Source organism: Rhinolophus ferrumequinum, chromosome 24, assembly GCF_004115265.2.
Source record: "Rhinolophus ferrumequinum isolate MPI-CBG mRhiFer1 chromosome 24, mRhiFer1_v1.p, whole genome shotgun sequence".
NCBI lineage: Eukaryota > Metazoa > Chordata > Mammalia > Chiroptera > Rhinolophidae > Rhinolophus > Rhinolophus ferrumequinum.
Genome location: NC_046307.1, coordinates 23,093,041 through 23,153,988, shown reverse-complemented (window position 1 = coordinate 23,153,988; position 60,948 = coordinate 23,093,041). Strand labels below are relative to the sequence as shown.

Below are 60,948 nucleotides of genomic sequence, written 5' to 3'. Positions count from 1 at the left end.
ATAAAGTCGAAAGGTCTTGGCCGGCTCTGCAAGACCTCTCCCTCTCTATGTGTTTCTTCCTCATTCCCTCCGTTTTCCCAGCACTCCAGCCACACTGAGCCACTGAGCCCACAGCACTGGGCATGAGTATTCTTCCCCCGCTTTTTAAAAAAATTTTATACATGTATATATTGCAAAATGGTCACCACAATCAGGTTCATTAACACATCCATCACCTCCCATAGTTACACTTCCCCACTTTCTTGATGAGAAGAACCCCTACTTAATCTACACAACCCAGCTCAAACATCACCTCCTCAGGGAAGCCTGCTCTTCCCTTTCTTTTCCCAGATAGAATTGGGTACTCCTGTTGCTTTTATGGTAGTTTTCCATACCACTTGTTACATTATTTGGCTACCTGGACCAGAGGCAATATCACCTCCAGCAAATATTAAATATTTGGTTTAGCTTGCATGATCTGTGTGTGTGTGTGTGTGTGAGAGAGAGAGAGAGAGAGAGAGAGAGAGAGAAACAGAGAGAGAGAGAGAGAGGGAGAGGGAGGGAGGGGAAAAATATTTATTTTACATTAAAAAAATAAACAGATTTCTAGTTTCTTTTGAAAAACTGAAAGGTTCTGCCAGCCTGGGCCTTTATTTCCTTCTAACGTCCGCCCACCTGTGCTCCTTTCGGTGGGTATGTGGTTTCCAGTTTGTACCCCACCCCATCTCCTGCTGGCCCTCCCCTCATTTATGTACCCGCACAGCCCTGTAAGCCTTAGACCTCGGTCGTACCTCTCATATATTCTGGGCCACTCCCATCGACAAATATTCTACCTCCGTGTCCCCGTAAACTATTTAGATGCCCCAGAATTCCAATATGTTGGCAAAGAGTAAATGAATGAATAAAGTCAAGTCAGTAAAGAAAATATAAATGTCACAAGTTTCTCTGCCAAAGTATTTTTTCCAATTTTTGTCTTGGAAAAACCAGTCCCCGTCCTCACCTTCTTCTGACTCTCATTTCAGTTTCCTGTGGGTAAGATGCTCCTATGGGGTGGAGCGAAGAAGGCGACCTCAGGGCTGGGAAACAGTTAGTTTTTCAGCAGGGAGGGGTGAGGGCAGCTGTCTGGTGCAAAAGGGTTGCTTGCAGTGTGATTCAATAGCAGGGGACACAGATGGAAAAATATTCATTTCTCAAATCAAAGAATGAGGTGAGCTGCTGGAAACTGGGATTCCCACTGAGCAAGGATATACAGTACCATGTTTGGAACTGAATGGAATTGAGAACGTGATGTCAGGTGGGAACATGTAGACGGCGCAAACATGGTTCTCTGATAAGGGACAGGAGGGGGCAGCCTGTCGGAGGGGACAAGTAGATGACTGACTTAGGTACAGCCAGGCAAGTGAATATCCATCTCCGATCTGAGCCTGGGAAGCCCTCAGCGGCTGTTGGAGTCCTGCTTATTTGATTACATTTAAATCAACACGCTGCTCCTCAGAGGACTGTATCCAGAAAGTCACCCTTAGTCCTTAGATGTGAGATGGCTCCGGGCCTGGCTCGGAGCCTGGGGAACGGTCCCCTGTGTTTCACATGGAGGACGCAGGTAGGGGTGGCCGAGACACCGGGCACCCAGCCCAGCTGAGGACATGTCAAACAGGGCTCTCCTGTAGATTCACTGAGCCCTTAGTCCCCCCTCTATCCTTCATCTCTGTGCCCACTACAAAAACGGCTGTCAGACATGAGGAGGAGAGAAAGGTTGAAGCAGCTCAAATAAGCGCACATCAGACTTACCTGGAGGACTTGTAAAACACTGATTCCTGAGCCCCACAGCCAGCAGTATCTGATGCAGCTGGTGTGGGGTGGGACCCAAGAATTTGCATTTGTAATAATTTCCCAAGAAACACTGGTGCTGCTGACCCCTGGACCATGTTCTAAGAACCACTACTATAAAGAAACATCCACTCTCGCTCATTTTTAGTAGCCCCCAGGCCCTAGAGCCCACCTAAAAAGGTGATGTGTAATTTTCCCTAGAGAAAACCCCTCGGTGAGATTCTGTGACCCTCCTACTCTGCCTTATCATATAAGCTCCTGGAGGACCTCAGCTGAACGTCACTGATCAGAGACAGCACCAACCGATGATTATTCACACGAATCAACACTTGTTGGTAAAGAAAGTTCCAAGGACCTCCCAATTAATTCAGTTCAACACAATTCAGTACAATTAATGTAGCAATTCGATTCCCTGGTGAGATGACCCACCACAACCACTAGAGCAATAAGGCTCAAATTTTAGTGTGAAAATTCCTGACTCAGTCCTCCAGGTCCTGATTCAATACATTGCAAAGGAGAGAGGACTCCAGGAAAACCTGCACTTTAACCAACAATACCCAGATGATTCTGAAGTAAATGAGTCTGCCCACTCCTTGAGCAATACTCCAATGAACATATAAGGACTCAATAATTTTGGGTTCGCTCTCATTTCCTTTTCTTGTTTATGTTCTAAGAGGAAGCTGTCAAAGCAACATTTCCATCAAGAGTCTTGCAAATCCAAGGTATCTTTCTCAGCAGAACCTCATTTCTCACCTCCAGAACTGATACTGGGGTACACACAGTATCTCTGAGAGACAAACTATTCTAATTAAATTTAATATAACAACCTTAACTAGTGACCAAGTATTGGTTAGAAATTGCATTCTGCTATTAGTGACAGAATCCCAATGGCAATCGCTGAAACAAATTTGTTGTTTATTCTATCACATGAAAAAGTTAGGAAGTAGCTGATCAAGGCTGGGGGGTTGCACTCCATACATTCATCAGAGATGAGACAACGCCCGTCTCTTTGCTCAGGGTAACAAAATGGCTGCTGGAATTCAGCCATCATGTCTGTATTCCAGGCAGGAAAAGGAGGGGGAGGGGACAAGGAAAGGGGAGTCCCTGCTCCCAGCTGAGTCATTCCCGTATAGTTTTCCTGGAAGCTCCAACCAGTAGATCGATCGCTGGCCACCCCTAGATGCAAGGAAAGCTGAGATAAGTTGCCTGTTAGCTCAGCACATTGCTGTCCCAGAAAATATCAGGATTCTGTAACTAAGGAGAAGGGAAGAATGAAAGTTGAGTAAGGTGACTGAAGTCTCTGCCGCAATCTCCTAAGTCCTGGGTGGGGCGAGGAGGGAGGAGACAGAACCGTGTAACCTTTAGCCCGTGAGGGAGGACCCACAGAGCACACAAACAAGTGTAACGCAGAAGAAAACTGCCAACTATGCTAAGAGAACTGTAGACCAGATGCTGCCAAGCTTTTGGAAGGAGGGCATCTGAGCTGCTGCTTGATGTACATGTAGAATTAGCACCCTCTGGAATGGATGGTGAAGAAAGTCACTCTGGGCAGGCAACATACATTTGGGGAACAATTGGGCTCAATCAGAAGAATCTAAACAGAAAAAGCCTTTGGGGCTAGAAAGGTGTTTAGCAGCCACTGAGCTGCAAGGTTCCTAACCTGGGATCCACGCACAGCCCCATTGCCTGGGCTGCAAGGGGGCCCGGGGCTGCCTGAAATTCTATGCAAAAGTTTTAAGATATGGGTATATTGTACTTTTCTAATGAAAGAGGCTCGGGATAATGCCCGTATTGTTCTTTCCAATCTTTCCCCAGAGAGCCCCCCCCCCCCACCCTCAACTTTTATCCCTTTATCCACAATCTAGATACCAACACTAATTCCTCATTCCCCGTCTCCCCAACCTCCACACTCAACCCTGGCTTGACTCTTGCTGTTCCTCCAACTCTTAATTACTCCTCCCTGCTTCTCCTCTTCCCCCTAGATATAGCAAGATAGGTAGTGATTTCACCATCCCTGGAAGTATTGAAACATAGGCTGCACAGACACCTAGAAGGAAAATTATAAAAGAGACATGAGTTGCAAGCAACAGAAGTAAAACATCAGATCCCATCCCAACCCGAGTTTCTAGGATTCCCTTTGGCATGAACGTCCTTTGGCTTTAATATTCCTGCAGGAAGTCCTCCTTCCCCATCCTCATCCACCATAGTCTCTGATCTCCTTATAATGCTAATAATTTCCACATGAGGTATACAATTTGACATTAGCTATAGAATCTGTTTTGCATTGTTTCCCATCTTTTCCTAGGCATCGGTCTAATGTAAAAAACCACACACACAAAAAAAAACAGATTGTAACTAATTCAAGGACAAGAACTTAGTCTTCTTCTCTTGTAGCTCAGTATATCTTGTCCAAAGAGTGACCAAACATCCCTGTGTGCCTAGGACTTAAGAATTTCCTGAGACATAGGCTATTTGGTGCTAAAAGTGGGGAAATCCTGAGTAAACTAGGATGAGTTAGTCACCCAACTTGCCCAAGAAATGGGCACATGACAGTACCTGCTTCTGATATCTAACTATGGGTAGACTTTACTGCTGTTCAATAGTATTTCAGGTTCTCCTCTCCTTCTGGAAACACATTACTCTTCCCCAACACCTTGAAGTTGGGCATGACCATGTGACTTACTTTGGCCAATGAAATGCGTGGGTGGACTTAATGGGTGTCACTTCTGAGTGGAAGCATTTAAGAGTCCATGCACCATTCTTGGTGCACTCTCCTCTCTTGCCCTGGCAAACCCTGGAGCCATGGCGTTGAGATGGCTGCATCATAGAATGGTATAGAATGTCCCCGTGAAGCAGAGCCTGCTGCCCTCACCCCACCCCACCCCATGCTGGACATGTAGTGTGAGCAAAACCTAGCTTCGTTTGTGTTAAGTCACTGAGATTTGTATGCTTTTTCATTGCTGCAGCAAAACCTAACCTAGCCTGACTGGTACATGAACCACCAAAAATCTCATTAGCAATGTATTCAAGTTACTAAAGCAAAAAACAAAACAAAAACTCTTCAGAGTTTTTTCTCCGGCAGGAAATTCAAAGCACATAATGAAAAAGCCAAGTTGCGTGAAAGTGGGAAATCTGAGCCTGGCCTCCCATAAAGCTCAAAGAAGCTGGAGGCAAGACCTCTTAAAAACACAGGCTCCAGGAACAAGCCTTCCTAATTCCCACCCACCAGCCCAGGTTACTGATTTCAACCGTTGACATTACACATTGAGATCAGTTTTAGAAAGTTCAGCTCTTCAATGTTCAGATGTGAAAGTCTCGAAACAGGGAAACAATTGGTGGAGGATCATACAGGGCCTTCCTGGTTATGGTTTCCCTGCACATTTTGGCCATTTTTGTGGATTTTCTACTTAGTTAATTCATAGTCATTATTTCTTTGGGACTTCACATACTTGCCCATGACTTGATGGTACAAAAACTAGTCTTAGTCTCAAATAAGGGTTTAAAAACATTAAATTTTTTTTTCTTATTACAATAGTATATTTCTTATCATGATAGTAATAAGTATATACTCGTTTTTAATATAAGACAATGAAGAATAATTTTTAAAAATCCAAAATCTCACCCATCTGGAGATAATCACTCTTAATATATTTTTCATAAGAACAACTTTGTTACGTTTTATAACATTTAAAACATTCATCCTCTTTTGCTGGTTACATGACATTCTATTTTTATGGATAGCTCATAATTTATTTAATCAAGCTTCTTTTCTTGGATGCTTAGATTTATTTTTTTTTTTGCTTGTTTCAGTTTTTATTAAATCACAAACACTCTTTCAATAAACATTGTGAATTTAAGCAGACACTTTTTCCTCATCGTCTGTTTAGCCCAGCCTACAGCAGTGGTTCTCAAACTTTAGCAATGGGTCAGATTGTGACGCTATCAATTCCTGAGCCCCATTCCCACAATGTAGGATCCGTAGGCCTGGGTGGGGTCTGAGAATTGAATTTGTATTTCTTTCTTCTTTTTTTTAACTTTTGTTTATCTTAAGTGTGTTTTTCCAGGACCCATCAGCTCCAAGTCAAGTAGTTGTTTCAATCTAGTTGTGGAGGGTGCAGCTCACAGTGGCCCCTGTGGGGATCGAACCGGCAACGTCGTTGTTAAGAACAAGGTGCTCTAAGAAACTGAGCTAACCGGCCGCCCTGAGAATTTGTATTTCTAACAGAGTTCTCTGGTGTTGCTGTCGCTGCTGGTTTGGGACCGTACTTTGTGAACCACCATCCTACATTATTCTTCCTTCCAAGATCCTAATATCATCTGTGTCCTCAGTTTCCTGTTTTAGAACTTGTTCAATTGGTCTTACATTCTGTGGAAGTTCTTTTGTGGTCTCATATTCTTTCCCCATTCATGACTGGAAGTCCTTTCTATCAACACACCTTTCCAAGTGTCTTTGGGCCTTGTATAAGTCATTTCCTAATATACTCACAGGCACGCACGCACACTGATTATCAAAGTTAGATGTCTTTTTCCTGCATTGCCACTGCTAGAAACTTCCCCTAGTAGCAAAGTGAGGGTAGATAAAAGTTCTTTTTCCCAGGCACTGACATTTTTTATGTCCCTTATTCCCACTGCATCTGCCACATTAGGTTGTGATGGATAACACCTCTCCAAGATGGATAGAGTGGAATAGCACAGATACTTGTGAGTGGGAAAGAGCTATTGACCCAGAAGTAAGGATGCATTGTAGTTAAACTGAGTGTTGTTATGTATTTGTAAAGAAGTGCTTTAAAGCTTAGATTCTGGAGGTAAAACTGGATTTTATCTGGACTCTGGTACCTTCTAGCTATGTGAGCTTAGGCAAATCACGTCACATCTCTGAGCCTCATTTTCCTCACCTGTAAAACAGAGGCAATAACACCTCTGTAGCAAGGAGATGGAAAGAAACAGAAGTAATATATGTAAAGTAGCTGGGACAGAAGCAGCCCTCAATAAATGGCAGCTGTTGTGTTTAATTTAAAAAAAAAAAAACTTTTAATTTCTTTTTCCTGGCTTTCACTCTGCTGAGGACCCGGAAAAGCATCCATTGCTCATAGGGAACTTTTCCGCCCTAGCCAGAGGTTCCTATCACTTACAAAGATTCTGGTCACCTGCCTGGAGCGGCGGCACCGCGAACCCCACGGGCTTCGCTGAGGCCCTGCTCTTAGGGTGTTTACGGCGCGCGGACGCCGGGCTCCAGCTCAAGGCTGCGCTTTCAGGTTCAGTTTCAGGGTCTCGCCGGCAGCCCTGGCAGGCGGGCGCGGAGAGGGCAGCGGGGCCCCGACGGCAGGGTCCTCTGGGGGCCCCGGAGTTGGGAGGAGAAGTCCGGGAGCCCCCGGAGGAGGATGGGCTGCGGACACAGCACACTGAGCTGCTGCAAACCCCCCAAAAAGGTAAAGGGCGCTGGCGGAGAAGTTTGCCTAGGGAGGGGAGGGAAGTGTGGAATCGCTCCGTCGCAGGGCACCCTCGGCGCCGCGGGCTCCCGCCGGTCGGCCGGGGCATGCCAGGAGGAGAAGGGCGAGAGGCCGGCACCGAGGGAGGTGGGGAAGGCTCGGCCGGGCGGCGCGCTTTCCCCGGCCCCGGGCTGAGCCGCGCGGGGCAGCGGAGTTTACAAACACAGCCCCTGGGCCCAGGAAGGGCAGCTAATTCCGGCTGCCAGAGTGGGGAAAGCTCTACTGCCAGTGGCAGGTGCCCTTTTCCTTCAGTCTGGGGCTGCTCGCTGTGTGGCCATGGACAAGTGACTTGACCTCTCTGGCCCTTCGGCTTTCCCACCATTCAAAGGACCATCATCTCGAGGGCCCGCTACTCGCAGAGTGGTCCAAGGAGTCGCAGCATCTGCGTCACGTGGGACCTGTTAGAAATACAGAATCTCAGGTTTTGCCCCAGACCTGCTAAAACAGAACCTGTCTTTTAATACTAAGATGCTCATGTGATTACAATAAGCTTTAAAGTTTGAGAAGCGCTGCCTCCAGAGTAGGTGCATGTGGGCTGTTCTGGGGGGAGCTGGGAGGGGCTAAAGAGGGAGGAGAGCTACAGCCTGCTGCCCTTCCTCCTTTCCTGTCCCTCCCGCAAGGGGCCTCCGAGCTGGGTTAGGGCCCAGGAGACACTACTCGGGTTTCTTGCAGTGGGACCAGCTGCCCCTTGGGGTCTGACAAGCCAAGAAGGACAACCTCCTGAGGCACAGAGCCGCGAAAGGGAGGACCCTCAAAGCCCGGCCCTTTTTCCTGCTATTGCCTGCCCTCCAGCCAGGTGGGAATAGGTGCTGCAATAAACTTGATAATCTGTTCCCTGGATCGAACTGTGAGAATAGTTTCGTTGAACTGGAGTCTCTCTCTGCCCTTGCTTTGCTCGTGCCCAAGCCCAAGCTTTTCTGCCTATTGGGTATTCAGTCCTGTCCCCAACCTGGATGATCCTGTTCCCTGTCCTGTACTTCACCCAGGAAGATGAGTTTTGGTCCCAAGTACAATGCGTCTCCTGCGCTTTCCTTGCTCCTATCTTACGCCCAGTTAAGAAAACCTCACCAACCTCTAACCCAAAAACCCTCATGTCTTCCCTGGCTCCAAAAGGGAAACTGAGGCTTGCCTCCATCAGCGGAAGCAGAGGACTGGCAGACGGGATGATGGGCAGACAAACATAAACCTGAGCCTGGCTTGAGACTTGTTACAAAGCTGGTGATAGGTGGACATCAATCCTGGGCTTAGATCCTGGCTCTGCCACAAACATGCTGTGTGATCCCAAACAAGCCCTTAACCACTCTCTGGGCCTCAGTTTCTCCCTAGATCTAGAGAGGGAGTGGGGTGAGCAGGACGATTTCTAACAGTCTGGGAGTCTGTGTTCTCTGCACCTGGGTCAACCTTGCAGCCTGCAAAGTGGGCCAACGGTGAAGTCCATTACCGAAGTCCATCACGCAGTGGTGGGAGGAGCCTGGAGGAGGCGGGGCCCTGTGCTAGGCCTGACATTGCACAGGTGTAGAGGAAACCATGGTGAGCATGGATTCCGGTGCCTGCTGGCCCTTCTAAGAGCCTTACCAGCTGTCCCTCTCTGTTCCTGGCACAGCCTGAACTGGACCTCCACCCCAAACTGAAGGGCAAGTAAAGTCGGCACAGACTATCAGAGTGAGCAAGGGCCTTGGGTACCACCTGCGATGAAGCACCCAGAGTACTGATGGAGGGTAAGGCCTGGCGTAGTAAAGGGTCTTGAGTGATATCACAGAGCAACTTAGAGCAGAACCCCAGTATGCAGTCAGTCCCCTGGTCCAGTGTTCTTTGTCTCCACCTCTACCCTGTACTTCTGGTGGCCTTTTCGTGAATCCAAAGCCCTTTGGCATAAAAGCCTTCACCCTGTTGCTTCAGAGCAGGCTGGCATGTCTTCCCTGCCCCAGCAATGCCAGAGCCCTGCCCCTCAGTGGCAGGACTTGTAATTCGGTTTTGTTTAAAGTTCATGCCTGTTTCATGTGTATACCCAATTTTTCATACAGGTGCCAACCCCGGGCTCCTAAACCCATGCCCATCAGGCCACCAGCCCCCTGGGGGAGAAGTGTCTCTAAGGATGGGACGTACAAAAATGAGTTCAGACTATAGGGGGTGGGGCCACAACAACAATGACTCGACCTGAGTGGCAGTTGACAGAGTACTTTCACATCCTGCTGAGCTCACAAAAGCCCTGGGTTCCAGGCTGAGCTGCAGCATCTTCCCCACTTGACAGATAAGAAGATAGAGGTTTAGGGAGGAGTTTAGAGTCAGTTGGTGGCAAAGCTGTGCATCTGAGCCTGGTTTTTGGAACGTCCCACCTGGCGCTCACTGCCTGGTGTAGAGCACAGAGCAGGTGCTATGTAAACATTTGAGTGAGTGAATGAGAACCCAGTAGGAGCCAGGCTAAGGCTTAGCCCCTGTGCAACAGGAGGAGCTCATCCAGCCTTGGAAGACACAGGAAGGCGTTTTGGGTTGGGTGGGGGCATGCCTTGACTGAAGATTTGGTAGGAGTTACCCAGTCAAGATTGAGAGAACAGCCTGAGCAGAGGCTGAGCCAGTGAAAGTTCAGTACAATGGGGCTCGTTGTGGAGAGTGGAGGTGGCAGGCAGCAAGGAATGAGGCCAGAGCTTTCCGTGGGATCCACCCTAGCTAGGGACAGGGGTTTGACCACTAGGACTTCTCAAGCTCCCTCCAGGTTCAAGGGTCAGAGGGTTTGCTGAGTTCCATGGTCGACAGTGTCTGGTGGCCTTGGCTGACCAGCTAGTCTCCACTGAGAGGCTAAGTCACTGCTTCATTGGGACAAGTTGAAACCCTAGTGAATGAACAAGTGGGGATTCCTAGCAGACTGGGGGTGGGTACTGAGGAACCATCTGCATTGTGGGGTCCTAGACTTGTCTTGGCAGAAGCCATTGCTGATGGGGCCATGTTCCCTGGGAGGACTTGGGAGGAGGCTGGCAGAACAGAATAGCGGTCAAGGAAACAGGCTTCCCATGGACTCGCCTGGAGGAGTGACATGGAAACATGTGGGGCTTTCATCCCCTACAGGTTACCAGCCCCTCTGGGCAGTGGTGGGAGTTGCAGCTCGGGCCTGCTGGTCAACCCCGTGTGTGTGCCTGGTGTAATGTCTGCACTCCCCAGTTCCCCAGGCTTCAGCTCTGGCCACAGCTCCACAGCCCTGAGCAGGGGGTCAGAGAACCTGGCTCAGCTCTGCTCCCAAAGCTGGGCCTCAGGCAACAGGTTCTCAGTGGGTCAGTCCTTTACGATCACTTCCAGGTGGTAGGCCAGGTGAGAGAGAGGGAGAGATGCAGAAGTGAGTGGCATGAAGAGCCTGCATGGGTGTAAAGAATTCTGAAACACAACCAGAGACACTAAGGGCGTGGGTTTGAGAAATGGATTCGCAGATTCATCTAGTAACTTGGCACGTGAGGCTCTGGGCTGGGTGCTGCTTCAGTCCCGACTCCATCACAGATCTAGTAAGTGAACGTGGAAGGGACTTGGCTTCTCCATGCCTCCGTTTCCTCATCGGTAAGATAGGTGTGATGCTAGCTCCTGGGTCATAGGGTTATTCTAAAGATTAGATGAAAGAATGAGTATAATAGAGTCCCTGATACACTGACTATCAGGTGGTTTGCTCTTGATAACAAGGACTGTGAGTAACATCATAAGGGAGACATAGTTATCCTTTAAGGATGTCACTGCCTGGATTGTACCCAAGGAAATCTAATAGGAATGTGGGAACCAGGGGGACATTAACATCCTTGGAAGGCTGTTGGGGTTGAAGGATGGAGCCTGGAGCCTGGCCACCGTCTTTGAACCTCTGAAGTATTGTCAAGGGGCATGAGGAGCAGCCTTGTTCTCTGTTGTTCCAGAGGCAGAATTGTGGCCAGTGAGGGGACGCTAACAGTCACCACATTCTACTTCTCATGAGGAAGAAGGGAAGTGAGTTCCCCATCTGTGGAGGAGTTCAAGCAGAAATCGGATGACATTTTGGCAAGAATAAAAGAGGGGATGCAAGTCTAAGGCTAGCAAATATATATATTTTTTAAACTTTTATTTATCTTAAGTGTGTTTTTTCAGGACCTGTCAGCTCCAAGTCAAGTAGTTGTTTGAATCTGGTTGTGGAGGGCGCAGCTCACAGTGGCCCATGTGGGGACTGAACCGGCAACCCTGGTGTTACTAGCATCGCGCTCTAACAAACTGAGCTAACTGGCCACCCCAAGACTAGCAAATATTTAGGATTCCACTTAAGAAATCTAATTATTCTGATTATTATAATATTTGAGACAAAATTTCAAAATATGGAGAAGTATGAAGAAACCTAAAAATTGCTTTTAATCCCACCATTATGGGATCACCTCCGTGTACGTTTCAATGTCATTCTTTCTACTCTTTGTCCTACTGTATAATATACATGAGGGTGACTATTGTTTATAAAATTGGGAATGTATTTTAAATGGTTATAGTCTAGTTACTTAATATTTTACTGGGGGCATTCTCTCATGTTAAGTAGTCCATGGAAACATGATTTTTAATGGCCACCTAGTGTGCTGTCAATGTCCCGTGGCTTATTTAACCAGTTCGGACACTTGAGTGTTTACATTTCCTACCCTCATGATTCATGAGCTTCCTTGTCCTTGTGTTTCATCCTAACCCGGAAAAGTGTGGCTTTTCGTTCAGAGGGGAGCGGAGACGATGATGCAGGGCATCCTGAGGGAGACGGCATCTTGGCTGGGTTTTGCGGTGGGTGTGGCTACACCATATGCTAGAGTGAGTGGGGTGTATGCGAGGCAGGGCCCCGGCACCTGCTCAGTAGGAGCAGGGCAAATCTGACTTTTTAACTCAGTTTGCTGAGTGTGCAAGGAAGCTGCCTTTCCCGGGCACTGAGCCCTCTGCACCAAGCATTGTGGGAACACTGGATGCATGTGACCTCTGAGCTAGTGGTTTTCGCCCAACCCAGAAAACAGTACCCACCGTCACCCCAAAATCATCCCAGCTAAAGCCAACACAGGCTTCCATATACATGCATGCTGAAATCTTGTGAGGTTGAACCAGATTTCTGCATTATAAAGGAACGTATGTATACTGTGACCTAAAACCCATTAGAAAGATTTCCTCATTACCCTTGCCTTGGAGACACAACCTTTGGTGACCCCTTTTCTGCACACGTACATATTTTTAATTCTGTTCTTTCCCTTTGTAGGTGAATTCCCAGGCAGCTAGTGTAGGCCCCCTGAGCACCCGATATGCCCCTAGCCACCTAAGGATTCATCTTTGCCTCCGTTGGATGTTGAGTTTGGGGTCCATGCTTCGTGTCAGCCCTGGTGTCTTTTGTCGTAAAAAAAAAAAAAAAAAATCATAAAAGGTAAAACTTCAGGTTAGTTACTGGTAAGCAGGCAAGTCAAGGTGGTAACACCCCTGGTAGGAGAGCTGCCACCTGACGTCTCAGTGTTCCCAGGTCAGTTAGTAAACAAAAGTCTGAAATCTGCCTGGAAAAGGCAGTCTCAAGGGTGTCAGTATAACATTCATGAATGGTCATGTTCAAAAAACCAACTTGGAAGATGTAGGGGATGCCCCCAATAAAAGGAAGTGCCTGACAGATGGCCCGAGTCCTGGCGCTGACACCTTGGGCTGCACTTGGGTTTCCACCCCAGGACCTGCACTTTGTCCTCTCTGTGTCCTCTCCCTTCAGAGCATTGGGAGCCTTCCCAGATAACCTGCGGGGGAAGGGCCAGGCAGGGAGCCGGACTGGCAGGTGAGGACAGGGGGAGCTCTTATGACCCCACCATGGGCGGAGAGAAGAAAAGGAGTGGGAGAAAATCCATCCATCTTTCGCATAAATTGATCTAAATCTGTCCATTACCTGAAGACGAGCCATTCTACTTCTCTCGCCAGGTGAAGTTTAATCCTTAAAAATCATTCATCTTGTCTCACTTTATAGTCTAACCTGAATCTTTCAAAACATCTAGGCCAAACGCTTTACAGTACATAAAACATCCATCCCGTCCGTGCTTCCCCCCAGGTAAATGATGGACAACCTGACCTACTTCCAGTATTCCTTCCCGCCAGCAGCGGAATTCTTTTTCACCGAGTGTCTATGGACCTTACAGACCTCTCACCATTTCTCCCCTGCCCATGCAGCCCGGCCCCCTCGTTGAGGGAATAGCCCTGACATCAGAAAAGTTATCTATGCTGAGCTAAATAGGGTCCCTCGAAATTCATGAACATCCAGAACCAATCCATGTGACACTTGAAAGAAGGTTTTCACAGGTATAATCTAGTTAAGATGAGGTCACTCTGGATTACAGTGACCCCTAATCCAATGACTGGCGTCCTTATGAGACGAGAGAAATTTGGACATGGATACCCAGGGAGAAAGCCATGTGGTGACAGAAGCAGAGAGTGGAGTGGTGCATCTACAAGCCAGGGAACACCAAGGACAGCAGGGTACCACCAGAAGCTAGGAGAGAGGCCTGGACCAGATTCTCCCACAGAACCTTCAGAAGGAACCAACCCAGCAGATACCTTGATTTTGGACTTCTAGCTTCGAGAACTGTGAGAGAATACATTTCTGTTGTTTTAAGTCACCAACTTTGTGGTAATTTGTTACAGCGGCCCTAGGACACTCATGGATCTTAAGGTTCATTGATCCCCACCCTCTCACACTCCACCCCCGCCTGGCCACCAGTCAAAATAGGCACAAGAACCCAATAGCTCCCCTTTGGAGCTGTGGTTTGCAGAAGAGTAGGGAGCATGGCAAACAAGGAGGTACTCGGACAAGGCTCAGCTGCTTTTGGACACCAGCTGTAGCATCTGCAGCGGAAAGAGCACTGGACTGGGTGTCAGGGGTAGGTCCCATGTCTGCCTCTCTCTCTAACTCGCTGTGTGATCTCAAGTAGGTGTGCTCTCCCTGGGCCTTGATTTCCCATCTGTCAAATCACTGCCTTGGCTGCTTTGTGGTTCCAAGGGAGTTATACATTTTTTTTCTTGTTGTTCATTTCTTTGTATGCAAGTAAAACTTGAATACACTATTGTTTTAAAATTTTTACAAATTCGAGTAAAACTAAAGCTTCCCCTCCTTGACCACAACAATTTTAGTCCTTTCTCTAGAGATGACGATTGCCATCTGTTTGTGTTTTTTCAGGTACGTTTTCCTGTGCCAATAGAAATAGTTTATTTTGCATATTGGTATTCCACCAAGTCCCTTTCCATCTTTGTATGTAAAGATCTACTTCATATTTTTTAAAGCATATGAGTGACATTGCAGAGTATCATACAGCTCAGTGTATCGAGCCAGTGTGCCCCCATTATGGACGTGAGGCTAGTTACCAGTATTTCCCTGTGACAAAGGACACTGCCCTCAGCGTCCTGTTGGTGCCATCGTCCTCACTAATGGGGGCCTCTCTGCTGGCAGTGCAATTGGAAGGTGCTGAGCCCGCAGCACGTAACCTGGGAGGAGGCCACTGAGCTCTCTGTCATCCTCTGCTCCAGGCCTTCCCTTTTACTGCCTCCCACAGGGCTGCTGCAGGACAGGGTGATGGGAAGGGCTCAGGACCCCCACCCAGGCCCTCCTAAACAAGGGCCCTCCTTTCCTGTCCTCCGGAGAAGCCCTCTTCTAGCAGGTGCTGACAGCTGAGTGTGTCAAACCACCAGCCCTGCCCTGCCCAGAGCCAACGAGCATGACAGGACTGATAGAGGATGAGGTGTCAGGATGACCTCACTCTGCCCCTTCTTCTACATCCATGGCATGTCAAAACCAGAAGGGCTCTGACCTATCCCATTGCCCAACTCCACGCCACAGAAAAGAGGAAACAGAAGCCCAGAGAGGGAAGGTGTGCCTCCAAGGTCACACAGCAAACAAATGGCAAGCCGGGGCCTCAACTCTAGACTCTCATTAAGGAGTTTGCCATTGGGTTGGGAGACAGGTAGCTTTTTGGCAGTGCGTCTGTGCCCTCAGCCTGTCTCTTCCCCCACCCTGGCCAGTGACACCATTTTCTGTCCTGCTCCTTCAGAATCCTTCTGCCTGCCAGGCTGACCCAAATGTCAGAAGCAGAGCTGAATGCTTTGTCAGCGCCGGACCCGCTAAGGCGATCGGAACTGGCAGACACCCTGGGAAGCCGATAGGGGACAAGAAAAGGCGGGCTCCAGGGAGGAAGAGAAGTACTATGATCTGTTGGAAAGCCTTTCTCTAGGCCTTAGCCCCTCCACCTGTGAACGAGGGGTTGGGCGCAGCACATGAGGGCTGCTTGACTGTATGATGTGATCTGGGCTAGCAGGTGCTTGAGAGGGAAGTGGTTCCAGCCTCCCCTGAGGTCTCTTTCATCAGAAGGTCAGACAGGAGCAATCAGACCACATCCGCCCCTGATTTGCAGTGCTCTGGGGACACTACAGGTGTTCAGACAATGGGTGGTCCCCCCAGTGCAGCTCCTGCGTTTAGTTTATCGTTTGTCGGTTGTGTAGTCACGTTGGCCCATCCCCCAGGCAGGCAATGGGTAATGCTGATACCACAATGTGTCATGCAAATGAGTTGAACTAAATCTTCAGTGTCCCTGGCAATGTACTGAAGTGAAACCAAATTCAGGCCTTACTTCGGTGATATACTTCTGCCCATCTTAGAGATGGGGAAGCTGAGGCCTGTGTTTGTGATGTTCTTCCATCTGAGCTGCTGTAATCTGTGTGTGAATGCTAACATTTCTCAATAGCTCTGAACTTTTAGGCCCTGCCTTTCCTCCACTAGAGGCCCTGGTGGGGGCCCCTGGGGACTCCGTCCCCTCCCCCCCACGTCCTTCCTGCCTCCACTCTCAGCCAATGGGCTCTGACTGTGGTTATTCAGATCCCGAAACTAATAGTGCCAGGGGCCCCACCCACGCTGAGTCCAGATACCGGAAAGGCAGCTCCGATACCACAGAGGGGTGTGACCTGAGTGACTTGAGGCTCAGAATCACCCGTCCCCTAAACGTCAAGCTGCTTGGATCAGCCTGGTCTATGCACTAAGGAAACGGAAGGGACTCCAGGCTCAGCCTTGAATCTGGATTCTCATTAGGGCTCTGCTCCCCTGCTTTGTGGCCTCTGACAAGTTATTGCCCATCCCATCTCTGGGCTTCAGTTTTTCCTTCTGAAAATAGGAAGTGGGGATTGGAATAAACTGTCTCCAGGGGCCCTTCTCACCCTGTCTTCTGGGTCCCAGTAAGCCTTCCTCAGCCAAGGTGGTGTGACAGAACTATGTGGCCAAGGGAAGCCAGGGCTGTAGTTTATGGGGACCGGGAAGGAGATGGGTGAACTCTCCAGGGGCCTGTGATTACTAAACTCTCCAAGCTAAGCAGGAATGCTGAGGACAGAAAGCACTCAGTCAGACATACAGAAAGCCTTGAAGACCTACGAAAAGGAAGGAGTGCTGGTCTCTAACACGAGGGCAGACCAAGTGTCTTCAGGAGAAGCCGAGCCATCCTCCAGGCTGCTGTTGGCTTCCATCCTGGTAGGATTCCCAAAGTAAGGACGAGCTGCGCAGCTTCTATCTGAGTGGCTTCTACCTTACTCATTTCCCTGGAGAGTCTCAGAATCTAAGGGAAGTTGAGTTTACCCCATAGGCCTTATTATGGGACTATGGAAATTCACCCAAAATACTGCAATCTGAGTAATACTCAACAGAGTTCTCTGAAGCTGTTAATACCCCCTGCACTGGCTAAACATTTCATGCTTATCGAAGGTCTTTACTTGCTGAACGTCAGGAAATACCTTACAGAATTTTAGATCATTGGCGCGGAGGGTCCTCTGAACTCACTCAGTTCAACCTGAAAAATGAAGTTGGCTTCTTCTTGCATACTACTAGTGATGAGGAGCTCACTACCACCACCACACCTCACCCTCCAATAACACAGCCTACCTCTGTTTGGGTAGTTCTGGAATTCTTCTTCATGTTGAGCCATAACTTCTTGAAACTTTTAGTCCTTGAACACAACCCTGCCCTCCAAGGCTGTGGACCACACACTAGCAGCTTCTGCAGTTCTGCAGAGATCTGAAGCCAGTGGCCAGGTTGTCTTACCTGTTCTTGAGTCTGAGCAACTGTTGTTCCATGAAGAGTCCCTCCTATAATTTGGTTTTAAGTCTTTCCACATCCTGTCAGTTCCTTTTGGATACATTCCAGTTTTGTCAATTTACCCTCCAAAATGCAAATATATTCTAGGGGTGTCACCAGGCCCAATCGGAGCTCGTCTGGCTTCTCCACAGCTCTGGACACTGTCCTCCCACTCTACCTTTATCTGATTTTGGCAGCCACGTCCTACGGACCAGGTTTGCTTCAGGTTGAACTCAGACCAGGCTCTCGGCTGCTTGACAACAAGGAGCTGGGCCACAGAACTGTACATGTTACCAAGATACAGGGATCCTGTTTCCAGGCTTCTCAGTTGGAGGGCTGCCCTGGAGTTCAGAAGGATTGAGGAGGACATCTGTTCCAATGCTGACCTATCACAGATAGAGAAAGCGAGGTCCAGAGGGGGGAAGGGACTTCCCTAAAGTCACACAGTCAAGATGGAAGCGGGGTCTCCTGGCCTCTCCCCCAGGCCAGGGTTCTCCCGACTGCCTGTGCTGCCAGCTGCCACCTCTGTCGTTTTCTTCTTCCCAGTTTTCATTGTCTCAGGAAGCTGCCATCCCTCTTCCAGAGTTCAATCTGGATGTCCCACCCAGTCCTACGCCTCTCCTGGCTCTACTTTTGGAAGGGGAAATTCCTGGTCTCCCTCTCTGCTCCTTTCCTCTCCAATGCAGGGGGAGCTCTGCTCTATGACCTCTGAGCAGGAAGCAGCCAGGGCGCAACCTGGGGATTTTCCACGCGGTGGTTGCTTATCAATTCTTACTCAGTTCTGGGCCACGTGTCCTTCGGCTATTAGAAGCATCAGAATCACCTACAGATGGTAGATGGGAGCCTCCCAGCACACATGTCGGCCTCCGATTCTCTAGGTCTAGAACAGAGTCTGGAGAGTTGTGGTAAGCAAACACTCCATATTCTAATGCAGCAGGCCCGTAGACCACATTCCTACAAATACTGCTCCAGGCATCCTAACAGATACTGGGGCAAACCCACAGTGGATTTCACAAATGGTCCCTGTCCTCAAGGAGCCCCTTGGTCTAGCAGGAGAAACACAGGTAGGTCCTCACATGTGTGAATAGGCCCTGGAAACTAGAGCTGTTAGGAACTAACTTAGCCCTGAGGAGAGACTGAGGAGAAATGGTATTTGAGCTGGGCCTGAAAAATTGTTGCCTGTAGAGCATACCTCCTTTAATTGCGCGGCACTATTTTACGTTTCGCAGATGTTGCCTTTTTTTTTTTTTTTAATTTATTTTTAATTTATTGGGGTGACAATTGTTAGTAGAATTACATAGATTTCAGTTGTGCAATTCCGTATCACATCATCCACAAATCACACTGTGCGTTCACCACCCATGTTGCCTTTTTAACCCAACCTGCAGTATCTCCGAGGTATGCCTGTATGTCATGCTGGGGTGGTCTTGAGCAGTCTGGGGAGGTCTTGAACGCAGGAGTGCGTGTGCGGGAGCCAGAAGTGCAATAGGGTGTTTGGGTTTGGTTTGGACCTAGCAAATTTGTCAACGTTTAAAAAAAGTGACACTAATCCATGTTGGCAAGGCTGCCATGAAACTGGCCTTGTGTGCTGTTACTGGGTGAGTTCATTGGTAAAATCTTTCTGGAGGGTAGCGCCAGTAATTTTAGATGTGTAAAAAAATCTTACACTTTAGTTTGTGAACAAAAGCATAATTTGGATATTAGAACATGGAAAGAATCTAAATACTCAACAGTAGATAATTAAATGATTAAATTCACCCATATTTTTACAGAATATTTAATGCCATGTAGTACATACTCATATTTGAAAAAGTGAGATATCAGGAAGTATATGCAATACTCCAATAAATATGTATTGCTACTACTATAATTGGAAAAAGTTGTTTATGAATACTTAAATATTAAGCAAATATGCTCCATGGTATATAAAGGACTCATACAATTCAACAACCAAAAACAACCTGATTAAAAAGTGAGCAGAGGCTTTGAATAGGCCTTTTTCCAAAGAAGACATATAGATGGCCAACAAGCACTTGAAAAGATTTTCAGCATCACTAATTATTAGGGATATGTAAGTCAAAACCATAATGAGATATGACCTCATACCTGTTGAAATGACTATTATCAAAAAGATAAGAAATAACAAGTGTTGAGGAGGATGTGGAGAAAAGGGAACCTTCACACACTGTTGGTGGGATTGTAAATTGATGCAGTCACGATGGAAAACAGTATGGAGGTTCCTCAAAAAATTAAGAATAGAACTACCAAATGATCCAGCTGTTTTGCTTCTGTGTATTTATCCAAAGAGTACAAAAACACTCATTTGAAAAGCTATCTGCAGCAACATGGATAGACTTAAAGGTATGATACTAAGTGAAGTAAGTCAGAGAAAGACAAGTACCATATAATTTCACTTAGATGTGGAATCTAAAAAAACAAACCAAACAAAAACAAACTCATGGATGAAGAGAACCGATTGGTTGTTACCAGAGGAGAAAGGGGTTGGAGGGAGGGCAAAATGGGCAAAGGGGGTCAACTGCATGGTGATAAATATAAACTAGACTTTTGGGGATCATCACTTTGTAGTGTACACAAATATCAACTTTTAAAGATGTACACCTGCAACTTATATAACGTTATATACCAACTTTACCACGATTAGAACAAAGAAAATGGGAAGGAGGAGGAAGAGGGTAGACTGAGGACAGACTGTGACGAGCCTTGAATGTCATTCTGAAGGGGTGATCCTGGGAGTGGTTTTGTCAGCATCAAGGACCTCAAGCACAGGTCACATCCTGCCTGTGATCTGGAAGCCACGAGTGGAGGAGAGCTTTTCAGCTTTCTATGATGGTTCTTAGGGAGAAGACAATTTTGCATGAACTTTACGGTCTTATTTCAGGCAACCTGAGGCCAATGACAGCCTAAGAGATCCGCCAAAATACTGTGGAGTCGTTGTTATTGCCATGCTTTTGAAACATAAAGTAATAAACTTATGCAGTGTTTGAACTCTTAGAATATGCAGGCATTACAGGTGCATTATCTAATCCTTCAAACAACCTCGGGAGGAAAAACGCAGGCCTGGAGAGTTCAGTCATACCGTCACACAGGCCGGATGTAGGATTTGCCTCCAGATACGCGTGACCCAGAGTTCTTCATCAGGCGGCTCCAGTCTCTAATGTTGAGAGCCATGAGTTTAAATGAAGACCTCCTCGCCTCCTCTTCACAAAGGAGGAAGCAGGAGCCCAGGGAAGGGAAGGGATTTGTCCAAGTACACAGAAAAGCCCGTGACTGGAATTCAGGAATTCTCACTCCCATGAAAACGTTGCCCAGATTAGTGTAACCAGTGGTGTGAACTGGGATGAGACAACCATTTGTGTTTATCTCCCTCCTCCCTGCAGCCCAGGGTGGAGAGGCTGGCTCCTGTCACTTCCCCAGATTCCTGTGTTGACAGCTTCCCTGGCTTGTGCCTGGGCCAGGTATCTCCCTCTCCCCTGGGGAGGGAGGAGGGCAGACTCTTCACAAGGTGGATGGAGGACTCAAAGGTCAGGCTCACCCAGCCACTGGGCAGATTTGGGGCACTAAGGCCTGGAGGAGGTGCTGTGCCTCACTTAGTTTGCCAGGGGCTCGCACTATGCTAGGCTCTGTGCTGGGCTCTGTGGGGCAGAATGTTCTAGAAGCCTTCCCTTGACTTATCTTTGCTCCCCATCCAAAGTATGCTTGCGAGCAGCATTTCAGTTATTCTCAAGTTCATGAAATTGTTAATAATTTGTATTCTGATAATTTTAAAAATCTGTTAAAGTTTTTCTTTCACAGTGATAATTCACAATTGAAAAATAGCCTTTTCAGAGGCTGACTTATTTTTTTAAGTGTTTCTCAAAATGGGATCTAGAATATCTTTTTTTTTTCTTTTTTTTTTAAGAACATCTTGGAAAGTGTTCAAAAAGCTTTAAACTTTTTTTTCCACCCCAAATTCTGAACCAGTGGTCAGTGCCAGATCTTGGCCAAAATTTCAATTATCTGGGGTGAAGAGAGAAAATTAAAGTTGTGAGTGTGTGTGTAATGTTGAGTAAGGATGTCATTTCCTTTTTCTGGAAGCACTGGTCTTGAGCTTTCCTTACTACATTTTGGAAAGTTAAATATTTTGGAAGTTTAAAATGTCCTCTATTTTATGAAATGAGAGTGATAGTCTGCAGATAAATTTTTTCAGCATCCTTACTTTTCAACCTACATCAACTCTCCTATTAAAAAAAATATTACTCGTTTATGAAAACTGACAATCTGCCAGCCACCGACACTGCTGTGTGATATAGAAATCCCTTTGCGTCACTTCTCTCCTTTGTTCAGATTCAACCAACACTGACTGGCCAATGTTGATTAATGCACCTACTAGCTATGGCTCAAATACTGGACTCTGCCCGTTATCCCCTCATCTACCTGCCTCAGTCTTCTCATCTTTAAGTTGGGGATATTCCTATTTCCCAGGGTCGTTCTGAAGATTAGCTAAAATAGTGTAGATAAGACAACACAGAGCATCCCAATTATGGTGTCTCACCCCATCTGGCAAGGTAAGTACTTCTGCCTCCTTACAGTTGAGGAAGCAGCCCCCCCTAAAAGAGAATAAGCATGGTAAAATGATGGCTCTGCCCCCAGCACCCCAGAACTTTAAGGGGAACTTGGCTGGAAGTTGTGGTAGCTCTAGGCCCTGAGAAAAAAAGGGGAACTGGAGGTTGGGACGTTTTAGGTCACCTCAAGGCCATAACTGGGGGAGAGGGTAAAAGCAGATGGTCTGGCCAGGTCTTGGGAGAAGGAAAAAATGGGCAGGGAGAACCCCATGGTTGGTGACAGGAGCCAAGCTACAAGAATCTAAGGAGAGGTCATTAGCCTCTTGGCTGAGGGTTTCCCTGGTCATGATAAGAAATCCTGATCTGGGAAGCCCTTCCCCACAGAGGCGGTGCTGCCTTGGGATGGGAAAGGAGCAGCCTAAGTGGACTAGGGCAGTGGACTAGCCTAAGTGGTCTGGCACAATGAGAAGTCCTATCTTGCCTTTGGAAGACGCCTACTGTAGTAGCATCCATCTTCACATTAACCTCCCACCTGCTACCTCCACCTCTTTATTGTGTCATTTCTTCCAGAGACGCCGAGAACCAGGTCAGCCACCCAGACCAGAGCCTCAGGAACTAGGTCCCCTCAATGGGGACACAGGTGGGTAGCCTGTCCCATAAATGCTTTCCCTGACATCCATGAGGTTTCCTACTTTTTAACCAACAAAGGTGATACAGCTACTTAGTTATCTCATGAGATTTTGTATAGGTTACGTTAATAGGAGTATCATACCTAAAATCAGGGAGGTGATAGTCCTGACCTGTGCTTCTCTGTTCTGGGCTGTTGATACCACACTTGGAGTGCTGAGTGTATTTCTGGAAAGTACATTTTGAGAGGAATCCAGAAAAATTGGAAGGAATACCATGAAGGAAGGTCAGGTTCATGAGGAATCTGAAAACCAGGTCCCATAAGCAGCTGTGAAAGGAACAGAAGATGTTTTACCTGAAAAGAAGGTGTTGCCATAAAACAGCACTTCTCTCCAAGTGTCTGAAGTGCCCTCATGAAGAAGAAAGATAAGCCTTGTACAGTGTGACCCAGAGGTCAGAACTAGGGCCTCAAGGTAGCAGGAACAGGCAGGCAGAATTCAGTTCAGTCTCAAAGGATTTTTTTGTGTGGTGGTTGGCTTAAAACCTTCAGGGCTGCCTAGTAATAGAATGAACTCTCCATCTCTGAAAGTGTTCAATTACAGCCTGTCAGGGATATTCTAGATGACGTTCAAGTACCAGATCAACAATTGGACCGGAATCCGGAGGTTCTCCATTCTACCTTCAAAGATACAAATCCTGGGCCCCACCATAGACCAATGAAGTAAGACTCTCTGGGAATGGAACTAACGAGTCTGTATTGTTAGTGATGATACAGCTTTTGCATAAGCCTCTCTCCAGCTGGGGCCGGTCTAGTACTGGTCGAGTGGACCAGCATTTGGGACCTGAGCCAAATGATCTATGAGAATGGGAGGCTCTCTGATCGTGACCTCTGCCAGCCACCAGGACCCAGGGCACTGACTCACTCCTCCTCTGTCCCGACAGACTGACCGCTGTGTTGGCTTCTCGCTGCGCAGCCCCAACCCCCACCTTTCTCTTCACACCCTTTGCCAGACCTGCCTGTGGAGGTCCATAATTATAATACTAACATGAAGAATAGCATTGGCCTCTGATGCTTGTCATGAGCCCTGATGAACATGTAGAGGACAGTTAGTGAACGATAGAGAACATTTCTCGAGCGTCTTCAAAGGCCTGGCACGACACTGAACTGCTTTCTGTACGTAAAAGGGCAGAATAAGGTGGTATAGAGTTTGCTGTTGCCTTAGATTGTGTAGGCTCATAGTCCTTCTCCCCTGAGGTGAACTGGAAGATCTTGGGCAAGTTGCATAACTTCTCTGTCCCTCAGTTTCCTCATCTGTGAAATGGGATAATTATGGTATCCACCCCACTGGGTGGTTGTGAGGATTATGTAAATGCTTCGAGGCACTTGGAACAGAGCTGGCCACGATTCTGGGCATGCTAAGCTCTCAGTATTCCTTACCTGCTGTTACGACTTCTAGTGCCCTTGTTTTCTAACTTAAACAATCTCAATAGCCCCGTGAAGAAGATACTATTATTGTTGTCCTGATTTCACATATTGGGTAACTGAGTCACGGAGGGGCTAGGTCACTGCCTTACCACAGTCTAAGCATTGGCAAGGCCTGTTTTGAAGTTTCCCTATGTAGGGCTAGACTTCCTATTTGGTCTCCTTCCTGCTCATGGCAGTTTCTCTGCCTCCCGCTGGGGAAATGCTAAGAGCAAGGGTCCGCACACTCAGACACTCCCCAGCAGGTAAAGCACATAACGAAGTGACCTCTTACACACACCTCCACAGGGAGAGGTGAGGACTGTGGGTGGGGGGGTTGGGGGGGTAGAGCCACATCCTGCCCAGAGCGGAGGCAGTGGCTCCTCAGCCCCGGCTGCTGGTTGGCACCAAGGGGTACACTGTCACTTCTGTGGCTTCTTCAAGAAAAGCTGGAGATCTGTGTTCAGTAAAAGCTGCCCAGTCATTAAATATCAGCAACTAATTTTTTTTTAATTTAGATACTAGGTAGGGCAAATAGAACGTCTTTATGGGCTGAATCTGTCCTGTGAGTCACCAGCTCGGCTATAGATCCTGGGGAGCCAAATGAGACCCCTGGTTCCTGCACTGAAGGAGGGCCGGCGAAGCCCGAGAGACTTGGGGGCTACCTCTGGAGGTTGATCCCCAACCGAAACCATTCCTGAAGTGGAGATCAGGGTTCTCACCTCTCAGCCCCAGCCTCCCACACTCTCTCTGCTGGTGTGATTACCCCACTTCTGCTCAGTGTGATTTCATTCATTCACTCATTCATTCGTTCTGGTTTCTCACCTATAGCCACAACTGCCCAGCTCTGTGCATCTGAGGAAGCTGAGCAGCATCAGAAGGATATAACCAGAATTTTCCAGCAGCACGAAGAGGACAAGAAGAAATGGATCCAACAAGTAAGTCCCAAACCCCCTCTTTGCCTCCTGTTCCGCTAATTTTGAAAATCTAAGTGAGGACCAACTTTTGGTTTTATTGCTGTGGTAAGTGTCTCTTACTCCTTTTCCCAAGAAGAAAGTCCTTTATCTGTTGAACAAATATTTGTAACTGCTTGCATGTAATTCATTATATTCATTATGAATATAAGAAAGATGGGGAACACTCTTAACATAGTAGAAGGGCTTCCTGCCTTGAGTGGACATAAGGATTAGAAGACTCTTAAATCCCTTTCTACCTAGATAATTCTCTGGGACCACCATCACCCCCAAACCCTAAAGAAGGCAAAGTTGGCCACACGTGCTGTGTCTTGGAGGTCTTGGGCCCTCTCTGGGCACAGGTCATTTCCATCACTCAGATGAGGGGGTAGGACTCTCATCACCTGTGGAGCTTCACACAGCTCCAGCGTCTGCATGTGGGGAAGTAAGGCTCTGCTGAACCTGGGCCTGCTCAATCTCATCTTGCTCTGCACACACACCCCCAGGTGGAGAAGGAGAGGGAGCTAGAGCTTCGAGAGAAGCTGGACGAGCAGCGAAGAGTCCTGGAGGGAGAGCATGAGGCAGCCCTAAAAGGTAAGGATGGAGACGCTGCTCTAGGAGAGCGTGGGAAGGCCCTCCTTCTGGGGCCTCTGCCAAGTTCACAGGCAGATGCCCACTGGCCCCTCCCTCTTACCTTTGGTCCACAAGCTGTTGGCTACTTCAGCACTGGAGTCTGTAGGGTCCTTGGACTTGTCCTTTGGGGCATAGCTTTAAAAGTCTGACACCATGCCTTGTTTGATCTTATTTGAGAGGTTTTATTTTCTTTCCATTTTGAAAGCAATTCATATTCCTTAAAGGAAATTTGAAAAACTTAGACATATAGGAGAACTTTATAATATCCATATTCCTTCTCCACAATAATGACAGCGCTTACAATTTTCGGTTCGGTTGATAATTCTTTTCAGATAGCTTTTCTTCCTCTTATCTCACCAAATGTGGTCATCATAGAAAATTTACAATCTACGGATTAAACAAAAAGGTTTTATAACATAGTGCTTAACATCTCAGACTCTGCAGCTACAGGCCCTGGGTTTGAATCCCAGCTCTACCACTTACCAGCTGTGTAACCTGGAAGAAGTTAGTTAAACCTTGTTCATAAGGTCTTTAATTTAATTTTTAGATAGATAGATAGATAGATAGATAGGATTTAGAAGAGTGCCTGTTATTTTACAAGATATTTAGCAAATAATTATTAGTATTATTTTATTATTGAGAAAATTAAAATTGTGTGCAATTCCACCCAAAACTAGTCACTGTTACCTCTTTGATATAGATCCCTTTCGTTTATTTGCGTTGTTGTTGTTTGTTTGTTTGTATAAACCTAGAATACACATCTATACACACCCATATACTTTGTGGGGGAGGAGATAAATTGATTTTTTTTTTTACTTTGAATTGTATTAACAATTTGTCATTAAACTTCTGTAATACAAGTTTTAGTAACAACATAGCATTCCAATGTGTATCCTTTATTTCTGATCCCTTTTGGTTAGGCTTTCAGGTTATTTCAAACTTTTGCCATTTTTTCCAATGGCAATGATACTTACACAGTGAACTCCATTTTGTAAAATCTTGGCCACATTCATGATGTTATCATTAGAATAACATCTTAATAGAATGTGTGTGTGTGTGTGTGTGTGTGTGTGTGTGTGTTGGTAAAATACACATAAGATTTTCCGTTAGTAGCATTTAGTACATTCACAATGCCCTACAACCATCAACACTGACCACTTCTAACACTGCCATCACCCCAAAAGCAGCCCCTCTACTCACCAAGCACTCACTCCCCATACCTCCCAACCCCCAGCCCCTGGCAACCACCTATCTGCTCTGTGTCTCCTGGCTTTGTCCATTCTGTACACTCACTGATGGCGTCCCAACCTGTGGCCCTCACTCTGGCTTCTGCCACCCAGTGTGATGTTTCCAAGGCTCATCCATGCTGCAGCATTTGCATTCCATTCCTTCCCGCCCCCCACATTAGAAATTACTCCCTTCCTTTTTATGGCTGAATAATATTCCATTATTACTGGCATGGACACACGATGCTTTGTTTTCCATTCATTAGCTGATGGACGTATGGTCTGCCCCCAGCTTTCGGCCACTGTGAATAGTGCCACTGGCACAAGCACCTGCTTGAACACCTGCTTTCAGTTCCCCTGGGTGTACACCCAGGAGTAGAACTGCTGGGTCATATGGTTATTCTATGCTTAACTTTTTGAGAAACCGCCAAACTATTTTCCACAGTGGGTGCACCATTTTACGTTCCCACCAGCAATGCACAAGGCTTCCAGGTGAACCACTTCCTTGCCAACGCTTGTTATCTTTGTTGCTGTTGCTATTAGTTCCGCCTTCCTCGTGGGTACAAAGTGATATCTCAGCGTGGTTTTGATTTGCATGTCCCTGATGGCTAATCTTGCTGAACATCCTTTCATGTGCTTGTTGGCCATTTGTGTATCTCCTTTGGAAAGATATACAAGATACTGTTGATGCTATTAAAATCGACCTAGAAAATGTTATGCCAATTTTCCCTTTAATCGTCAGTATTTGCATGACCTTTCCCCAGAATTCTTTGTCTTTCAAAAACACAGTGATGATTATTTTATAGGTAAAATTATATACTGTTCTTTTCATTTAATATTGTATCAAACATGTTTCCATGTAATTATGCTGCTACTAAAATGTTTATAAAGGCTAGACCATTGCATACATGGGTTTCCTAATTTCCCATGAGTCTAGATACCTAGATTTTAACTACTGTAAACAACACTGCACTAAACATATTTTGCATAAAGATATGCCCACATTTCACATTATGTCCTTAGATTCCCAGAAATGGAATAACTAGAACAGAGGTCTGAAGAATTTCAAGAATCTTGAAACATATCGCAACATTAGCACAAAATGTTTTGAAATAGAATTAAAGACGTTGCCTTGGGAATTTGAAGAGTTGTGTTTTAATACTGATACACCCCGCGAAACTGGGCCTGTCATTTGACCTCAGTTCAGTTTCTATGTCTCTAAAAATCTACCTTGAATCTCAGTTCACTTTCCACCTCTCTAAACTCTACCTTCCCTATCTCACAAGGCTATTATGGGAAAACAACTCTGTTCTCCAAGCACTGTTTTGATATTCTTTTTAGCATTATAAATATATTGATAAAAAACTTTTCCAATTATGAAACCCAATTATAAAACAGGAGAAGGGGCCGCCTGTCTTGAGTTCTTCCCATCAGTCAGAATTCTTTCACAGTTATTTTTAAATTCCTTGACACATATTAGGTGCTATGAAAGCATGTATGAAATGAATGAATAAAAGCATAGCGTGGGGGAAATATGTGTGCTTTTCTTTGTTTTGGGGGGAGGTATACAGATGACTGGGAGAGGCTAGTGGTGTTTTTTCACATTTGATGACCCTTTGTTGTCTTTCATTTACTATTTTTTATTTTTAAAAATATAATACAGTAAAATTGACTTTTTTTGGTGTACAGTTCCATAAATCTTAACACATGTATAGATTCATGTAGCCATCACCATAATCTGATAAAAAAAAAAAAAAACAGTTCCATCACCCCCAAAATATTCTCTCAGGCTATCCTTTTGTACTTGTATTCTCCCCTCCTCCAACCCCCGGCACCACTGATCTTTGCTCCATCATTCTAGTTTTGTCTTTTTGAGGCTGTTATGTAAACAAAATAATACCATATCACTTTTTATATTGACTTCTTTCACTCATCAGGATGCTTTTGAGATCCATCCAAGTTGCTGCATGTATCATTAGCTCATTCTTTTTCATTGCTGAGTTGTAATCCATTGTTCACTCATTCACTTGTGGGACACTGGGTTAGTTCCAATTTGAGGTGGTTATAAATAGAACTCTTCTAAACATTTGTGTACAGGTTTTTGTGTGGGCATATGTTTCTATGTCTCTCAGGTAAATCCATAGGCACGGGATTGCTAGGTCACGTAATAAATGTATGTCTAGCTTTATGAGAAATGGCTAACTGTGTTCCTGAGTGGTCATGTTACATTCCTATCAGCAACGTATGAATTCCACTATTCTTTCTCGCCAACACTTGTCAACATTTTAAATTTCAGTTGTTCTAATAGGTATGCAGTGATATTTCTTCATGGGTTAAATTTGCATTTCAATAATGACTATGTTGAACAGCTTTTCTTGTGCTTGTTTGCTATCTGTATATTCTCTGGTCCAATATCCTTTCAAATATTTTACCCATCTTAATTAGCTCATTTGTTCTTACTGTTGAGTTTTGAGAGAACTTTTTTTTTTTGATACGAGTCCTTTGTATTTGCAATTATTTTCTTCTAGTCTGTTGGGTGTTTGTTCATTCTCTTAACAGTGTCCTTCATAAAGCAAAGCTTTTCATTTTGATAAATTCCAATTTATTATTTTTTCTTTTATGGATTATGCTTTTGGTGTCGTATCTAAAAGCTCTTTGCTGAAACCCAGGGAACACATCTTCTCCTATGTTGTCTTCTAAAAATTTTACAGTTTTAGGTTTTGCATTTAGACCTGTGATTCATATGATGGTAAGGTTTTTCCTCTTCAGGCTGTTAATATGGTGGATTACATTGATTTGAGTTTTCAAATATTGCATTCCTAGCTTTGCTTTCCTGGCATAAGCCCCACTTAGTTGTGGTACAGTATTCTTTTTTATACATTGCTGAATTTGATTTGCTAATATTTTACTGAACTTTTTTGTGTATTTTTATGAGGGGTATTGGTCTATAGTTTTCTTGCACCCTGTGTCTGGTTTAGTATCAGGATACAGCTTGCCTCATGAAATGAGTTGGGAAATGTCCTCTCCTCTTCTGTTTCTGGATGAGTATAGGATTGGTATTATATCATTTTTAAATGTTTATCATGTTTCCCCGAAAATAAGATCTAACCAGGCTATCAGCTGTAATGCATCTTTTGGAGCAAAAATTAATATAAGACCTGGTATTATATTATATTATATTATATTATATTATATTATATTATATTATATTATATACCTGGTCTTATATTATATTAAAATAAGACCGGGTCTTATGTTAATTTTTGCTCCAAAAGACGTTTTAGAGCTGATGGTCCAGCTAGGTCTTATTTTCGGGGAAACATGGTAGTAGAATTTGCAAGTGAAATCATCTGTGCTTGGCTATTTCTTTTCCAGAAAGTGTTTAACTATAAATTCAAAATTTTTCCTCGTTATAGGAATGTCCAGGTAATGTATTTTACCTTGGGTGAGTGTTGGTAGTTTGTAGTAATTCAGGAATTGGTACATTTCATCTAAGTTGTCACGTTTATATGCATAAAATTGTTTGTAGTAGTCCCTTAATATTGTTTTAAATATCTTCTGTGTCTGTAGTGGTATACCCTTTTTGGTAATTTGTGAGTTCTCTGTTTCTTGTTGTCAGTCTTACTTGAGGTTTATCAATTTTATTAATCCTGTCAAAGAACCAGCTTTTGGTTTTATTGATTTTTTTTTTCCATTTTCAATCTCATTGATTTCTGTTATTTTTATTTCCTTTCTTCTGCTTACTTGTTCTATGCTTAGTTAGATCTTCTCTTTTTTTGATTTCTTAAACTAGAAGCCTAGATTATGGATTTGAGACCTTTCTCCTTTTCTAATATAAGCACTTAGTGCTATAAATTTCCCCCTAAGCATTGCATTATCTGCATTCCACAAATTGGCATTTTGTATTTTTATTTTTGTTCCATTCAAAATATTTTCTAATTTCCCTCGAGACTTCCTCTTTGGCTCATTGAATATTTAGAAGTATATTTCCTGCTAAATGTTGGGAGATTTTCCAGCTCTCTTTTTGTTACTGATTTCCGGTTTGATTCCATTATGATCAGAGAACATAGTTTATATTTCACTCCTTTCATAATTTGTTAAGGTTTGTTTTATGACTCAAGATATGGTCTATCTTGTGAATGTTTCATGTGCACTTGAAAAGAATGTGTATTCTGCTATTGTTAGATTGAGTACTTTGTAAGTGAATCAGTCAAATCAAGTTGGTTGATGGTCTTACTCAGTTCTGTTATATTCTTACTGACTTTCTGTTTATTTTTTCTATTGAATTCTGAGGAGTGTGGAAGTTTCCAACTATAATTGTGCATTTGTCTATTTCCCCTTTACGTTCTGTCAGTTTTTGCTTCATATGTTTTGAAGAACCATTGTTAGGTGTACAAGCATTTAGGATTGTGATGTCTTCTTGGAGAATTGACCCCTTTATTGTTATGTAATATATTTCATCCTTGATAATCTCCCTTATTCTTAAGTGTACTTCACCTGAAAATAAGATAACCACTACAGCTTTCTTTTGATTAATTTTGTTTTTCCACCCTTTTACTTTAAAGTGACACATATTTAAAGTGGGTGACTTGTTGCACATGGTTGGTTGGGTTTTTTTGTTTGTTCACTTGGTTTTTGTTTTTGTTGTTTTTAGTCCATTCAGATATAGTCTGTTATTTGGTGTGTTTAGATCATTTAATGTTGATATTGATATGATTGTCATTTTGGTATTTGCTTTTTGTCTGTTCTGTTTTTTTCCCCTCTATTTTTGCTTTTCTGCTTTCTTTTGGACTATTTGAACATTTTTAGTATTCCTTTTTAAGTTACCTATTGTCTCTGTCTCTCTCTCTCTCTCTCTCTCTCTCTCTCTCTCTCTCTCTCTCTCTCTCTCTCTCTCTCCCCCCCTTTTTCCCTCTCTCCCTCTCCCTCTCCAATCATTGTTCTAAGAATTACAATATATGTAACAGTCTACTTAAATTAATATCTTACCACTTCAAATAGAATGTAGAAACCTTAGCATCATGTAGGTCTCTCTGTGCTCTCCCCTTTTTCTTGTACTTGTCTTATGTCTTACATCTACATCCACTGAATACCCAATGTTATAATTTTTGCTTTTAACCATCAATCATATTTCAAAGAGCTCAAGGGAAGAATAGTCTATTATGTTCACCTAGGTATTTACCAGTTCTGTTCCTCCTGTATTCCTGAAGTTCCAAGTTTACATCTGGTATCAATTACCTTCTGGCTGAAGAATTTCCTTGAGCAATTCTTTTAGAGCAGGTCTGGTGGCGAATTCTTTTAGTGTTCCTTTATCTGAGAATGCCTTTATTTCACTGTCTTTCCTAAAGGATATTTTCACTGGATATAGGATTCTGGATTTATAGTCCTTTTATTTCAGCAGTTTTAAAATATCCTTATTCCTTCTAGTCACCAAGGATTCGAATGAGAAATTCAGTCATTCAAACTCTTGTTTCCTCTAAGTAAGTAATACACTATTTTTCTTTGGTTCCATTCCAGATTTCGTCTTTGTCATTCATTTTTAACAATGACGTGTCTGGGTGTGGATTCCTTTGGGTTTAGTTGTTTGGAGTTCAGTGAGCATTTTTATAGGTTATGTTTTGCCAGATTTGGGAACAATTCTTTCTTCAAATGTTTTTCTGCACTGCACTGTTTCTCTTCTCTTTCTGAGTGAGACCCTGATGACACAAATGTTATACATTGTGGGATTGTCTTCAAGGTCACTGAGGCTCTGTTCATTTTTTTCCGGTATTTTCTCTTTTTTGTTCAGTTTGAATAATTTCTTTTTTTTTTACCTCCTTTCTTCTGCCTCCCCCCCACTCCGGTTCAAGCCGTTGTTTCTCAGTCTAGTTGTGTAGAACACGGCTCCCTGGCCCATTCTGGTATTCTTAATATCTCCTGTTTATTTGCTAAGACTTTCTAGTTTTCCATTCTTTTCAAGAGTGTTCACCCTTACTTCATGGATCATTTTTATAATGGCTGCCTTCAAGTCTCTGTTAATAATTCCAGTATCTGTAGCATCTCAGTGTTGGCATCTGTTGAATTTCTTTTCTCAGGCAAGTTGAGATTTTCCCTCTACTTTGTATGCTAAGTGTTGGGAATTGCATACTGAGCCATTTTGGATTCATATGCTGAGCAGTTTTATTTTGAATATTTGAATACATGAGATTCTGGGCCTTGTTTAAGTCTCCTGGTTCAGTGGTACTTCAAATTCTGGTCTTCTTGCCCAGTCTGCCTGCTACCATTTACTTTTCAGAGTCTGAAAATAGCTGCTCCATTTATTCTGTCCAGGTTTTATAGCTATATTCAGTAGGACAGACTAGATGGAGTGTGCTTTCTCTTTCTTATGTGGAACCAGAACCTGTTTTCATAGGGAAATTAACTAGGCAAATTAAGCCCATTATTTAAAAAAAAAATTAAGGCTGAAATTTTTATAATAGCTGATGTTATCCATGTTTTACAGCTCTAACACATTTCTATTACTGAACATTCTTTTCTCTGGGTCACTGGCCACCCTGACACAGGTCCCTTGTATACCTGGTCCTTTGGCTGTATTAAACTTTTCTGTCCTCTCTGTCCTAGTTCCCATCCCACCACTGATTGGTCATTTCTGTGTTGTCTTCTTTCAGTTGAGACAAGTTTGAAATTTTCCAGAAGGAACTTTGTAGAGAAGGTGGGATGAAAAATATAAGTCCAGCTCTGCACAGCGCTGCCCAGCCTGGAAAGCCCTTGCATGTCCTTTTCTTGCCCCTTAGAGACAAGTAGGCCTGGCTTATTGACCCATTTCACAGTACATCTGTGAGGTAACAGGACTTCTAGATATTTCAAGTGATCTCCTAAACATTTCTCAGTTTTATAGAAGCAGAATCAGGACCAGGTAGACATCCTGGCCCCAAATCTAATGTACTTCAGTTTTGTGCCATGATTTGGCACAAAATGATATAATGATTTCATGATTTCATGACTTGCCTAACCTAGCTTACAAAACACTAGCCCTATGCATTTTCCACATCGTGCTGTGGTTTAAGGCCAAAAAGCTTTCTGCAAGATTTTTTGGATCTTAGCCTCAGTGAGGTGTGGATGGTACCCATAATCTGGTAGGGTTCATACTTCCTCCCAGGATATAATTTGTTTCCATTTCCATGACCTTTGATTAAATATCTGCTGTATTTCTGGCACAGTGCCAAGCCCAGGAGCTAGAAGGATGAATAAGATCATTCCCAGACTCCTGGTCCCTGTGAGCCCCAGGTGGTTACCTGTGCTCTCTGGCCCTCGTGGGGTCTGCCAGAAGGCTTTAGGGTGAAGTGTCTGGGTGTCTGAACTCACAGAGGTCTCCTTTCCCTACAGACCTCCAGGCCTCGTACGAGCAGGAGAAAGAAGCCCTTACCCGTTCCTTCCAGGAGGCCAAGACAGCCCTGCAGGTGAGAAGCGTTGGGCCATGACAGTCTCTGTGAGAGTAGGGGAGCACCTGTAGGAAAGCAGCGTGGAGCCCCAAAGCAGCCAAAGCTGATGGCCCCTACCTGGGTGTGAGGGACGGTGATGATTGTCTACCGTGGATACAGGCCCCTCGATGCGGCAGCCAGGCTATTAGCTCAAGAGGACTTGGTTTGAGATCAGGGTTGGTGTAGTTTTCCAAGGACTCTTGGGAGGCTCTTAGAGACGTCATGGGCTGGGTACCACAGTGTGATCAGGCTGGTGGGTGGGTACACAGAGAAGCCGGAAAAAAGGCATCTGACCCAATTTGGCTGGTCAAGCATTTCCCAAAGGCAGTGAGAGCTAAGCCAGAACCTGAAGGATGAATTGGAATTCTTCAGATAAAGAAGGATAAGAAGGGTGCCTTAGGCAGAAGAGAAAAAAAAAAAAATAACAGCTGGGTGTTCAAAGGCATGGAGGAAAGGGGGAAAACACAGCCTACTCACGGAACTGAAAGAAGTCCACAGCGCCCGGGTATGGAGTATGAGTGGGAGAGAGAGTTGAAGCGAGAGAGATAGGCAAGAGCTGTAACATGGGAAGCCTGTAAGCCACGCTAAGGGGTTTCACTCTATCCTAAAGGTAATGGGCAAGGTTTGGGTGGAGGAAATTCTTACGGGGGAAACTATGGAGACGAGGACAGTTGGAGGAGCGATGTAATATTTGGCTGCAGGAGAAGTTGTGTAGAGGAGAGCAGTGAGAGATGAGACTGGAAAATGTCTGGAGCCCGGTTTGGATGTACTGTGAATGCCAAGCTAACACCAGCCTTGAATCCCAGGACATCGTCCCCAAGGCTATCGTCATTAAAGGCTTTAGAACAACGGGTGGGGCTAGGATGTTTCAAGCACTGGCTGAAGCCTGCATTGTTGGTGAGGTCAGAGCAAAAACAGACTGAAGAACCCGAAATTGACCCCCTCTGGGATGTGGAGAAGTCCACCTACAGCCTTTGTGAACCAGGCTTTGATCATCTCTTTCCTGTCCCCTTCTCTAGGAGACTATCGATGGACTGACCTCACAGCTGGAGGTCTTCCAGGCCAAGATGAAGAGAGTAGAGGAATCCATTCTGAGCCGAGACTATAAGAAGCACATCCAGGCAGGTGGCAGTACACCTGGAATCTCCAGGGAGGTCAGGGTCTGGGCAGCCGGAATGTCCCGTCCCTCTTCAAGGACGGGGCTCAGACCTGAAACTCTTCCCTTCACAAGGGACTGGAAGAAACAGGGTCCTCATGTCACTGAGGGGGAAAGTAAGGCTCAGAGAGAAGCACCTGGGATAGTCACATGCTCAGGCTCTGAATTCAGAGAGAACTGGGTACAAACAGCAAACCTACCACTTAGCACAAGCAACTGAACCCATCTGAGCCGTGGTTTCCTCATCTGTGATGCCTCAGGGGTGTTACTTGGACAGAATGAGATAAGTATACAAACACTTTCCATGGGCTAAGAAGGGGAGATGACTTCTGTAAATGCAAAAGTAAGTTGGAAGCAGAATGGGGAGGAGAGATGTAACCCGCACCTGTCTGCCTGCTGGTCTGATGACGTCACTCTATGTCCCTATCTAGGATTACGGGAGCCCCAGTCAGTTCTGGGAGCAGGAGCTGGAGAGCTTGCACTTTGTCATTGAGATGAAGAATGAGCGTATTCATGAGCTAGACAAGCGGCTGATCCTTATGGAAACAGTGGTACGTGGTGGGCTGTGGCTGGGGGTACAGCCTCAGGTTTCTGCTTTCTGGGCATTTCCTCTGTAAAGTGTACAGAGGGCAGGTGCATTGATGAGGCTCCCACCAGCTTTGACCTGCCACCCATGCTGGCCGTTGAGACAAATGAGGTTGGTCTGTGGCCCATCTGGGTCAAGCAGTGGCTCCTTGTCATCTGGATCCTGCAAATTTCTTGGCTACTCATGTTGCTGGAACTTGGGTGACACCAGAGCAGGTAGCCTGGCTAATTAGGAGGGGCTGGCAGATGTCACATATCAGGCAGCGGCGAAGGAAGGCTGAAAAATCAGACAGATATGGGAGGCCAGAGTCAGCAAGGACAGGCCTGGGGAGTGGTGGGCATTGAGGACACAGGTGGCTTTGTCTCCAGGAGAAGGGAGGCCCTGGAAACTGAGGGTTGAGTCTGAACAGAGATTATGTTTCTCTGGAAGAAGTCTCCCTGGTCCTTGAGCCTACATTTTAATCAGACCATTTCAAATGTTCCCTATAAACTTTGTTCAACCATTTTTGTGGCATAGCATAACAGACACAATTTTATTTCTATGGGTTATATCCTTTTGACTTTTAGAGAACCAAAAATATCCTTTCTCTTTTGAATGAATGGAGATATTAGTTGGTAGTGGCTATATTCTTTTTTTAATGTTCTCATGTGGCAAAATTAAAAATTGGCAGCCCTCTGTTCACTCCTTAATTTTGTGTTTTTTTTTTTTTTTGCTCCATGAAATGTAACATTTGGTCTAGAATGAGTCAGTGTTTTCAGTGACCACAGATAAGAGGGAGGTGATGGCAGGCATTGCACCATGTGAGTTTGGTGGCTTTCTGAGATCATTCTGATTTGTTACAGAAAGAAAAAAACCTGATGCTGGAGGAGAAAATCACCACCCTCCAACAGGAGAATGAGGACCTCCATGTCCGAGGCCGTAAGCAGATGGTTGTGTCAAGGTAGCTCTCCCCGTGCACCCCCTGCCTCCTGTCCCTGCCCTTTTGGCCAAAATCTCCAGTTTTAAGTCTCAGAAAAGCCTGGGGGGATGGATTGACAGGTCAGCCCACACCTGTCTGGGGACTGTGGCTCCTCTTTCCTTAGGAGTTGGGTATCCCTAGGGACCAGTTCTGCCTGGAAACCTACATCAAAAGCCCCGATTAGTATCTGTTTGTCCCCATCCTGGCTGAGTGAGCTCCATGGGAAAGCCCAATGTGGGAAGGGGGAACAGGGAACATATAGCTCAAGAGGCCGAATGAATGAAGAAATGAATGTACATAAATAAAAGAACCAGTTCTAAGAGCTTAGTAAATGAGAGCTGATATGTGTCAGACACAATTGATTGAATACGTATGATCTCATCTAAATCTCATAATTACTTTAAGAGCTGGGTCCTATCATTCTCGTTCCCGTTTTACAAATGAGGAAACTGAAATTTGATGAGAGTAAACAACTTATCCAAGGTTACGTGGCTAAGCGATAGGGCAGATTGAACGCGGAGCTGTCTCCCTGTGAGGACCATGCTTCTTGGTCAACAGATCGAATCACTTCTGGCTTTCAATGGGGCAAGAGGGGGCAGTGGGGCCCCTGGAGCCGGCTGGCGGCCCACCTGAGGAAGACGTCCTAGAGGAAGGGGTAGGTCTCTGCAGTCCCTGGAGACCCTGAGAGGCAACCATGGCCTCTTTCTGCATCCACAGGCAGCTCTCGGACGACCTGCTTCTTGCCCGCGAGGCCCTGGAGAAGGAGTCACAGTACAGGCGACAGCTGCAGCAGGAGAAGGAGGAGCTGCTGTACCGGGCGCTTGGGGCTGATGCCGCCTCCGCCTTCCCCCTGGCCTCAGTCACCCCCACCGAGGTCTCCTTCTTGGCCACATAGGCTCAGGGCCTGGGCAGCCATGACATCTGTGGTCACAGCTCCCTCTCCAGGACTTTCCAGAGAAGACAGCAAGAGCCTCTCGTTCTTCTCCCAGGAGGCCATGAGGGCAGGAGTGAGATGGGAGCCAGGGTGTGTGCCCCTGAGCCCTGGGGGCTTAGGCCACGTAGAATCACCCAGGGGGCTTTGGAGGCCCCAAGGAGTGCTTTCCCTTGAGTTGGCCCAGGAAATGCAGCAAGAGGAGTCCTTTCCTCCCTGCCCTTCTCTCTGTTCAAATCAGGGAGTTCTGAGGCTTTTCCCAGGGGGAGCCTGTGCCGCTTCAGCCATCTGATAAAGAAGACCCACCCTCCTGGTCCTAATTTGTCAGCTTGGCTGCCAGCTCATCAACTTACTCCTACACATCCCCACTTCTGCTTTGGCCTTCTCTCAGCCTCAGTTTACTGGTCCTCTTAAACAGTTGGGGGAACTGAACAAATGACTCTTGAGTTACTATAGTGTCCCATTCTAGGACTGTCTGAAGGTCAGATTCAGAGCTGGGGGACAGGGAAGGAAGTGGACCAAACCCTGTGAATCAACTGGGAAAGGTGAGCGGCTGGGAGGGGGTCACTGGAGGCCATTGGGACTGGCAGTGCCAGGGGCCAACCCAGCCAAGTCAGGGCGTCAGCATGCCACTGCCCCCTGGCCCAGAGTCTGCTCAGCCCAGGGGTAATGGCCAGAGCTCCTCCTCCTTGGCCAGGCAAAGCTCCCTCCTCCCACCTCCTGGTCCCTCAGTCTCAGTGCCACGGGGGCCACCTAGTGAGTCTGAATGCACTGCACAGCCAGAGCTAGAACCTCATCCCTGAACAGATGAGAAAACCGAGGTGGGGAGCAGGACTCCCAAAGCCAGGACTGGGACCTCATCTGTCATCTGGGTCTTGTGCTTTTTCTTTCTCCCCGGGCTCTGGGAAGATCACATTTGTGACAGTCTTTCTCCTCCTTCCTCTCTCTGGTCCCCAACCCACTTCCTGCTCTCTACCTTCACTCCTACCATCCCTGATCCCGGGCCCCTAGAACCTGACCCTGCATTTCCCCAGCAGAGTCGAGGGGGAGCTGGAGAAACTCATCTCAGCAGGTCTGTCCAGCCCTGACATCTGTGAATTGAAGATTCTTTGCAAGAAGCTTCAGGTCGGCCGGAGGCTATGCTGATAACTTTCCCTTGCATAGAGCATTTTACTTAAATGCTTTCACAGACACCTCCCTCCTCTGATCTGCATCAGATCCTTGAAGCAGGTTCTTACCCTGTATCAGTGGCAGAACAGACTGAGATCAATGTTGCTGAAAGGCCTTGCCTCTGGCGCCCCCAGCGCCAGCCCCCAGCCCTGGGCCAGCATACAGGACAAGTCAGTCTCTTCCATCGGCCCAGACTGCCTTCTTCATCCAGGTCTTGTTCTGAGAGTTCAGCAGGGCTAGGGGACTGCAGAGCTGCTTCTCTGGCCGTGGGCAAACAGGTCATCCGGGAGACTGAGGGCAGTGCAAGAGTGAATGACACACATCCTTCTTCACACATCTTTCCCCAAAGCCTCTCTGGGATACACTAGATCATTGGACATTAATAGGCACAATCAAGAAAAGAATCGGTGGCCAACTAATTTGAGAAACTCTAAGTTCAATCAAATTAAATGATCTGCAAACTGTAGGACTTCTCGGAACCTTTAATATGCTGACATACGTTGCAAATTCCCTAGAAGGAAGCAAAGCATTCATCATTTCCTAAACTTCTTTGACCTAGTTTCTACCACAAACCCAGCACTGCAGGCTGCAGAACGCCCTTTAGGAAGCATTGTTTTCATGGGAGGGGCTGGGCGGGAGAAGGGGCAAGTTGTGGGGAGCAGGGTTGCCCTCGTGTAGCCTGTGATGGATGAAAGGAGATCCACTGTGGTCATAGTCTCATCCTGGGGCAGACAAGCTATGGAAACCAAATAGAATGCACGGTATCGTTTTTACTTGGCCTCTGTATTTTCCTGGGAGAAGGAGGAGATGGGTCTTCATGACGACCTCTGCCAAGGGCAGAGATCTTTGAGGAATAAGTCCTAGGGCCTGAGTGACTCACAGTGGTTCTGGGGTCCCTCCTTGGGTACTGGTGCCCCACCGGCCCTTGCTTTGCCCAGTCTCAGCACCTGAGGTGGGAGTGAAGACTGGTCGTCAGAACAGATCAGGGATTGGAATGAGGCAGCGAAGTTAAAGAGAGGGGTGGAAGCACACATGGGAGAGTGTAAGGGGTGAAGGCGAAGGTTGTTTCTGCCCTGTGGGGGCACCTCCTTGGCATAGGAACACACCAACATTCACACAGTTGCCTTCTCCTGCTTCTGCCCACTATTCCACAGCCAGATGCCTGCAGCCGGGAAGGGAGCTAGGAAGGGGCAGGGGAGACCCGAGGGTTTCGGGTCACACGGACACGGGTGATGGCAGTCCCAGTGCCTTGAAGGTTGGTGACCCGGCAGATGTAGGCGCCAGCATCCCCAGCCCGCGCCTCGGCCACATACAGGGTGCTCCCTGCTTCCTGCTGTACCTGGCCCCTCTGGCGTACCACGTTGGTCCACTCGCTGATGTAGGGGGGTCGGCCCAGCTGCAGGGACAAAAGATAAGTGTCCATCACCTGCCCCAGATGCTGTCTCTGACTTGGGCGCCAGCCGATAGGTAAGAGGTACCGTGTATCTTTCAGGAAAAGGGGAAGTGACTTGCTGCAGATCACACCTCAGGGGCAGAGCACCTCAAAGGCCACGTTCTTTGTGGAAAAGGTGAAGCTTCTCAAGTCCCTGGAGAGAAGCTGGGGGCTCCTCCCTACTCATGGAGATGCAGGAGGTAACTTAGCCTAGAGCAGCACCGCCCAGAGTGGGGTTTGTGGCACTCTGTTTCTGTAGGGGACATTAATGGGTGTTCCCTACTCCAAAGGTGGAAAGTGGGGGGGTCCATTATCAAAATTATCTGTGAAACACTGAGTCAAACAGAGTTAATTTAGGGAGACTCAGACCACTGAGGCAGTTATGTGTGCAGGTGGGTTTTGAATCTCCAAGGCAGGTTATGGTTATAAGAGGCAGTGTTTTTCAAAGAACACTGTTTTTATGGGGGAGGATGTTTTGGTATTCTGCCATTCCAAAGAACGTGTTTGGGGAAGTGCTGGCACAGTGAAACCATTGTCTCCCAAACATATCAGTGTTATTTTCCCCTTGTTGGGTCTCAGCTTCCCCTTTTGACAAGTGGGAGAATCACACACACACATACACACACGCACACACACTATTTCCACATCCTAAGGTCTCTGGGGGGCTCACTTTCATCACGTTTTTGCAGGTCCAGCCCTCCCTCCAAGGCTCATGTCAAATTCCAGCTCTTCCAGGAAGCCCTTTTAAGAATTCCTGAAGTGAGGTTTCCATCACGGGGGAGTGACAAGGCTCCTTTGTTTCTCACCTTAAATTTACAAGTTCCATAATCATGATTCAACAAAGGCTTCCCTGCTCAACACATAAACATGCCTGAAAGATTCACGCATTGGGACATCTGAAGGTGGGTGTATTGAAACAAGTAGGGGAAGTGGGATGGAGGAAAGACAGAGACGGTGTGGCTACAGATGCAGTTTGACACCCACTGTGGCTCCAGCAATCATGGTAGAGAAGTTGGGCTTCAGCCTACACACTAGGGCCTGAAGGGTAAGAGGGTCATAAGAAGTTTCCCTCTGGGTAAAGGCATCTCCCCTTCTCCCCATTGTGGCAGGGTCAGGTAAAATTGGCTGGGAAGCTTAAACAACACAGCGGTGCCAACAGCCATTGCTGGCAGGGGGGTGGAGCCACAAGATCGCAAACTGACCTCCCCTGCCCTATCTGTCCTGGCAGAGCCCAGTAGAGGCAGTGGAGACACTTCCAAAAACAGTGGGGCTAGTAGACATTAGTGAAAAGGAGGTAGTCCTGGGAACTCACAAAACCAGTTCTCCACCACCCATGACATTCCCCCACCCCAGTGGTCATGCCCTATAACCGAGGCAAGCTGGTCACAGAGGGGGCACCCACCATCCCAGTAGGTATGTGGTATTTTCCTCAACTGAAGTGATGCCAGTCCACCACGAGCCCAGAGATGCAAATGGTGCCCACAACAGAAAACAAAATCATGTGGTATGACACCATCTACTGGAAAACAAAAGAAAGTACACGACCTGTCAATGTGCTGAATTGTTGAGAGCGAAACAGTATCTAAACAATAAAAGTTCACTACCTCAAATGTGCAGGCAGAGAAACAATCCATCAAACAGCATGAACAACCAAGGTACCTCTGGAGCACAGAAAGAAAATAAAAAGTCTCCTTAAACCAAACTCAAAGTCACAGAAGACTGTGATTTAAATGACAGATAATTCAAGATTTCAGTTATGAGGAAACTCGATGATATACAAGGAAACTCAGAAAAGCAGTTAAATGAGCTCAGGAATAAAATTAATGAACAAAACGAGTACTTTACCAAAGAGACTAAAACTACAAAAAAGAACCAAACAAATTCTGGAGCTGAAGAACTCAATAAATGAGATGAGGAATGAATTAGAGACTATTGGAAAAAGAGCAGATCAGACAGAAGAGAGAATTAGTGAGCTCAAAGATGGAAATCTAGGAATAACCCAGGAGGAAGAAGAGAGAGAACTAAGAGTTTAGAAAAAAGGAAAGAGCTCTATAAGAACTATCTGACTACATTTGACAGAGCAACCTAAGGATAATAGGTATACCAGCAGGAGAAGAAAGAAGGGAACAGAGAGTCTACCCAAAGAAACAATTGATGAGAATTTCCCAAGCCTATGGAAATAACTGGACTTTAAAATAGAGAAGACCCCTATTATATCAAAAGAAAAAGACCTTCTCCATGATACATTTTTTTCAATCTTTTAAAAATCAATGACAAAGAAAGAATTCTCAAGGCAGCCGGGGAAAAAAGACTAACTTACAAAGGAAACCCCATCAGATTATCATCATATTTCTCAATAGAAACATTACAAGACAGGAGAGAGTGGAAGAAAATATTCAAAATATTGAAAGATGTGAGCCATCAGCCCAGGATTACATCCAGCAAAGTTATCCTTTACCTATGAAGGAGAAATAAAGGATTTCTCAAACAAAAGCTGAAAGAATTTGCCACCACAAGCCCTGCATTACAAGAAATGTTGAAAGAAACTCTCTACCAGAAACAAAAAGACAAAAGTATACAAAACTTTGAATAAGATGACTGTCAGACAGCCAGAAGCAAGAAATTTCAAATTTGCTTCAAAATTAATCACGTAATTATAACATAAAGGATCAAGGGGAAAGGGGCATAAAAATAACCATACTGCAATTTGGTAATAAAAGCACAACATAAAAAGGGATAACCTTGTGACAACAAAATTATAAAAGAGGAGGAGAAAAAGGACAATGTGTACAGGTGAATTAAGATAAAAGGCCATCAGAAGATAAAGGACTATTGTATGCATGAAACATTTTATACAAACCTAGTGGTAACCACAAAACAAAATCCAGACCTGAGAACACAAAACATAAAAAAAAAGAGGAAATGGAGGGGAAAAAATCATAAAAAACCCACCAAACTAAAATCGCTGACAGAATCACAAGGGAAAAGAAAAAAAAATGGCAATATAGAGTAATGAGAAAACAAAAGATAAAATGGCTATAGTAAGTTCTCATATATCATAATCACCGTAAATGTACATGGACTTAACTCACCAATCAAAAAGCACAAAGCAGTGGGATGAATTAAAAAAACAAGATCCAACACTATGTTGCCTGCAGGAGAATCAGCTCCAAAGACAAACACAGGGTCAAAGTGAAGGGGTGGAAGATGATACTTCAAACAAATGACATCCGTAGAAAATCAGATGTAACCATACTTACGTAAGACAAAATAAGTTTCATGATAAAAAAAAGGTAACAAGAGACAAAGATGGACATTTTATAATGACAAAGGGGACAATTCATCAAGAAGACATATGCTTATCAGTATATATGTACCTAACCTGGGAGCACCAAAATATACAAAGAAATTACTAACAGACCTAAAGGGAGAAACGGACAAAAGTACAATTACAGTAGGGGTCCTAAATAACCAACTGACAACAATGTATAGATCATCCAGATATAAAGTCAAGGAAATATTGGTCTTACTTAAATGACACATTAGAGCAAATAGATTATTTGATATTTATGGAACTTTCCAGCCCCAAATGACAGAATACACATTCTCAAGTGTACCTGGAACATTCTCAAGGATAGACCATATGTTGGCACACAAAACTAATCTGAATAAATTTAAGAAGATTGAAATCATGCCAAGCATATCTTCTGACCAAAATGATATGACAGTGGAAATTAGCTACAGAACAAAGCTGGAAAAACCATAAATACTCGGTCGTATGTAGCAATAAAACAACATGCTACCGAACAACTATAGAGTCCAAGAAGAAGGAAAAAAGATCAAAAGATACATAGAAAACTGAAAATTAAAATCCCCATCAAAATCCCAATGGAATTTTTCACAAAAATAGAACAAAAAAATTCCTCAAAGTTGTATAGAATAACCCCAGATAGCCAAAGCAATCCTGAGAAAAAAGAGCAAAGGTGGAGGTATCACACTCCCTGACTTCAAACAATACTACAGATCTTTAATAATGAAAACAATGTGGTACTGGCAGAAAAACAGACCAATGGAACAGACTTGAGAACCCAGAAATAAACACACATATATACAGGCAGATAATTTTCAACAAAGGAGCCAAAAACATACAATGGAGAAAGGAAGTTCTCTTCAATAAAATGGTGTTGGGAAAACTGGAAAGTCACATGCAAAAGAATGAAATTAGATAGCTATCTGACACAAAAAATAACTCAAATGAATTAAAGTTTTGAATATAAGACCTGAAACAAGAAAATAGAAGAAAACATAGGCTCCAAACTTATGGACCTTAGTCTCAGAGGGGTTTCTGTGAACTTGACCCCAAAGGCAAGGGAAGTAAATGAAATAAATGAATGAGACTACATCAAACTAAAAAGCTTTTTCACAGCAAAAGAAACCATCAACAAAACAAAAAGACAAAAAGGTAACTAACAATGAGAGAAGATATTTGCAAATGATAAGGGGCTGATATCCAAAGTATATTAAGAACTCATACAACTTTACACCAAAAAACCCCAAATGATTCAATTTAAAAATGGGTAGAGGATCTGAATAGACATTTCTCCTGAGGGGACATACAGATGGCCAACAGACATATGAAAAGATGCCCAACATCACTCATCATCAGAGACATGCAAATTAAAATCACAATGAGATATCACCTCACACCTGTCAGAATGACTATCATCAATAAATCAGCAAATAACAAGTGTTGGCAAGGATGTGGAGAAAAGGGAACCCTCATACACTGTTGGTGGGATTGTAAATTAGTATAGCCGCTATGGAAAACAGTATGGAGATTTCTCAAAAAATTAAAATTAGAGCTGCCATATGATCCAGCAATTCCATTTCTGGGTATTTATCCAAAGAAAATAAAAACACTAATTTGAAAAGATGTATGCACCCCTATGTTCATTGCAGCATTACTAGTAATAGCCAAGATATGGAAGCAACCTAGATATCCATCAACAGATGAATGGATAAAGAAGATGTGTGTACAATGGAATATTATTCAGCAATAAAAAAAAATTAAATCTTACAACAATATGGATGGACCTAGAGGGTATTATGCTAAGTGAAATAAGTCAGACGGAGAAAGACAAATACTGCATGATCTCACTTATATGTGAAATCTAAAATAAATTAATTAATTAAATGAATGAACCAAAAAAAACAAAACCACACCCACAGATACAGAGAACAAGCTGATGGTTTCCAAAGGGGAGCGGTGGGTGAGTGAGAATTAAAAACACACAAACCAATCCAAGTCGTTTTAAGAAAGAAAAAAAAAATCCTTAGACATTTAGATATTTTATGTGTCTGCTAAGAATAAATCAATGTCCTCTTAGCATTATTAGAACATCTGATTCCCAAAAGAGAAAGAAAAAAAGGATTCCCGCAGTGATCAGGACTGGTAGCCTATTTGACACAGAACCTCCTCCCAATGTTTGAGGATTATGAGGGTAAGTTCTTTGAGAGGAAAGAACATCACCCCCCACCCCATGTCTCCAGCACCACCTCGTGAAGGTCTAGACCCGCAGTAGTTGCCCAGGAAACAGTTGCTAACGCTTTTGGTCCGTCGCTCATCACACACTGCCATAGGGACTGAGTACTTATTCAAGCCCCATTTTCAGACTGATTTGAACCAGTCTGGTCTCAGCTTGCATGTCACTTCAGAGAAGACACCTTGAGCACTCTACCTTAAGTACACCTGATCACATTCCTGCTGTATCCTTGTAGCATGTAGTATTCTCTAGAGCAGGGGTGTCCAAACTTTTTTCAACGTTTTTCACCAAGGGCCATATGCAGTAAAATACACAAATAGCCGAGCCACTCACTCGAGGTGAAGTACGTATTGCCTCACCTGGTTTATTTAAGTAAACTAAATATAGTTTTGGAATTTGCTACGGGCTAATTAACAATGGATCATGGGCCGCAGTTGGCCCGCGGGCCGCAGTGTGGACAACCCTGCTCTAGATGATCATGTTTGTTCGTGTCCCACTTCCTCTTCCCCGTTTAGACTAAGTTTGCAGAGAGCAGAAGCCATCTCTCCTATTGACGCATCATTGTAGTCTCAGCACCTAGTACAGTGTCTGGCAGGTGGTGGGTGCTCAAGAATTACTGGATAAATTAACAAAGGAACAAATTATACATTTGTATACAGTAACCTGAGAAGTCGCTCTGTTTGACAGATGAGGAAACAGAGGCCCAGAAAAGGGAAATGACTTGCCCGAGGTCATTCAGAGAAGCAGTGTCAAAGTTGGGACTAGAATCCAGGTTCATCCGATTTCTAGTCAAGTGGCGGTTCCCCTTGACTGTGATGGCTCCTGGCTGTCATCCTAATCCTTCACTCCCACGCCCCTACCCCAACACACCACCACCACATACACACATGCTCACAGCCTCTTCTTCCCCTCTGCTTACCTTCTGCCCTGGATATTCCCAACGGAAATCCACAGCAATCTCCGGTTCACTCAGAACTGTGCAGGTTACATTGAAGTTCTCTCCCAGTTGGACCGATGTTGCTGAAGCTTGGATGGTGGGTTTGGGGGAGGAAGATGGGTCTGCCATGGAGAAGATGGGAGAGAAATAAGGACAAACATGTTGAATTGATTGTTAGAATGATTGAATGGAATGGGTGACATGGTTAGATTGATAGAGGATGAAGGGTTGAGGCGATTGAATTGATAGAGGATGTGTGAATGGGTATATGAATTAGTAGAGGATGAGTGGAACCGTTGGTCTGATGGAGGATAGGTGAATGGAATGGTTGATTTAAGGGAGGACAGATGAATGGAAAGCTGTTGCTTGATTGAGAATGAGTGGATAGACAAAGGCCGATTGATGCAAGCTAGCACAATAGCTGTTTGGCTGGCTCTCTGGACAAGATGGCTGATTACATGAAGTGTTGTTGAAAGGTGGTTATTTAGAGCTCCATAATCATGAGGTTCCCAAAGGAGGCATCCCTCCCCATATCCTCCCCTGCCCTGCCCACTCAGAGCCCTAGGCTCACGCACAGTTGATGTAGATCAGCATGTACTTGGTAGAGATTTGTCTCATGCCACCGAGGCTGGCCAAGCAGAAGAGAGAACCAGCCAAGGAAGCTCGGGGCCGGTGGATGGTGAAGCCCTTCTTCACATCAAAGGAGATGTCTGTCCCATCCACTGGGACCTCCTCTGGGGGGAACTCCCGATGCAGCGTCACCTGGGCCAGGGGGTTGGTCACCTGGCAGGGAAGCAGGACTGATTGATGGCTGCGTAACTGTATCACCTCATAATAATTCTCTGTGGGGACAAAGAGTTCTTCTGGGTCTGGGAAGGAAGGAGGGAGAGAAAAGAATGAGGTTGGGACAGATCTATTTCCTGATGCTCTACCACCACCCACGAGCATGAGGTCCATCACGGGGATTTGAAATCCCACTTTCCCTGCCCATCTCCGTTCTCCACGTTCTTTCCTGTCTGGTAAGGGGTCCTGATCGGGGAGGCTGAAGACCAGTTCTGGCTTGGTCATTAGCTTGCTGTGCATCTTAAACAAATCTCTTTCCATCTGTGGTCTTTGGTGTCTTCGTACATACAATGAGGGGGTTCAGAAGGCTTGATCTCTAAAGGTCCTTCTGTGTGAAAAGTATTAGAGGAAGTACTGAATAGAAGTCATGGTTTCTGGTTTGATTCCCAATCCTGCCACCCACTAGCTGTGGGATCTTCAGCAAATCACTTATTTCCTCTGAGCTTTGGTTCTTCTCATATGTCAAGTAGGAGCGATAATCCCATTATGGCCTACTTTGCAGAGCTGATGAGAAGCAAATGGGATACTGGATATGAGGCACAAGGCCCGTGGGAGGCAAACATTCGTGAAACTCGTTCAAGGTACAATTAGTAACAGTCTCAGGTCAGCGTCCTGGGTGCACAATGGTGCGGTGAGTAGGAATTACCTGGGGACCAGCTTTCTAGAGCTGTGCTGTCCGATAGAACTTTCTGTCATGATGGACATGTTCTGTATCTGTGTTGTCTCATATGTAACCACTAGCTACATGTGGCTATCAGGCACTTCAAAGGTGGCTAGTGCAACTGAGGAACTGAATTTCAAACTTTATTTAATTTTAATCAATTTAGATGTAAATAGCCACATGGGTTCAGTGGCTTCTGTATTAGACGAAGTGGCTCTGGAGTTAGGCAAATGCAATGGTTAACCTTGGCTGAACATTAGAGTCCCCAGAGATGCTTTTAAAATAACCAACTCCTGGGCACCACCCCCAGACCAAGTAAATCAGAACTTGGGGACGGGGACAGGTATCAGTAGTGTTAAAGCACCACAGGTGACCCTAATGGGCAACCAGAATTGGGAAGCACTGGCTGCTGCTTCGGAGAACTTCCTGAAGATAAAATCACCAGGACTCGTTGGCATTCCAGGGTTCCAGACTTCATCCAGCCTTAATGGCATGGGGCCCAGGAATCTGTGTTTTTAACAGGTGAGGCTAACAGAAAGGGCTAAGTACCTCTAGACTGGGTGGTCACTACTGCTGGGTTGGATTTGGGTAAGGGAGACACCACTGAGTCTAGAAGAGTCATCTGTTCCCTCTGTTGAACAAAGCTGGACTCTGACTTTTCAGTTCTATATGGCATTAGCCATAGAATCCCAGAATGTCGGAAGAAGGATCTTGGAGAACCACGAGCTCAATTCCCTCATTTCACAAGTGGGACTCAGGGGAAAGACAGAAGACACTTATGTTTGGAAGACTTTCCCAGACCCTGACCCCAGAGCACCTGTGAAGAAGATGAAGGTCTTTCCCTGGCGGTCCTCGCCTTCCGAGCACTGGGCGTCCTGGCAGTGCCGAGCCCAGCAGCTGTATTCGCCTGTGTCCGCGCCGGTGGAGTTCACCAGCTGTAGCCGACTATGCTGGCTGAAGTGCTTGATTCTGAAAGACAGTCGGTGGGGTGGACGGGAGACGGGGATGGCCTGAGACACACAGTGGCAGCATTTGGTCAGTTGACCGACCTCCTCATCAGCTTTCATCGCCCCACCTACCCAGCAGTCTTCCCAGCTTGCCCAGGGGAGCTGCCAGCATTTGTATTGGCCCCACCCACAGTTTCTCATGGGCTCGCCTATCCCACTGGCCTCACACGCAGCTTCTAGCTGGTCCATCTACTTCCCATTGGCTTTGCCCATACATTGCAAGTGGAGTCCCCCAAACAACTCTGTGCTTCTTGGCTCCTTCCTTGTGTCTCTTTGTTCAGGCTAACAAAGCCCTCTAAGCACCTCTACCTGCCAAAGGAGGCAGTCCCAGGAAATCTCATTTTAAGTGACTGAACTGAGAGAACATAGACAAATCTTCTGAACCCAGTTTTATATCCCAACCTCTGCCTGATTTTCTTCTGGACTCTGGTGGGCAATGCTTGTGGGGCCAACTTTGCCTTCCTTTCTGGCTTCCCTGTGATGGTTCCCCTGACAGAAAGGTGGCCTCCAGCCTGACATCCACACACTAACATGTTAGACAGTCATCCTCTTTTGCCACCTTTCCTCCTATATGCACTATTTGCTGCCCCCAGAAGAGACATCGCAGGATTGTAGGAAGCCTTGTGTCCCGTTCTGTAAAACCACTATGCATCTGATGGGTGTTGTGAGCCCATCTTACTGTTTCTTTTAGGTGCCTGTAGTTGTATGTAACGGGATGGCCAGTGTGGGTTCTGGGCCATTTTAATCCCTATAAAAACAGTTAAAGTGCTTATGAACTGCTGCCCCAGCCCTGACCCATTCAGGCTGTCCCAGGAGTTCTCCACCCCATACCTCAGGCGTCCCTCGCCCTCCTCTTCCAGGTACACAGGCACCTTCCAATGGACCATCTTCCCCAGGCAGCGCAGCTCTAGGGTCTCACCAGCCCGCAGGCTTAGAGAGTCCCCCACCTCCTGGAAGTGGCCTCTCCCTAACACCTGGGTCAGGATGGAGGACGCCGGGGGACTGGGGGTAACAACCACCAAAGGCGTCTTCTTCTGCTGAGACTTCTGGCTCCGGTCTGATTTGGGTTTTCTCTGGCCTGGGGCTCCTGAGGGCTTCACTTCACCAGGTCTGGCTGTTTTGAGGCCCCTTTTTTTCTGCGCCTTCAGAGTTCTGCCACGCTCCTGGATCTCAGCTGCAGGGAAGACAGGATGGGTCTGGGGTCACCAACCTTCTCCATTCACCTCGAATTCTGTCCTTTCTTCACCCCAGCAGTTGACAGAATCTCAGAGCTCTGTTAGGACCTTTTATGCTTGTTACTACTACACAAGTAATTATCACTCTTTAGAGAAAAATGATAAAATACAAACCAAGAAAAAGGATTCAATTTGCCCCAAAACTTACCATCCAGAGAGAACCAATATTTGAAGCATATTTTCCCAAGACTGTTTTAACGCAAATATTTTAAATACCTATTTTGTTAAAAAATAAAATGGAACAATATGATACATATTTTAATCATCTGCATTTTCACTCAGTAATGTGTTGTGGTTATCGTTCCATGTCAAACACATGTGCACCAACATTTGTAATGACTTGCATGGTAGGAATGTATCATGATTTATTTTTTCACTGTTGGGTATTTGCGTTTTTCACATTCTTAGTCAAAATAAATAATTTTTGAGTAATTATTTTGACTAATCATCTTGCGCATGAAAGTTTAATCAGTTGCTTCCTTAGAATGAATTTTTTTAGAAGTGGAACTGCTGATGGGCCACGGAAGGGAACTTACACATTTTATCATCCAAGTTGCCACCAATATTTCAACACCTTCTAAAGCATGCTCCAAAAGAACTTAGGTAGGTCTAGTGATGAGAAGTGAGCTCAGTAGTTAATAATACCAACAGCTACCACTGATGGAGCCTGCAGTGTTTGTGGAACGATACCAGCCCCCTTACCCATATTTTCTTATTTCATCCTCTTAATGACTGCTAAGTAAGGATTATTCTCCTTTGACGGACGAGGACCGTGATGCTCAGAGGCTAACTTTCCCAAGGTGCAGTGCTAAGGAGTACTCCTTCCCCTTGAACTCGAACCCAGGTCGGCCGACTCCAGAGCCATGGCAATTGCACCAGTGGAGTATCTCGGTGCCAAATGGCTCTGACGGCTAGAAAGTCCTTGGAGATATTGACCCACTATCTCAACTCTTACCACTGATCTAATTGTTCTTCCTTGTGGAAGAGGAACTGGCATCATTCCATATGCCTGCCTGCCACCCCAGTCCAACTCTTCTCGTCATGCAGAGAACGTTGTACAATTTGCGCTAAGTCCCGAGGCTCTTTCTTTTCCTTCCTAGTAGTTCCCAGATGTATCCTTTTCTCTCTGTCCCCACTGCTAACACCTTTCAGTCCGAGCCCTGATCAGATCACATCCGGACTATCAACGGAGCTCCCCACTAACTCGTCTTTTGGCCCCTAATCTATCTCTCATGCAACATCAGATACATCTTAAACCATCACGTTACAAAAGCCTTGGGCCTCCCCATCGTTGGTGGGAGTGGCGGGGGCAAATCAGCAAAAGGGGGCGGGAACAGCACTTGGGCAGCAGGAATAGAAAAGGTCCCAGTGGCGTTCAGCAATTGTCCTTTTTGATGGCCCCTAACCACCATCACCAACACACACCCGTCCTCAATGGGCAAAAACAAAACACAGCAAAATAAAAAGACCAAACCACCACTTTCAAAATTGTGGTTCTCACAATTGTTAAGGAAAAACTCCACTCCTCCTGTGTACGTTTCCTTTACTCACACTGCCATCTCACTCACAACACTTCTGACACCAGATGTGTGCGGGTTTTTTCCACACCAAGCAATCCTTTAGGACACCACCGGATGTCCTACAATTAAAGTCAATTCTGACACTATCTACCGGGAGAGAGCCTCAGATGCCACAGATTAAGCACTCCGTCCCGCAAGACTGCCCCCTCCACCCAGTTTCAGATGCTAGTCTCAAGTCCCAAATTGTCATCTGTGCATCTGACCAACCAGCTATAAATCGGGGCTCTCATGACCCCCCGCTGGGGCTTGATAATTTACTAGAATGGCTCACGGAACTCAGGGAAACACTTCCTTACGTTAAGCAGCTTATTATAAAAAAGATACGATAAAGGATGCAGACGGACATCCAGATGGAGAGATGCACAGGACCAGGTATGTGGGAAGGGGTGCAGAGCTTCTGTGCTCTTTCCGGGGCGCCCCTCTCCCAGCACCTCCATGTGTTCAGCATCCCAGAGGCTCTCCAAATTCCATACTTTGGGGATATCCATGGCGGCTTCATCACACACATGTGATCAATTATCAGGTCACTCGTGACCCCCTGTCCCCTCCCCAGAGGATGGGGGTGGGGCTGAAAGTTCCACGTTTCTGGTCATGGCTTGGTCTTCCTGGTGAGCGGCCCCAATCCTGAAGCCATGAAGAAGCCCACCCGGAGTCGCCTCCTTAGAAGAAAGATGCTCCTTATTACCCAGAAAATTCCAAGGGATTTAGGAGCTGGGTGTCAGGAATCAGGGTCAAAGATCAAAAATATTAGAACAGAAGATGCTCCTAGTGCTCTTATCACTTAGGAAATGACAAGGGTTTAGGGAGCTCTGTGCCAGGAACCAGGGGCAGGGACCAATATATATTTTTTTCTATTATTCCACAACAACGTAAAAGGTCTCCCTGGCATCCCTAGTGGGGACATCTATCCTGGGGGCCATGCCTGGCCTTGGAGGGATAGGGTGTTGCCATGGTTTTAAGAAGTGTTGGTTGTTTGGGGGAGGTTTGTTCTGAATTTCTTACATGGGGAGAGCATTTAATATGAATAGTTCAGAGGATTTCCCCCCACCCACACACATTCTAATTTCATTCTCACCGTTGGCCCAAAAAGGCATCTGGAGAGCATTTCTAAGCCCTTTTTACAGGTTGAGAAACTAAGCCTCAGAGAGAACAGCTGGGCTTAGCGTATTAACACGGTGCCCTGGAACACTGAAGTCTGGCATCTAGAAGCAAAGATGCTCTAAGTTGGTATCTAGGCCACTCCAGGGGAGGGATGGTAAACCTGGGCCAGCTGATGGGACAGGGACTTCCAAGCCAGAGGTGCTGGGCTTTCCATCTTGGCTCCGCTACAAACTAGCTGTGTGACCTTGGCCAAGTTACTTGATATCCCTGAGCCACATTCTCTTCATTTAGAAAATGGGAACAAGAACACCTGCATTGCACGATTACAGGCGCACCTCATTTTATGGTGCTTCCCTTAATTGTGGGAATTGTGTGAATTGTGTGAATTCCCTTAATTCACAGCCATTGCGGGTTTATTTTGGTTCAGTTTGTTGTTTTACAAACTGAAGGCAAAACTCTCCGGTGGGGACAGAGTCCCAGAGAGCAGTTTCCATGCTCTCAGCCTCACGTGGAAAGGTGCTGGCTCAGGTAGTAGATGGTCATCAGCTGTGGCTAGCTGGCCATCAGCTGTTACTGGTTAGCCATTGGCCACTAATATAACTGCTGTGGCTATACTAGCAGAAAATGGGGTCTAGCAAGAAGATGGTGGCTGAGCTAGCAAGTGCGGATTGCAGTTAGCAAGTGGGGTTGGTTGGTTGGCAGAGAAGCAGACAGCAGGTTGCAGGTCGTGTGGATCCTGTGTCCTGTGTCTTCCACCCAGCCACCAGCAAGAATATGACGAATGATATGACTCCCCTATCTATGGCTCCATGGGTGTTCCTTTTTGGCTTCACCTTATCCTGCGTTCTTATGCAGGGATGGACCAGAGACCCCGCACGACACCCTGCATGACAACTCCACCCCCAAAAAGATTACAACTCACTCTGTTGTGATACTCATTTTTATCGCAGTGGTCCAGAACCGAATGTTCAATAGCTCCCAGGTAAGCATGCCTGTATTATATATACTAAATGAGATAATAGTGCCTGGCGTAGAACAGAAGCTCATAAATAGCTGTCATCATGAAAAACGTATCATTTCTATTGTTGCTATAACAAACTGCCACAAACACCGTGGCTGAAAACAACACAAATTTATTTCCTTAGAAGTCTGACGTGGGTCTCCCTAGGCTAAAATCCAGGTGCCAGCAGGGCTGCATTCCTTCTGGAGGTTCTTGGAAAATCTGTTTCCTTGACTTTCCCAGCTTTTAGAAACTGTCCATATTCCTTGGCTGTGGCCCCATTTCTCCATCTTGAAAGCCCAAAATGTCGGACCACGTCTTCCCCACGCAGCTGTCTCTCTCTCTCTGGTTCTCCTGTCTGCCTCCCTCTTCTACTTTTAAGGATGTTTGTCGTTACGTTGGGTGAATGATCCAGAATTCTCTCCCTGTTTTAAAGTCAGCTGATTAGCAACCTTAATTTCACCTGCAGTCTTAACTGCTCTTCTCCATGTGAGGTTCTGGGGATTAGGATGTGGACACTTTGGGAGCATATTATTCTGCTTGCCACAAATAGTGTAATTTTTTAAAATCCAAATATAAAGCTAATGTTTTAATAGCCAAACATTCCTACATGGCGGCCTTCCATGAAGCAGAAGTAAGCCAATCAGAGGGCAGGATAAGACAGGGGCCAGGACTACTGCTGGTTCTTTGGTTGCCCTAATGAGAGGCTATTGTCAAAGCAGCTGGCTGGGGGAAGTCTCTGGATTTGGGGTCTGGAATCCTATTTGGTCTGGAATTGAAATCTGACAGAGGGCTGGATTAGAATGGCTCCCAGAGCTGGGGCTGTCCTGGCCAGATCTGACAGAGCCCACCGCAAGCCCTGGTGATAGGGTGGCTGTAAACACATCTTCATTAGCAGAGGCTCCACCTCCCAGGACTGAGGGCTGTCAGACCACGTAGGGATGGGTTTTCTAGGAGCCATAACAGGATGTCTACAGCTTTGGAGCTTCTGGGTTTGTTAAGCCAACAGGTCAGTCACCGAGCAAACTTAAGGAAAATGTCAAGTTTGATTTCAGGACCTGCTGATGATGATAACGTCATAACTAAAACTTACTGGGTACCTGGGCACTTTGAAGAGTGCTCTCCATGCATTCTCTCATCTAACACAAAGCCCTACCAGGAAGCTTCCACTAACATGCCCATTTTACAGATGAGGAAACTTCAGTGTCATGTACTTTGTCCAAAGCCACCTAATTAGAGGGCTCCTGTCTGGTGCTACCTCTTTGTATTGATCGTCTTGCTGTCTCTGGGTCTCGGTTTTTGCATCTATATAATGGAAAGGTTGGACTAAACCAGAGATTCTTCAAGTTTCAAAACAAACCAATCAATAGAAAGATTCTGGATAACAGAGCCCTTTCTGGAAATATTGAAAGGTCAACAATAGAAAGTAATAATAGGGTTGTTTTGGTGGAAGGGAGTGGGGGCGTGAAACTCACCCATCCAGCTTTTCAATCACTACTTACCGCTTCTCTCCCAGAGGCCTCTCCAAGCTCCTTCTCAGTGTCCAGGTTCTAAATGTCTGAGATCACATTACCTCCAGTATCCCCCACCCTCCAGCTCTTCTTCCTACAAGTAAATCCTCCAATCTCAACCATCAACTCTTTGCTAAACTGCTACTGTCTGACCAGGAAGGTGCCTCCACCTTCCCTTCCTCTGAGGCTCCCTAAATAACATCCGATAGCAGCACCAAATGGGAATATCGCCAATGGCCAGACAGTGGTCTGGAAGAGGAAGTCTGGGGTGATATCATCTCTAAATCCTGTTCCAAGCCCAGCCATTCTCTTGCAGAGATTATTCCAGTCCCAAGCTCTTCCTGGGGAAGCTGGAAGCAGAGAGATGGAGGGAGAGTCTCCCGGGGGCATCAGCCTTCCCCAGGATCTATCTTCTACCAGGTTCTGGGCTAGAAATCTTTCAGGCTGTGCCTGATGGAGCCCTCAAACTGTTGATCTTTGTAAGCAAAATCATAGCCTCTTAGAGTCAAAGAACCTCGAAATAAACACTCAGACTCTTAGAATTACATTATCTTGGTATGATCAGATATAATCAGGGTCTTTAACATTAAAATAATATTGCTACCACTTAATGAGTTTACATGCTAGGCTGCAGGCCAAACACTTATCTACACGATGTCATTTAATCGTCAAAACCACCCTATAATTTTGAGATTACTGTTATTGCCACTTTACTGCTGAATAAACTGAGTCTTAGAGACTTCTTTTTATTAAATCTTGCCAGTGAGTAGAGGAGCCAGGCTTTGTTCTGTCAGCGTTCAGAGTTCCCCAGGCGTGAACCACCCCATGAATCTAAATCATTACCAGACTTAGTGATAGCCTCTGCCTTCCAGCTCAGAGAGGCCTATTGGTTCTGGAAAGGGCTTGAAAGATCACGCAGTCCACCCTTGTCATTTTACAGATGAGGAAGCTGAGCTGCCAGAGGTGACAGGACCCAGCCAAGGTTCTACGGACAGTGAGTAGAGGAGCTGAGCTGAGAGTACGAGGGTTGCCGTGCTCCCTCACTCCCCTGCCCCATGCTGTCAACAGAGCACTCCTGGGAAAGGCAGGGGTGACGGGGCATCCTCAGAAGTTCTCAGGGGAGTAAAAGGGTTGCCGCCATGGAAGGAGAGGTCGTACCTGAAATCACACAGATGAGCAGGCAACAGGACAGGAAGCAGAGGGCTCTGGGGTCCATGGTGAGCCACCTGGACCTACGATGCTGAGTGCTGATGTGGCTGGCGACAGTGTCTTCAAGAAGACTGTTGGGGCCGGCAGTGGGTGAGCAGGGAAGTGACTGAGGGACCCCTGGGAATGGGAGGGGAGGGGGCCTGATTTCAAAGGCAAATCACAGTCCTGAGCCCTGGCTTCTTCAGGACTCCAAACAAAATTCCTTTCTCTGGGTTCCCCTGCCAAGGTGAATGGAACTATTCAGAGCCCTGCTCAGGAAAAAACAGTCGTGCAGCCAGGAGAAGGAGGGTCGCCAAGGGCAGACAGGCAGAGCAGGGAGGCAGTGGAGGAAGCGATTGAAGGTCACAGGAGGGTGGGGGGGTGCTGAAGGACAGGGATATCTGAGGACAAAATAGGTGAGTGTGGCCAGGAGGGAGGTGGGGCTTGAACTGGACTTAAAGGAAAGCGTGGCTACTGCCTCTGAGGCCACATCTGCTGGCCGCTGGCTTTTGCACAACCTATGAGCGAAGAATGGTTCTTAACAGTTTTAAATGGTTAAAAAAAATTGTTGACACGTGCAAATTATATGAAATTCAAATTTCAGTATTCATAAATAAGTTATACTGGAAAAGGGCCACACACTCTTGTGCGTACTCTCAGGGGCTGCTTTCGCACTGTGACAGCAGAATGGAGTACTTGTGACAGTGACATCTGGCCCACAGAGCCTAAAATATTTCCGGTCTGGGTCTTTGCAGAAGAAAAATTGTCAATCCTTGCTCTAAAGGATGGTATTTCTAAAAAAAATATTTTTTCCAAACAAAATTTTTAAAGTCAATAAAATTCATTCTCAAAAAAATTATAGATGAAGCTTACGATGGTTTTACACTGTACATATTTTTCTTTAACTTGTTTTTTCTTTTTTTTAACTCAACAGCGTTTCTTGGCCCCTTATGTAGACCTACCTTTACACTTTTTAAAGTGCTACATAGTATTATTCTATGGCGTGTTTCAATTTAGACTGTTTTTGTTTTTGCTGTTGGAAACAAAGCGGCAATGAGCAAGAACTAGCATTTCCAGATTCAAATAGCTACAGTTCCTTGAAGAAAATGTTTGTTAAATGAAAGCATGGTATTCAACCCAGACGTGTCACTGTATTTTTTTTACTCATGTATGTTTGTTCCCTAAGTAAACACCACAGAGCAAATCCCTCCAAATGTAGCCTTAAGCCGCTTCCTCTCCTGCAGAGCTTTGTCTGCATCCTAACTATTGTTTGTAGCTGGTAGAGCGCACTCCTGGCTTGAGGTTGAAACAGGATTCTTTCTCTGTACATCAGTGGTCCTTCTTGGAAGGAGGAAGGTAGTGGGGGGCATGGGAAGCAGCAGAGAAAGGGAATATGGGGAGCCTGGGGTCCCATTCTCACTTTGCTACTTATTGTGTGACCTTGAGCAGCCTCGTCTCTTTGGACCTCAGTTTCCCCATCTGTTCAAGGAAGGTGCTGGACCCCTACAGCTCTGGCCTCTCGGGGCTTTAACAGTCTCTTTTCAGTGACCGAATCCTGCAAGGAGGGGAAGAGCTCTGATGATTTAGCTTCCAGCCTGATGGGTACGGGACTCTCAAGGGAAGTGCAGGGAGCTTGGTACATCACTACTTTGAACCCACGTTCTCACTGATCATTCCTCAGGAAGAAATTTCACAAGGAAATTATCCAGGAGTCCCAGATAATAGGCGGAGGGGACCAGTTCAGGGCCCAGGAAAATGCCTCGTTGTGGCCTCGAGCCCAAGGTCCTGGGTCTACATTGTGGGCTGTTGCATGCTCTCAGAGCACCCTATCCTTCTCCATCCTACAGCATTTTCATGGTTTGTCATTGTATAAGAATTTGTGTGATTATGGCATGAATGTCCATCTCTGGTCTTCTAGGGTGTGAGCTCTGTGGAAGCGGGGACCAGATCTGCTTTGCTCACCTTTTGTCCCGTCCCCTAGCACAGCGCCTGGCATTCTGTGGGCCCTTGACAAACATTTGCTGGATGATGAATGAATGAACTGCCCCAGGATGGTTTCAACAGCAGAGACACAGCCTAACCTTCTCTCTAGTCCAAGGGCTCCCAAAGAGGCAAATGATGGAGGGGTGGGGAGCAAAAGGGATAGGGCAAAAAAACAGGCCAGGAATTGGAAAGTTCACTCCCTTCCTGGGTGTTAGCCCTCAGGATGGCTGGGGTCCGGGTGGAGTCGAGTGGGAGGGAGGGTCTGGAATAGTAGACTTTGGGACTAAATACTCATGGAATCTTTGACTTGTAGAATTCAATCATTCATTTATTTATCATTCATCAAATATTTATTGAGAGTCTAGTTTACCAAGCAATGGAGACATAAAGACAGACATTAACCAAATCATACAAATATCTGATTACCATTTAAGATTCTGTTATGATGAGAAAGAACAGGATCCTAAGAGAGACATGAGGAGGGGTGTAAAAAGTGCACTGGAGGAAGGATTAGGAAGGAATTTCTGAAGAAGTGCTATTTAAGGAGAAATCCACAAAAATAGTAAGAACTAGTCAGGCAAACTTCTGCCAGGTTTAGAAGAGCTTTCATGCCATGCAAATGGAATCTTTCAATAGAATTTTGAGTGAGTCATGGGATCATAGAATCCCAGAAAAGAGAATCTCACTTATAGAACCTTAATCTCATAGACTCTCGAGACAAGCACTTACAGACTCTTCAATGGTAAATGGAATCTTAGAATGTTAGAGACTCAGAGCCTTCACATATAAGGACAAAGAGAATCTTAAGAGATCATTTGGGAGATCAAAAAAGAGAGAGAGAGATCATTTGTTCTTATCCCCTTCGCTCTACCATTGTGCAGAAAGAGCAAAACAAAATTCAGGGGCATAGATCAGCCAGAACTAGCTCCCACCTCTTATTATGAATAGACCAGGACTCTATCCATTTAAATAATAGTAGTAGCAATGCTTATATGGATTGTCTCATTACCATGTGCTAATGGCTGCTAAGTGATTTATATCATTATGTCAGCGAATTCCAACAACAATCTGAGGTGGATCCTTTTATAATACCCATGTATTACAACTAAGAAGACAATCTCAGAAAATGAAAAAAGGTTAACGGTCATTCAGCTAGAACATGATGGAACCAGAACCCTAGGGCTTTTTTACTTTTTAGTGTAAAAACCATCCTCTAAAGCACTGCACTGTGCAGCTTTTTCTAACTATGGGGCTTTCAGGCCTATCCTTTCCACAGTGACTCCAGCCTTCCTTTAACTATGCCCTTAGGAATCCAGGTAATCTCTTGGCTGGACGTCGCTGTGGGGCCAGCCGTCGCTGTGGGGCTTGGCTGGATGAGCTGCCTGGAAAGTCCATAGTATGCTCTCAGATCCAAGAAGCCTTCTGAAGATCTATACCTGCTGTTAAAACGGAAATTCAAGTTTTAGAAAACAATCTCAAAGCCATGCTGAAAAAAATCAGAGTCAACCTAAATGTCCAACAATAGGCAATTAGATAAATTATACTATTGCCATAGAATGGAGTTTGATAGTCATTTAAAATGTGTTGAAGAAGAATAGTTAATTACATAAAAGATGTTCACAATAAATTAAGATTTATAACAGAGAAAATAATATTTGCAATAAGTTCCAACTTTTTGCAAAGAAAAGCATACGTGTGGCACCTAAGTACTTCATAAATGTGGCTATTGTTGTTGTCGTTGTTATTGTTATATGATAAAAAGAATGGTATGTTAACATAGTATAATGCAGGCTATCTTTGGATTGTAGGATCATGACT

The 60,948-nt window shown here is 45.5% G+C and overlaps 2 protein-coding genes across 5 annotated transcripts; one reads left to right on the top strand and one right to left on the bottom strand.

The window, feature by feature from the left end:
- Window positions 1-6,935: 6,935 nt before the first annotated feature.
- On the top strand, window positions 6,936-39,882 carry CCDC69 (coiled-coil domain containing 69). Of its 4 annotated transcripts, none has more exons than XM_033096298.1 (9): window positions 6,936-7,235; window positions 22,518-22,587; window positions 24,868-24,974; window positions 25,496-25,583; window positions 34,214-34,287; window positions 35,328-35,462; window positions 35,896-36,015; window positions 36,893-36,968; window positions 37,726-39,882. In XM_033096298.1, the coding sequence occupies exons 1-9, from the start codon at window positions 7,188-7,190 to the stop codon at window positions 38,229-38,231; spliced, it is 1,224 nt and encodes a 407-aa protein (XP_032952189.1). In that variant the 5' UTR covers window positions 6,936-7,187; the 3' UTR covers window positions 38,232-39,882. The 4 variants fall into 4 exon arrangements, with proteins under 4 accessions (XP_032952189.1, XP_032952190.1, XP_032952191.1 ...); XM_033096299.1 differs by having other exon boundaries at window positions 6,940-7,235; window positions 35,328-35,429; XM_033096300.1 differs by having other exon boundaries at window positions 6,943-7,235; window positions 36,893-36,990; window positions 37,726-38,041.
- A 148-nt stretch (window positions 39,883-40,030) lies between these two features.
- On the bottom strand, window positions 40,031-57,423 carry LOC117016714 (platelet-derived growth factor receptor-like protein). Its single transcript, XM_033096302.1, has 6 exons — window positions 57,118-57,423; window positions 50,364-50,706; window positions 49,343-49,494; window positions 47,597-47,890; window positions 47,004-47,143; window positions 40,031-40,505 (listed from the first exon to the last, which is right to left on the bottom strand). Exons 1-6 carry the CDS (start codon window positions 57,173-57,175, stop codon window positions 40,290-40,292), a joined length of 1,203 nt encoding a protein of 400 aa, XP_032952193.1. The 5' UTR covers window positions 57,176-57,423; the 3' UTR covers window positions 40,031-40,289.
- Window positions 57,424-60,948: the final 3,525 nt, after the last annotated feature.

Bases quoted from the DNA above. Each gene is read 5' to 3' on its own strand.
- CCDC69 (XM_033096298.1), top strand. From the start codon at position 7,188: ATGGGCTGCGGACACAGCACACTGAGCTGCTGCAAACCCCCCAAAAAG. The intron at 35,463-35,895 runs GTCAGGGTCTGG...GTCCCTATCTAG, and splicing joins CACCTGGAATCTCCAGGGAG to GATTACGGGAGCCCCAGTCA. The intron at 36,969-37,725 runs GTAAGCAGATGG...CTGCATCCACAG, and splicing joins GGACCTCCATGTCCGAGGCC to GCAGCTCTCGGACGACCTGC.
- LOC117016714 (XM_033096302.1), bottom strand. From the start codon at position 57,175: ATGGACCCCAGAGCCCTCTGCTTCCTGTCCTGTTGCCTGCTCATCTGT. The intron at 49,495-50,363 runs GTATGGGGTGGA...ACTGTCTTTCAG, and splicing joins GAGGGCGAGGGACGCCTGAG to AATCAAGCACTTCAGCCAGC. The intron at 47,144-47,596 runs GTGCGTGAGCCT...TCTCCATGGCAG, and splicing joins CATGCTGATCTACATCAACT to ACCCATCTTCCTCCCCCAAA.